The sequence below is a fragment of the Phacochoerus africanus genome, chromosome 3 (genome assembly GCF_016906955.1).
Source record: "Phacochoerus africanus isolate WHEZ1 chromosome 3, ROS_Pafr_v1, whole genome shotgun sequence".
NCBI classification, from domain to species: domain Eukaryota; kingdom Metazoa; phylum Chordata; class Mammalia; order Artiodactyla; family Suidae; genus Phacochoerus; species Phacochoerus africanus.
The window spans coordinates 196,576,681-196,648,769 of NC_062546.1; the positions used below are offsets into that span (position 1 = coordinate 196,576,681).

At 46.3% G+C, this 72,089-nt stretch overlaps 1 protein-coding gene across 1 annotated transcript; it reads right to left on the reverse strand.

Annotated features, from left to right (window-relative positions):
* Positions 1–3,648: 3,648 nt before the first annotated feature.
* SLC16A14 (solute carrier family 16 member 14) lies at positions 3,649–38,558 on the reverse strand. The gene is given in 7 exon segments (XM_047773706.1): positions 3,649–4,188; positions 13,480–14,353; positions 14,355–14,375; positions 14,377–14,450; positions 21,290–21,433; positions 28,215–28,486; positions 38,199–38,558. Coding segments are annotated over 6 exon segments (1,524 nt in total). The 5' UTR covers positions 28,474–28,486; positions 38,199–38,558; the 3' UTR covers positions 3,649–4,036.
* Between the last annotated feature and the right edge of the window lie 33,531 nt (positions 38,559–72,089).

Genomic DNA, 72,089 nt, shown 5'->3' on the forward strand with positions numbered 1-72,089 from the left:
TTTGGATACATGAGGGAAAAACCTATAAAGTACATAATATAAATATACAATCAACCTTTATAATATCTTCAAAGAACTATAAATAACATCTTAAACAGAAAATATTAATGTATTTGTGGTAATTCTTTATAAGCATTCTCTTTTTTTGTTGTTGGCAAACAAGAATATTCCAAGTACGTTTTCCTTTGTTTTTATAAAATAGGGACTTCTGATTTGGTAGAAATCACCATGCCCATAAATACAGCAAATCAACAAACAACTGTACAGACTGAACATGAGCCAATCTCACCTGGATATTTAACTAGAGCTGGGTCATTGGATAAAAAGTTCACATTGACGATGCACAACTAGCAGTGTGAGCATCCAAACACTTGGCCGAATAGCACCATTCCAAATATTTAACACCGCCTCTCCTCAATTTGGTATATTGTCGGTCAATGACCTAAGGATGCAGTCAGTATTAAAACACGTGTTTTTCCATCTAATCCTCCTCATTTAATGGTAAATATATATAGAGAGATAGAACATTGTATCAGCATTTGAGATTACTTTTATCAAAAACAGAGTGCTGAGGAAGTTCCCTCGTGGTGCAGCGGGTGAAGGATCTGGGGGTGTCACTGCAGCGGCCCAGGTCACTGCTGTGGCACGGGTTAGATCCCTGGCCCGGGAACTTCCACATGCAGAGGGCACGGCCACAAACCAACCAACAAACAACAAACAAACACCCCCCCTCGCCCCCGCCAAGCTGGATTCTTTAACAGCAGCCAAAGCTGTCATGAAAACAAAGAGATCGTTGTGTTGGACCAAATGGAGTATGACATGCAGTTTATTATCTATAATAATTTACAGGCAATTCTCAAATCATTGGAGGTAATATTGCGTGTGTATATTAGCCATGCTTCTGTTTCTCCTTTCCATTAGCTGCCTTGTGTGATTATTGTCATTTCGGTGGTCCCTTTCATGACACAGCCCCTGCCACCAGACATCGGAGCAGGGAATAATGGAGATGAAACAAAAAGAAAACACGTCCACATAGTCACTCGTCAACCACTCCGAAGGGTTTGGGCAAGGAAAAGACCGAAACGGCTGGCTGAAATTAGGCTGGGGTAACACTCTGCGACTCCAATTACTGGTGCCATATGTGCCTCTCATTGCCAAGGACGATGGAGAGGGGTCTGTATGCACTTTAGATCAATGTGACCTAAGGACACTGGCAATGATATTCAAGTATTTTCGTGTGTGTGATGAGCACATTGTGAGTGGAAATTTAAACAGCTCTCAGCTATGTGTCCAAAGAGAGGCAGCCAGAAATTTCCAAATGATGCTGGGAAGAACCATTCTGTAGTCTGAAAAATGTTTGGCTTAGAAAAATAGAGGTCTTCGATAAAGGAAGAGCATTATTTGATGCCACGGAGCAAAGTTATCGTCCGCATGAAATCCATCAAGAGAACTATTTTAAAAACTGTGCTGAGCTTGGGCAAATGAATTGTCCGTAGCCCAAGAGGCAGCGGAGCAGGGCTATTTGTTACCCCTACTCCAATGTCAAGTGCACAGACATTCGGACCAAGGGCGTTTCGTATATCACTCTTACGACTTGATAGTCCTGTATTTTTGGAATCAGTAACATGCTTTACAAATGATTTAACCACCGACTTTACATGTCAACCAGCAATTAGCTGTCTATTTTATTTACTGGGCAGGAGAAACACAGAAAAAAAAATTTCTATAGGCCCCAGATCATGCTTATAAACTATGCCAGTGCGATGAATAAAAGTGCTTGAATTGTAGCCCTTGATTCAAAGGTGATATGCACAAATATGACTTTCACTAAGGAGATTATTAGTATTATTTCTTAAGGTTTTGCCACAAGATTCAGTTTACGACTGAACAGTACTGAATGAGGAATTTTTTTTAGGTTTTTATTTTGTTTATTACAGTTGATTTACATTGTTCTCTCAATTTCTGTGGTATGGCAGAGTGACCCAGCCATATATATATATATACATACATACATTCTTTTGCTCACCTTATCCTCCATCATGTTCCATCCCAGGTGACTAGACATAGTTCCCTGTGCCATACAGCAGGATCTCATCACTTATCTATTCCAAATGCAATCGTTTGCATCGATGAGATGGGATTAATGGCTCTTCTTAGAGGAAGATTTAGAAACTGTATTTCCTGGCTGCAGAATTCCTTAATAGAAATACAAACTGTGTATCCTTAATTGTACTAAAGGTACTACCTTTGAAATGAGAGCCTGCCTTCGTTTTACCCTCATAGATCAATAGCTCCCTGTAACAATATGAAATCTAGTCATGTACTTTGTTTTTTTTTTTTTGTCTTTTTGCCATTTCTAGGGCCGCTCCCCTGGTATATGGAGGTTCCCAGGCTAGGGGTCTAATTGGAGCTGAAGCCGCTGGCCTATACCACAGCCACAGCAACGTGGGATCTAAGCTGAGTCTGCAACCTACACCACAGCTCACGGCAATGCCGGATCGTTAACCCACTGAGCAAGGCCAGAGATCAAACCTGCACCCTCATGGTTCCTAGTCAGATTCGTTAACCACTGAGCCACGATGGGAACTCCTCTAGTCACGTTCTTGTGCTTAAAGCCCCTTCATAGGTTTCCTCCACTATCCAAAAGCAGAGCGTTCAACGAAATCTTAACCAAAATGGCACAGTGCAAAAAAGCAATGACCTTAGGACACATCTTGTTTGTGGAGGCACAGAATAAATTGAGATCAAGCACAGATGCCCACAGATACCCACAGAGTTCAAAGCTATGGCAATCGACACTGAGATGCTGTGTGGTTCCCGGGGAGGAGCTTGGCCAAGCCACCTTTACTGCTCTGGGCAGGTGCTTCCTCTATAACGTTTGTTGAAAAACTGCTGGAGGCAGTTTGCCTTTTTTTTTTATTTTATTTTTTTAAATTTTATTTAAGGGCTGCACCTGCAGCATATGGAACTTCCCAAGCTATCGTTTGAATTGGAGCTGCAGCTGCCGGTCTACACCACAGCCACAGCCACAGCAACTCAGGATCCTAGCCTCATCTTCGACCTACACCACAGCTCATGGCAACGCCAGATCCCAACCTGATGAGCAAGGCCAGGGATCGAACTCGCATCCTCATGGTTCCTAGTTGGATGTGTTTCCTCTGCGCCACGACGGGAACTCCATTTTTTTTTTTTAAATTTTTAAAATTTTTTTAATAAAAGCAAAAATCCTCCTTGGGTTTCTTCTGCTGAGTGGAAACAAGCAATAAAGTAGGTCTTTGTATAAGTGAAGGGGCAAAAATGCTTTCGAAAGGCAGAGGAGACCTTTACCTGTAAGCTTCCCCAAAAGCATTTTGATACCTTATTTTCACCTTACAAAAAAGCAGGTGAGTTGAAAAGCTTTAATTCCTTGTCTTTGTTTTATTTTATTTTATTTTATTTTATTATCTTTTGTCTTTTTAGGGCCGCACCTGTGGCATATGGAGGTTCCCAGGCTAGGGGTCTAATCGGAGCTGTAGCCACCAGCCTACGCCAGAGCCACAGCAACTCGGGATCCGAGCCGCGTCTGCAACCTACACCACAGCTCACGGCAATGCCGGATCCTTAACCCACTGAGCGAGGCCAGGGCTCGAACCTGCAACCTCATGGTTCCTAGTCGGATTCGTTAACCACTGAGCCATGACGGGAACGCCAATTCCTTGTCTTTGTTTTAAAAGCTGTATCCAAAACCCTAGTCTTAGAGGAGGACTAGAGAGAGAATGGTTTTTCTAAGGGCATCTCTACCAGTGATTTAATAGGCTGTCTTTGAAGGTCATTGTCGTCTCTAAAATGCATGTAGACCTTCATATCTCCCGGCATTGCTTCTCCCCACATGGAAAGGCAGGGCTGCCTCCGAAAGAAGCCATGACAATGGCATTTACAAATGACAGTGCCAGTTACGTACAATGTGCTTTCCCAGGATATGTCACAGGCGCCTCACAGCAGCCTTGTGAGGTAGGCGTGAGGAGGCAAGACATCTTACACGGAACATGACATGACACTACGCATTGGCACCATCCATGTATTTTTTTCTGGATTGTTCTAGAATGTGAATACACGGTTGAATGAGTAAAAAGAGTATCCCTACCATGTAGAGTAAACCACAGACGTAGAAGGAAAAATCGTATTTTTGTGTGATGTCGTAGATCCAGCCTGCAAAACAAAAAAGAATATGTTCCGTGTAGCGGCGTTGAGAGAGTAAAGTCAAGAACACAAAGCAAGCATTTATTGATACGGTAAATAATTCTCTAAGAATTTATTATAGGCCATTTAATGCTCTCAGAGTTTTGTCTAGCCATTTTTTAAGTCTGGGCTGTAGGAACCAGAGCTCTCAGTGCCTGAGGATGGCTGCATTTATCTTTTAAGCCACTGGGGTACTTTTCTAAAGGCACTGAAACAGTAGCTGGTCAACCCACAGGGAGAATCTTCTGGCTCACAGCCCTCACGGTGACTCTCAGGCGGCCACAAAGCCAGCAGTGAAAAGTAAATCTAATGATATTCTTTCTTCCTTCCTTCCTTCCTTCCTTCCTTCCTTCCTTCCTTCCTTCCTTCCTTCCTTCCTTCCTTTCTCTCTCTCTCTCTCTCTCTCTCTCTCTCTCTTCTCTCTCTCTCTCTCTCTCTCTCTCTCTCTCTTTCTTTCTTTCTTTCTTTCAAGGCCCACAGGTGCGGCATATGGAAGTTCCCAGGCTAAGAGTCCAATCGGAGCCACAGCTGCCGGCCTACATAGCAGTGCTGGATCTGAGTCGCATCTGTGACCTAGGTCACAGCTTTTGGCAACACTGGATCCTTAATCCACTGTGTGAGGCCAGGGATCAAACCCACATCCTCACAGATACGAGTCAAGTTTGTTTCTGCTGAGCCACGATGGGAACTCCTCTAATGATTTTCTTTTTACGCAAATATTAACACAAATCTTTTCTAAAACCTCAGAATTCTTCTGAAGTTTCCAGGGTGTATCAAAAGAGGCGGAGCAGAAGATGTGACCTTTCCTTCATTTTGAAGTATTTGAGAGTAAACATCAGTTCTAGAAAGTTTCCAGATTTTATAAAATTCACATTTACAGCTATAAACATTTAATATACATGTTTAAATTCATGAAACTTCAAATTTCTAAAGATATAGCCTTAAGTGCTAAGTTACCAGTTCTTTTCCAAAAATACTACTGTAATCTAATACTTTCATACAATTATCTTATTAGGTACTCTAAAATATTACCATATTTCATGGATTCTATGATACCATGAATTACATGATGCATTATTATCTTATGTATCAATACAAAAGAAATATCTTTAGGGAATTCCCATTGTGGCAGAGCAGAAATGAATCCGACTAGGATCCATGAGGGTGTGGGTTCCATCCGTGGCATCACTCAGTGGGTTGGGGATCCGACATGGCTATGAGATGTGGTTCAGATGCCACGTTGCTGTAGCTGTGGAGTAGGCCAGCAGCCGTAGCTCCAGTTAGACCCCTAGCCTGGGAACTTCCATATACCCAGGGTGTGGCCCTAAAAAGCAAAGCAAAAAAAAAAAAAAAACTTTGTTAATTAAAATATGACTCAGAGTTCTCATCGTGGCTCAGTGGAAATGCTTCTGACTAGTATCCATGAGGACACAGGGTTTGATCCCCAGCCTTGATCAGTGGGTTAAGGATCTGGTGTTGCCGTGAGCTGCAGTGTAGGTTGCAGATGTGGCTTGGATCGGGCATTGCTGTGGCTGTGGTATAGGCCGGCAGCTACAGCTCTGATTCGATCCCTAGCCTGGGAACCTCCATATGCTGTGGGTGCGGCCCTAAAAGAAAAAAAAAAGAAAAGACAAAAACCATAAACTATGACTCGATATTTTCCTAGGACTTTGTAAAAGGCATTCTGATTTCAGAGACATTAAAATGTGGGAAAAAAAGGTCTCAGGAACTATGAAACATGATGTTTCTTTTACTTTGGTAATTAATTCTAAGAATCGGTCACATGTCATGGACCCCAAACAGCCAGCTATGCAAACTGAGAGGATTAAGCTGTACACAGAATTTTATCTATGGTAAAACTGCAAATGTAAACATTCAATTTTTCATTTCAAAAGTGCATTAATTAGCAAAGGCATACGAAAAATACAAATGATTTAATGACCAAACATAGTATTCCACAGCCACTTAAAAAAAAATCTAGTCGGCAAATGAATGCACAAATGCAACTTAACCTTCTCCCACCAACAGCCACACAAAAGCAACTGCTAAATCTGTAAGCTAGTACCTCTGACTTTCTGGGGGTTAGCTCTCTCCCCTGTTTATTGTACCTAGTGAATAATGTGCCTGGATGAGTCAAGGATGACATAAAGAAAAACAAACAATGAGAGTTCCCCTCATGGCGCAGTGGAAGTGAATCCAACTAGGATCCATGAGGTTTCGAGTTCGATCCCTGGGCTTGCTCAGTGGGTTAAGGATCCAGCGTTGTCGAGAGCTGTGATGTAGGTAGCAGATGTGGCTGGGATCCCGAGTTGCTCTGGCTGTGGTGTAGGCTGGCAGCTATAGCTCAAATTAGACCCCTAGCCTGGGAACCTCCATATGCCGAGGGTGTGGCCCTAAAAAGGCAAAAAAAAAAAGAAGAAAAAAAGAAAAGAGAAACAAAAAGAGCCTCAAAAATGTTTACTTTTAAAAAATGAATCAAAAGCTAGGTTCTGGACATAGTTTAAAAGTTAACCAAGCTATTGGGTTTGTTATTGGACATATGAAGGGAGAGGCTATCATCTGGGAAAAAAAAAAAAAAAAAGCATTCAGGGGAGTTCCCTTCATGACTCAGCAGTTAACGAGACTGACTTGGACCCATGAGGTCGAGGGTTTGATCCCTGGCCTCGTCAGTGGGTTAAGAATCCCGTATTGCCATGAGATGTGGTGTAGGTCGAAGACACGGCTTGGATCTGGCATTGCTGTGGCTCTGGTATAGTCCGGCAGCTGCAGCTCCTACTTGACCCCTAGCCTGGGAACTTCCATATGCCTCGGGTGCAGCCCTAAAAAGAAAAAAAAAGAAAAGAAAAGAAAAGAAAAAAGTGTTCAGAGGAGGCTTCGTAAATGGTCTATCATCTTTTCTTAATCTCCAATTTTTTTTTTTTTTTTTTTTTGCTATTTCTTGGGCCGCTCCCGCGGCATATGGAGGTTCCCAGGCTAGGGGTTGAATCGGAGCTGTAGCCACCGGCCTACGCCAGAGCCACAGCAACTCGGGATCCGAGCCGCGTCTGCAACCTACACCACAGCTCACGGCAATGCCGGATCGTTAACCCACTGAGCAAGGGCAGGGACCGAACCCGCAACCTCATGGTTCCTAGTTGGATTTTTTAACCACTGCGCCACGACGGGAACTCCCGTTAATCTCCAATTTGATTCCTTTTTTTCCTTTTGATTCTGTCTTGTGTCAATTTTTAATTTAATTTAATTTAATTTATTAATTTATTTTTTTGGCCAGGCCCATGGCATATCACAGCAGGGACCTGTGCCACAGCAAGGACAATGCTGGATTCTTAACTCATTGAGCCATCAGGGCACTCCTTAATCTCTAATTGGAGATAAGAGAGACAGAAAAGATTAAATATGTAATCCAGAAAAAGTGATTCAGTTTAAGCATTGAATCAGGAAGACACACTGACATATGAACAAAAACACATCCGACTTTTGCTCGGTCCCATCATTTGTCAGCCGTGGACCACTGTGAATTATGATGAAGTGAATGTTCACTTGTGTCTATAAACAGAGCATTACAGCTACAATTTCCAAAAAATCAATACATATAAATAAACTCATGCTCCACTCATCCCATATGAAAGCTGATCTTGCATTTTTATAGTTAAATCCTTACTTTTCATATGATCAAATGACGGAGAGTAGGAGGAGTTCCCTGGTGGCCTAGTAGTAGTGAAGGATCCGGCGTTGTCACTGCTGTGGCTTGGGTTTGATCCCAGGCCTGGGGAACTTCTACATGCTGAAGGCGAAGCCCAAAAAAAAAGAAAAAGGGAGAGTAGAAAATGATGCCTTTAGGAGTTCCTGTTATGGCTCAGTGGTTAACGAACCCAACTAGCATCTATGAGGACACAAGTTTGATCCCTGGCCTTACTTAGTGGCTCAAGGATCTGGTGTTGCCGTGAGCTGTGGTGTAGGTCACAGACTCGGCTCGGATCATGTGTTTCTGTGGCTCTGGTGTAGGCTGGCGGCTATAGCTCTGATTTGCCCCCTAGCCTGGGAACCTCCACGTGCTGTGGGAGCAGCCCCCAAAACAAAAATAAAATAGAATAAAATAAAAATAAATAAATAAATAAATTGCATTCTGGAGTTCTCTTGTGGTGGAACAGGTTAAGGATCCTGCATTGTCACTGCAGTTGCCTGGGTCACTGCTGTGATGCAGGTTCCATCCCTGGCCCGGGAACTTCCACATGCCATGGGCATGGCCAAAAAAAAATTGCATTCTTTTTTCATTTGGGTCTGTTAGATGAGAATCCATGGCTATTTTTCTTATTTATTATGTAAGTATTCCCAACTCTTGGTGTAAAAAACATTGCAAATTATTGTTAGGATGCTATATTTTATTAGAGTGTTGTGGAGATACGTGTAGATTCTTTTTTTCTTCTTTTTTTTTCTTTTTACGGCCACACCTCCAGCATATGGAAGTTCCCAGGCGAGGGCTTGCATCCAAGCTGCAGTTGCCGGCCTACCCCCACAGATTGTAGCAATGCTGGATTTTTAGCCCAAAGAGTGAGGCCAGGGATGGAGTCTGCATCCTTGCAGACACTATGTTGGGTTCTTGACCTGCTGGGCCACAACAGCCACTCCGGATATGTATAGATTCTTGGTCAGTCAAATTCGGTGGCCAAGTTCTGCTGTCCTTTACCCTGGAAACATCTAGAAAAGTAGCTACTATTATGACATCATTCAAAGAGAGGTACTGAACGCCCAGCAACATTATCAATGAATTACAGCAAGTTCATGTCTGCTAAATGACATGGTTGAAATGTCTGCTCAATATCGTTGATTGCACATTCTTCTCCTAAATGGAAACGTGTGATTGTCTAACATGCTACTAAATGGGGCCAGATTTTTTAATGCCAGTAGAAACTGCTTCGAAAAATGGAAAACACATTCATTTCTAAACCCATTAAAGAAGAAAAAGCTAAAGTGAACAGTAATTTTCCTTGTAGCCAATCACGCTAAGTCATAATTTCTAGCCCACCTGGGATTTCCAGCAAGAATTTAATGTGGTTATTTAGTCCTGCCTACTGCCAGGGACTTGTGTTCTATGATGCATAGAGGCTGGCCTTGCATCTCACTGCAGTGGTGGCTCCTTGGCCTGGAAGGTCAATGAATGAAACACAATGCGATCAGTCCATCATGCTGTTGAGCATTCCTCAGTGCAGCAAGTCAGTGGAAGGAGAAGAAACAGACAGAAAGAATGAGGGGTCCCTTTAGATCACCGGCCTGGAGACGTATGTCAGAACATTGATTTCAGAGTTCTCACGGCAGCATCCGACATGCATTCACAGTAGGTTTGTAACCATGAATACAGTGGCTTCTACCGTCCATGGCGGATCAAATTCAAGTACAGACTCCACCTCTAGGAAGGAACGTGAAGCCCGCAGAGGTCAGCCCTGAAGACTGAGGGTTGGGAATAACTCCCTGTCTTTGAGGTGTACGTCCTGTCTCTTCCACTCAAGAAAGGGCACTGGAAGGCAGCTGTGTGAAAAGGCAACGACCACGGGGATGGGATAAGGAAACCAGGCTGGCAAGCCCTGGGGCTTTAACCAACACTGATCACGAATTACTTAGGCTGCACCTCACGGCCATGTTGTGATGCTGCTATTGAAAGGTGATGGATCAATATAAAATAACCCCAGACCGACCATTGGAAGCAGAAAGGACCCCCAGATAATGCAAAGAAACATCAACAGCAGATTCTGTTTCCTTCCTTCCTTCCTTTCTTTCTTTTTTCTTCTTTCTTTCTTTCTTTCTTTCTTTCTTTCTTTCTTTCTTTCTTTTTCTTTCTTTCTTTCTTCTTTCTTTCCTTCTTCCTCCTTCCTCTTTCTTCTTTTTATTTTCCTTCCTTCCTTCCTTCCTTCCTTCCTTCCTTCCTTCCTTCCTTCCTTCCTTCCTTCCTTCTTTCCTTCCTTCGTTCTTTCCTTCCTTCCTTCCTCCCTTCCCTCCCTTCTCCCTCCATTCTTTTTCTCTTAAAATTCTTTTTAGGGCCACATCTACGTCACATGAAAGTTCCCGGGCTAGGGGTTGAATCAGAGGGGCAGCTGCTGGCTTACACCACAGCCACAGCACTGTCAGATCCAGGCTGTGTCTGGGACCTACACCACAGGTTGCAGCAACATCAGATTCTTAACCCACTGATTGAGGCCAGGGATTGAACCTGCATCCCCATGGATATGGGGCATATGGAACCAGGCTAGAGGTCCAATCAGAGCTACAGGTGCTGGCCTACGCCACAGCCACAGCCCAGCAACGCAGGATCCGAGCCACATCTGCGACCTACACCACAGCTCACAGCAACGCCAGATCCTTAACCCACTGAGCAAGGCCAGGGATCGAACCCACAACCTCATGGTTCCTAGTTGGATTCATTAACCACTGAGCCACGATGGGAACTCCCTAGTCAGATTCTCAACTGGCTGAGCCACAACAGGAACTCAGCAGCAGATTCCATTTCCACATAACAATATATCTGAAGGACTTCCAACAGGGAAAGCTACTTGTGTGAGCCACTGATAATGTCCCCATCTCCTTGATGGGTATTTGCGTTTAACTTCTCTGGCAGTTACCATGAGTTAACTGATCCAAACTCCAATCTCGATTTTTTTTTTTCTCCTTTCCTTCCTCTAGTAGAGACTAGAAAGCAAAATTCTCCAATTCTCAATTCCCCTTGAAGTTCAGACTAGCTGTGTGACACAGTTCTGTTCCATCAGATATAAGTGGATAAACTGCTGGGACTGAACTATTCATCCTTTCCTCTTTCTTATCATATGTAAGGATGTAGTGGTTGGAGCTACTGCAGCCATTATGTGACTATGAGGCAAGGCAGCATGAGGAAAAAGCCAAGAGGACCTTGAGACACTGTCCCAATATCATCTGGTCTCTAAACTCTAGATTTCTTTTTCTTTTTCTTTTTTTGTCTTTTTGCCATTTCTAGGGCTGCTCCTGCAGCATATGGAGGTTCCCAGGCTAGGGTTCTAATCAGAGCTGTAGCTGCTGGTCTATGCCAGAGCCACAGCAACACGGGATCCGAGCCGTGTCTGCGACCTACACCACAGCTCACGGCCACACTGGATCCTTAACTCACTGAGCGAGGCCAGGGATTCAACCCACAACCTCATGGTTTCTAGTTGGATTCATTAACCACTGAGCCACGACGGGAACTCCCTAGATTTCTGATTATGTGACATAATTAAAATCTCAGTTTAAGCTACCATCAGCAGGGTGTTCTCTTACAATAAAATGCAGCCCTAACTGATAGAGAATTCTATACAATGAGATCACTGAGCAGTTCTGACTTTTCAGCTGCCAGTATTGTCTGCTGCACTGCTAAGAGTTATTCCATGTCGCCTAGAAGTGCTGTTCTTGCATCTCCGTGTGCAGGCAGAAAATAGGAACAGCTTGATCCAGGAGGGGCCCTTTTAATTCTTGGGGCTTAAACCTTTAGTCAGCCAGTTGCCAGTGTGGTCAGCTGCATAGGGAAAAACCTCTGATTTCTTGAGCTTCAAATTCTGAGGGGGACTTAAAAATGGGTGTGTTGGCACAAGCTCTCTGCCAGTAGGGTCCCAGGATGGGAGATGGCTGTGGATCTGTAGAGGGACAGAGAGGAAGGGGGTGGGGAGGGCTTTGTCTGGCACCCAGGGGGGAAAGAAGTCACTGGGAAGAAGTCTTTCTTTTCTTTTCTTTTTCTTTTTATGGCTGCACCTGCAGCACATGGAAGTTTCCCAGGCCAAGGGTCAAATCTGAGCTACAGCTGCCAGCCTGTGGCACAGCCATGGTGGCAGCTCAGAATCTGAACCACATCGGATTCAGCCAGATCCCTAACCCACTGAGCAAAGCCAGGGATTGAACCCTGCATCCTCACAGAGACTTCACTGGCTTCTTAACCTGCTGAACCACAATGGGAACTCTAGGAAAAAGCAGTTCTACAGAGGATATGAGAATAAAGGTCTGGAGTATCCATACAGGCAGAGAATAGGACGTCTGAATAGATGAGTCCTACCAGCTTCGCTTAAAACCGTGCACAGACTTTCTGGCAGTTTTGACAATGGTCCCCAGCCCTGGCCTGGCTGCCCTAATATTCACCTTCAGAGAGCACCTTGACCTTTGGCCATGGCCCCTGCCATGCTCTGCAGGCTCATGGCAGGAGCCATTTACTTTTGCCAGCCTGGCTGTTTTATCTCTCGGATTATGGGTCAAAAATTCATCTGCATCCACTGTAAAAGAATGATTTTTTTGGTGGGCTGTGCTCATGGAATGCAGAAGTTCCTGGGCCAGGGACAGAACCCAAGCCACCACAGTGACAACACTGGATCCTTGATCACTAGACCACCAGGGAACTCCGAAAGAATGATCTTTAACTTGCTAAAATTTATGTGAGAAACTGGAGCAGGAATGGGGGAAAAAAGGAACATGTGCATAAACAGAAACTCCTTATTTATCTTGGACTTCTAACATCTTTTTTTTTTTTTTTTTGACCACGTCTGTGGCATGTGGGGAACTTCTCTGGCCAGGGATTGAACCTGTGCCACAGCAGTGACAATGCTGGATCCTTAACTGCTAGGCCACCAGAGAACTCCTATCTTGTTTATTTTTTATTTTATTTTATATATTAATTTTTTGTCTTTTTGCCTCTTTCTTGGGCCGCTCCCACGGCATATGAGGTTCCCAGGCTAGAGGTCGAATCTGGAGCTGTAGGCACTGGCCTACACCAGAGCCACAGCAACTCGGGATCCGAGCTGTGTCTGCGACCTACACCACAGCTCATGGCAGTGCTGGATCCTTAACCCACTGAGCAAGGGCAGGAATCGAACCCACAACCTCATGGTTCCTAGTCGGATTGGTCAACCACTGCGCCACGACAGGAACTCCCGAGAACTCCTATCTTGGACTTGGACTTTTTTTTTTATCTTTTTGTCTTTTTAGGGCCGCATCTGCGGCATAGGGAGGTTCCCAGGCTAGGGGTCCAATTGGAGCTGTAGCCGCTGGCCTACGCCAGAGCCACAGCAACTTGGGGTCAGGAGCCACGTCTATGACCTGCACCACAGCTCACGGCAACACCGGATCCTTAACCCACTGAGTGAGGCCAGGGATCGAACCCACAACCTCATGGTTCCTAGTCGGATTCGTTAACCACTGAGCCTTGTCGGGAACTCATAAAGGAGAATACGACTTTTCCACCTGCACTCTGAGCTCTTGAAACCTTGACCACTTTACCTGCAAAAGGTGGTCCCAGCAACGCGGAGATGCCATTAGCACAGATGATGATGCCGTAGGCGTTGGCCAGGTGCTCGATCCCCACCAAGTCTTCAGTCACCACTGGCATCAGGGAGAAATAACCGCTGGAAAATCCTATCAGCGCACAGATGACCGCCAGGCTGGCGTACGTGTGCATCGAGGGCAGAATAAAAATACAGAGGACCAGGGTGAAGTTGGCCATTAGGAAGACATTCCAGACGCTGATGCAAGGTAGGTCAGCCACAATGCCCAGGATCACTTTTCCGAAGATGTGAACTATTGCTATAATTGACGTCAGAGGGAAAACATCGTTTTCTTCTGATAAATTGTACAAATTGACTATTTCTGGGAGGTGAATGAAAGGGATGACAAAGCTGCTGTATGCAAACAGAGCCCAGAAGATAAAGGCGACAAACATCCGATTAGTAAAGAGCGAGGCTGTTCCAAAATAGCCCGAGTACCAATCCTGGAAGCCCTTCCTGATTTTCACGGTCAGCTGGCTCATCATCTTCAGAACCCGAAAGGCGCACATGTCCTTTCGGTGCACGGCCTTCTCCGGGACTGGCACGTCCCCGAGGGAGTCGTCGGTGCCGGGGCCACCCTCCTTTTCCTCAGTTCCACCCGGTTGTCCGCTGGACCTAACGGATTCGGTGGAGTGAGCAGGGATCACCTGTGGCTCTTTCCCTCCTGGGACGTCTCCATCCATCCCAGGAGACAGAGGTCTCATGAGCGCCCCGCAGACACACAGGTTCAGGGACACGGCGCCTTGGATGAACATGGCATTCCGCCACCCGTACTCCGCGCACAGGTACTTGAGCAAAACCGTCATGAGAAATGTGCCAAACCCAGTTCCCCGTGGTGCTGAGGCCCTGGGCAGAGGGCGCGCCTCTTCTGGAAGTACCTGCCCACCATGACCACGGCCGGCAGGTAGGCCATCCCGCTGCCAAAGCCTGCACAGAAAGGGCAGAAAAGGCACAGGGCGTAACATAAATGGCCACAGCCTGAATTCGCAGCTTTTAAAGATCATCTGCATTTCATCATATGAGACTCCATCACTTTTTTTTTTCTTTTGGCTGCCACATGGCATATGGAGTTCCCGGGCCAGGGATCAGATCTGAGCTGCACATGCAACCTACACTGTGCCTGCAAGCAACGTCAGATCCTTTAACCCACTGCCAGGCTGGGAATTGAACCTACCTTCCCATTGCACCAGTGGGAACTTCTCGATCACTTTCTTTGGTCTTCCCCCCCCCCGCCCCGTGTTATTCATTTGTTTACTTTTTTGTATTTTTACGGCTGCACCCATGGCATATAGGGGTTCCCAGGCTAGGGGTCCAATAGGAGCTACAGCTGCTGGCTTACGCCAGAGCCACAGCAACGCGGAATCCGAGCCGCGTCTGCAACCTACACCACAGCTCACAGCAACAGCCGGATCCGTTAACCCACTGAGCAAGGCCAGGGACCGAACCCGCAACCTCATGGTTCCTAGTCGGATTCGTTAACCACTAAGCCACGACAGGAACTCCAATAAGCCCACATTCTTATACTGGAATATAATCTCCACCAGGGCAAGACTGTGTCTCCTTTCGCCACACTAAGAACATGCAGTGTGTGCTTAGTGATTTGAATGGATTCTGAGGGTTCTGCTGTCAGTGCTAATTGCATATAATACCCAGGAAAGCATTTATGTACAAGGGGATGAAGAGTGATTCCAGGCAATCTTGCAAAAGCCTCAGGAGTGGACCAATGTGTTCCCAAATTAATTAGGAGAATAAAAGGAATTAAATAAACCCATAAATATACGTAGCTACTAGATGTCAAAACTACATAGTACTCATTTGCACCTCTGATTTTTAATTATATCTTTCTTAGAAAACAGGAACAGTTGGTGATATACATGGCAAAATCAAAATGCTGGTGGGTAAGACTGTGTGTGTTGAGGGCAGGGGGGTATTGGGAACATTTTGTGCTTTCTGCTCGATTTTGCTGAATCTAAAACTCCTCTTAAAAACTGAAGTCTGGCAGGGAGTTCCCATTGTGGCTCAGAGGGTGAGGAACCCAACATAGTGTACATGAGGATGTGGGTTCAATCCTTGGCCTTGCTCGGTGGGTTAAGGATCTGGCTTTAAGCCACAGTGTAAGTCACAGACTTGGCTTGGAACTGGTGTGCTGTGGCTATGGTGTAGACCTGCAGCTACGGCTCTGATTCGACCCCCAGCCTGGGAACTTCCACATGACACATGCATGGCCATAAAAAGAAAAAAAAAAAAAAGAAAATGAAGTCTAGGAGTTCCCTTGTGGCATAGCAGGGTTAAGGATCCAGCGTTGTCACTGTATTGGTTCAGGTTGGATCACATGCTGAGGCACAGCCAAGACAAAAAAAGAAAGAAGTTCATTTAAAAATAAAATAATATAGGCGTTCCCGTCCTGGCTCAGTGGTTAATGAGTCTGACTAGCATCCATGAGGATGCAGGTGGGATCCCTGGCCTTGCTCAGTGGGTTAAGGATCTGGTGTTGCCATGTGCTGTGGTGTAGGTCGCAGACACGGCTCGGATCCTGTGTGGCTGTGGCTGTGGCTGTGGCGTAGGGCAGCAGCTACAGCTCCGACTAGACCCCTAGCCTGGGAACCTCTATATGCCAAAGGTGTGGCCCTTAAAAGCAAAATAATAGTAATAATAATAATAATAATAATAAATAAAATAATAAAATAAAATGTTGGCTGAGAGGCTTATTTCCTCAACTTCTAGGTAAGGTAGAAGGAACCCATAAGCCCCACTTCAGACGATCATGAGGCCCCATTCAGGTTCTAATGCTTATGGCTTCTGACTTTAGAACAGCAGCTTGACAGTATAAAAGAGACCTGCCCAACAGAACACGCCAAAGCCAGAAGCCTCCTTTGCTCAGTGTCATTGAACAGCTTCAGAGTTACCTGGATTTGGAAGGTGATCAGAGCAGTCAGATGTGCAAATATAACAGTTACCACTAATTGAGTGGTGATGATGGGCCAGTTGCTTTATAGGCTTTCTCTGATTTAGGTTTCACAATAATCCAAAAGCTACCCATGGATACGCCCATATTACAAAAGGGGGCACCAAACGCCATGGAGATTGGGAAACTTTTCCCAAGACACTCCAGTTAACTGGAGCATCTGGGTTGGAATTCAGACCCAGCTGCAGGGCTGGGTCCCTTTCCACCGGCCACGCTGCCGTTCACTCTAAGCTGCTGATCACTCCTCACCCTCCAACCCCCACTCTTTATGGCAGCACAGAGCTGCAGAAAGATCTTGCTGCAGTTTCTAAAAGAAGGCCCAAGAAGCCACCTGTCTCTTTTAATTCCCTTAGAGCAGCGGCATTTACAGCACCTGTAGGAGCCGACCCTCCTTAACCCACTGCTCCTCAGGTAGACTGTCTTGTTTTGGTTTTTATTTGCTTTTTAGGGCCACACTCGTGACATATGGAGATTCCCAGGCTAGGGGTCTAACTGGAACTACAGCTGCCAGCCTACACCATGGCCGCGGCAACGCAGGATCCGAGCCGTGTCTGAAACCTAACCACAGCTCATGGCAATGCTGGATCCTTAACCCACTCAGCAAGGCCAGGGATCGAACCCACAACCTCGTGATTCCTGGTTGGATTCGTTTCTGCTGCACCACGAAAGGAACTCCAACACCATTTTGTTTTAAGGACAATTAAGCCAGCTTCTAAGTAATTCCCAGTAGAAGGAGGAGCACGCTCCCAAGCTACCTGTCAAGTCTTGCCAAGAGCAGCAGTGCAGCAATAATTTACATGATGGGAGAGAAGAGCACTGAAGAAAATAGCCATCCTTAATTTTGAACCAAACTCTTAATTAACCTTGTTGAGTTTTAAGTCCACAAAGAGCAGAAACCTAAGCGTCTTAATTTTTCTCTTTTTTCCTTGCAATTTACGTGTTAAAGAAACTGGATCATTTGGCCTATATTAAAATGATCATTCTGGATTGTGCTGATGGCACAAAAGTTTAATTTTTAAAAAATTTTATTTATTTATTTGGCCACATCCATGGCAGGTGGAAGTTCCCGGATCAGGGGTCGAACCTGTACCATAGCCTCAACCCGAGCCCCTTCCGTGACAATGCCTGATCCTTAACCCATTGTGCCACAAGGGAACTCCAAAAGTCTAATATTTAAAATTTGATTTGTCACTGACAATAAACAACAGCCTAAATTTAATGTGTTTATGGATCTCTAAATAGCAGCAGAATGAATCAACTAATAGGAACAGAATTGCGGGACAAAACGTAAGAGTAGCATCCATCATAATTTTGTTTAATAATAAAGGCTCCCATGTGTGAGAAAAAAAATCTGTGTCCAAAGCTACAAGTAGCTATTTAGCTATTCCACGATTCATCCCTAAACAGCATCCCCCGCTTCCCAGTGTGACTGTTATTTATACTCGGCATAATGATTCTATGAGCATATAGGATCGGCCTTGGGGAGATTCAGGCTTAAGCCCAGAGGTCAGGCAAGGCCTTGTTAATGCCCAGCCCTGTGCAGGGGCCCTGGACTAAGTCTTCACCACACTCAGGTTTAGAGGAAGAGCTTGTGCTCAGACAGGTCAGGTGGAGGAAGGAGGCCCAGAGGAGGAGAGAAAAATCCTGTGGTTCCGAGTCAGCACGGATGGGAGGAAAGGTGTCTTCAGGAACCAAGTTTAAGAGAATGGAGCTCTGAGAAAGCTGTCTGTCCAGACTCTCTCAGCCGAGTAAGAGCGTTCAAACAGACACGAATCTTCTGTTTAGGAAGACACCATCATGCAATTTTAATTGCCTAGAGGTTAGAAAAACCCAATCTGCCTCACAAGCTTTCTGTCATGAGGAAGGATGTCAGCAAAGTATCTTTTAAATATATGTATCAATCCCTTGCTTTCGGCAGATCTTTGCGTCTTTTTTCTTTCTTTGTTCTTTTTCTTTTTAGGGCTGCACTTGTGGCATGTGGAAGTTCCCAGGCTATAGGTCGAATTGGAGCTGTAGCTGCCGGCCTATGCCACAGCCACAGCAACGCCAGATCCAGGCTGTGTCTGCGGCCTCTACCACAGCTCATGGCAATGCTGGATCCTTAACCCACCGAGTGAGGCCAGGGATCGAACCTTCGTCCTCATGGATACTAGTCAGGTTCATTACTGCTGAGCCACAAAGGGAACGCCTTTTTTCTTTTTTATTAAAGAGAGGTCAATCTGTTTCAACACAGCTCACTAATGACAGCCCGACAGCAGGCAAGCCAACTGACTTAGCTGGATTTTCCACTTAAATATATACATGTATACATATATGCATGTATTTATGTATTTGTGGACAAAGTGGACACATTTATTTTTCAGAGACTTTTCTTTAGGTGTTTCCTAGTATAAAATGTGGGAGCAATGAAGTGTCTCAAGAAACACTTCCACTGGCCTCTTGATATTTTTTCCTACTTCCCCTTGGATCCACAAGTATTTGTGGAATAAATGAGTGAATGACTAAATGAATGAATATGGAGATAATATCATTTAAGGGTCAATATGCAACTCAATGCAAGAAATAAAACTCCATTTAAACACAGAGTCTACTCATAGACATCTCTAAATGATGGGAATACAGGCGTTCCCGTCGTGGCTCAGTGGTTAACAAACCCGACTAGGAACCATGAGGGTGCAGGGTTCGATCCCTGGCCTTGCTCAGTGGGTTAAGGATCCGGCGTTGCTGTGAGCTATGGTGTAGGTCACAGACGTGGCTTGGATCCTGGTTGCTGTGGCTCTGGCATAGGCCAGTGGCTACAGCTCCGATTAGACCCCTAGCCTGGGAACCTCCATATGACACGGGTGCGGCCCTAGGAAAGACAAAAAGACCAAAAAAAAAAAAAAAGATGGGAATACATTTCAAGTCCTGGATTTTAGGATCAGGTCACAGTCCATATAAGGAAACACCACAGATCAAGTTCCTAGGGGCTCCCACATGTCTGCCCAGACACCTCGGTGTGGCTCCTTAGTCTCGGTGGAAGGAATTTATTTTCTCATCTGTAATAGAAAAATCCCAGTGCCAGCTTTATTCAGTGGACTATGGGGGGGGGGGGGGCGCAAAGGTTCTAAAACGCCTCAGGGAAAACATCTTAAATTCTTTAAGAACTTCAGATCAGATCGTTGTTTTTGCACCTTGGCCTCGGAGGATACAGAAAGTGCCGCAGGTCTGTATGTGGATGGATGTACACAACAGAGAAGCAACCTGTCTACTTAGGTGGACAGGTCGGCTTTTGTCTTCACCATCTCTTGTTACTGTAAAACATATACTAAGGCTTATAATATAAACATTATATTACATATAATAACAATTATACATTAGCGAATGTCTGCTCTGCATTTTATTACGTGCCATGTATTGTGTGAAGTGCTTTATACAGATGATCTCATATGATCATTTCAACAATGCTGTAAAACCAAACACTCTCAGTTATCCCATTTTGCAGCTAAGGAGACTGAGGCCTAAGTAACTTTCCCAAAGTTACACAGATAATAAATGGGGGGAAAAAAACAAGAATCCCAAACTCTTAACTTCATTTTTTTTTGTCTTTTTGCTTTTTCTAGGGCCGTTCCCGCGGCATATGGAGGTTCCCAGGCTAGGGGTCGAATCGGAGCTGTAGCTGCCGGCCTACGCCGGAGCCACAGCAACGCAGGATCCGAGCCATGTCTGCAACCTACACCACAGCTCACGGCAACACCGGATCCTTAACCCACTGAGCGAGGTCAGGGATCGAACCTGCAACTTCATGGTTCCTAGTTGGATTTGTTAACCACTGAGCCACGACAGGAACTCCAGCCCAAACTATAACTTTGATCTCTTACACAAACATTGCTGTCAATGGGCCATTTTATTAGGATTATACCTCTGTACTGAAAACTGTCAGGCTGGCTCCTAGTACCCTGAAATACAATTGTACGGGTAAGAAACCACTTCTCTGTGTGCATCCGGCTACCTATTGATAAAGGAAATTATGGCTGGGAATATATTTTGTGGAACGGATATGTAAACTGTGCTGCCTGGCAGCCAATTTTTACACATGCTCTGGGGACTGACACTCTGCTCTAGATTCGCTTCTTAGAGTCTCTACATCTCTGCGGGGTTTGCTTCTATTTCCTTAATTTGAACAGGGCTGAAGGAGAAAATGATTTTCTCTGGCTCACACTGGGCTCTGCAGTTATTAAGTGTTATGAATATGTTTGTTTTGTTGCAAGAAAAGGGACCAGCCCTTAGAACCAGGTATGAAAAATTTAATTAAATTTCGATCACAGAGGCCAAATACAGCTGTTAGGTTGCTTCCCCATGCTTAATGGCATATGTCACATCTTACAGTGAAGATTCTTTCCTGGAGGGTGGATAGGAGTGGGGTGGGAGGGAAAAGAAAAAGGGACAAACTATTTTAATGAGTCTCTTTCCTCCATAATTAAATTCATTGCCTTGGCGTTCCCATTGTGGCTCAGCATAGCAAACGCAACTAGTATCCATGAGGACATGGGTTTGATCCCTGGTCCCGCTCAGTGGGTTAAGGATCCAGCATTGCCGAGAGCTGTGGTGTACGTCGCAGTCGTGGCTTGGATCTGGCGTTGCTGCTGTGGCTGTGGTGTAGGCTGGCAGCTGCAGCTCTGATTCGACCCCTAGCCTGGGAACGTCCATATGTGGCAGGGGTGGCCCTAAAAAGACAAAAAATTAAAAAAAAAAAAAAATCATTGCCCAAATGCCCCATAGACACATTTCAAGTCAAGTTTAAAAAAATCACTACGCTTACCAGCTGCGAGTCCGAAGGTAATAAAGAGATAATGCACGTTTGCCGCATAAGCACTCAACACCCAGCCCAGCGAGTTCAGCAGCCCTCCGATGATTGCTGTCCGGCGGCACCCGCAGGTATTGATGAACAAGCCAATGAAGGGTCCTGTCACAGAACATTGAAAAAGGACCCAAGGGCGTGTTATTCTCAGGCCTTTTCAGGGAATCCTCATACGAAGACAAAGAATAAAACACGACTAGAGCTGTTCCCTAAAACAAACCCCCAAACCCCATGGTTTCCACACGTGGAAAGCTTTAAGCAGGCAAAGATGGATGTCAGTCATTTCCCCTGGGGACCACCAGGTTCTAGATTTCCAAGGAAGACAGACCTGAAACAAATGGACAAATGGATTCCTTCTTTTGTCTATAATGGAGGTTCTCAGCTAGGGGGCTAGGGGCTCCATCCAGCTCGTGGATGCATTTTCCTTTATTCAGAACAAAGTTTCAAAAATGTTTTGAATCAGTTGCTAATGTCTAAAACTTAAGATTATTCACACACACACACACACACACACACACACACACACACACACACACAAAAGGAGTTCCCACTGTGGCGCAGCGGAAACGACTCTGACTAGGAACCATAAGCTTTTGGGTTCCATCCCTGGCCTTGCTCGGCGGGTTAAGGATCTGGTGTTGCCGTGAGCTGTGGTGTAGGTCGCAGACATGGCTTGGATCTGGCGTGGCTGTGGCTCTGGTGTCAGCCAGTGGTTACATTTCTGACTGGACCCCTAGCTTGGGAACCTCCATATGCCACAGGTGCAGCCCTAAAAAGACAGAAAAAAGAAAGAAAGGCCTCACTCAGTGGGTTAAGGATCCAAGAAGCAAGTTTTTTTGGGATGTTGCATGTTTATGAAACACAGCATTAGGGAAGCATTTAAGGAAGTGGGGGGAATTCCCAAGTAAGTGCGGATATTTATATCTGGAGAAATGTCAGGTATCAAAAAGGAAGGATTAACTGCTTTACTGAAAAGAATGCTTGATAACAGTGTCTGGCTTTTTAGTTCATCAACTCTGGCACCATGTGTGCTGCAGCTATAGTCATTTATGACGTGCAGATGGGCAAGGCAGCTCCAGAAAGGCTGTGATTCCTCCATGACCACGAAATGTAGATTTATTAAAAAAAAAAAAAAAAAGATGTCAGACCTAAACGTTTCGATTCTCAGTTTCATTTTCTAACCACTGTTTATTGATGGTCAGCAGGCATTTCCATGATGGAATTGCCATTCAACAAGATGAAAAGAACTCAGCCCCCTGCCTAAGAAGAGGGGAAAACAAGATTGAGATGCAATCCTTTGGCTAGGCTGTCCACTCTTGTGGAGGAATTCAGAGTTTTGGAATGAGATTATACACCTTAGCAGATTTTCTCCTCTTCGGAAGGAATCTGACTCTTGGTCCATTTCCCACGTAATAAAGCTTTGCACTGCAGCAGGAACATGCTGAAGAAGAGATCATTTCTTGCCCATTCTAGCATCTCAAAAGTTGTAAAAAACTCAGGTGAGGAGAGAAACAGTCTGAGGTAAGCCTGGATCACCCGGATGAAAGCAGATAGATAGTTCACTGAACTCCTGGTCTCTTGGTGTAGCCCTTCCCTGCAATAAATCAATGGTTCTCTGAGTTGGCTCACCACTGGAGTCACTTGGGAGCTTGAAAAAAAAGCCCAATGCTAGGATCCCAGCCCAAGAGATGCTGATGTAATGGCCCAGGTGCAGCCTGAGAGGCACCGTTTTTAAAACCTCCCTGGTGGATCTGATGTGTAGCCAGGATTGGAGTTTGTTTGTTTGTTTGTTTGTTTGTTTGTTTGTTTATTTATTGTCTTTGGTCCTTTTAGGGCCATACCCACGGCATATGGAGGTTCCCAGGCTAGAGGTCCAATTGGAGCTGTAGCCACTGGCCTACGCCACAGCCACAGCCACAGCCACGCCAGATCCGAGCCGTGTCTGCAACCTACACCGCAGCTCTCGGCAACACTGGGTCCTTAACGCACTGAGCGAGGCCAGGGATCAAACCCACAACCTCATGGTTCCTAGTCGGATTCGTTTCTGCTGCACCACATCCGATTGACAACCACTGCTCTAAATCTAGTTAGGAAGTCAGTGACCTTTTGCAGACTATAGCTTCCCTAACTACATGGCTTCTACCGGGAATTATCCCAAGAGCTATCACGAAGGCTGCTGTGGGTACAACCAAGGTGGTTACATCGCATTCACTATTGGGACCCTCTGCGGGCAACTGGCAAAATCCATGCCAGCCAGGAGTGAAACAAGAATGGTATTACTGGAGCTCAGCAGTTAATGAATCTGACTAGCACTGAGGAGGATGCAAGTTTGATCCCTGGCCTGGCTCAGTGGGTTAAGGATCCGGTGTTGCCATGAGTTGTGGTGTAGGCTGCAGACATGGCTCAGATCCAGTGTTGTTGTGGCTGTGGTGTAGGCCGGCAGCTGTAGCTCTGATTTGATCCCTAGCTTGGGAATGTCCATATGACAAAGGTACGGCCCTAAAAAGCAAAAAAAAAAGTATGGTATTACTGAATTTTCTCCGTGTGAGTGTGAGTCACTGTCCAAGAGAGAAGGCTTTCAACTCTGTAATACAATTCATGGAGTTTGTATATTTATTTATTTATTGCCTTTGGTCCTTTTAGGGCTGCACCCACAGCACATGGAGGTTCCCAGGCTAGGGGTCCAATTGGAGCTGTAGCCACTGGCCTACGCCACAGCTACAGCCACGCCAGATCCGAGCCGTGTCTGCAACCTACACCACAGCTCTCAGGCAACACTGGGTCCTTAATGCACTGAGCGAGGCCAGGGATCAAACCCGCAACCTCATGGCTCCTAGTCGGATTCGTTTCTGCTGCACCACGACGGGAACTCGGAGTCTTTATATTTAAAAGTGGTCACTCAAAGTCTTTACAATGGTCAGTTCTCATCTAAGGTAGTGGCAGACAGGGTGATAGTAGAGGCACCATTTGGGAGTTCCAGACCAGGGGTGAAGCCTGTCTCACACTTACTGGCTATAAGTTAACTTCAGTAAGTTAGTAATGTCTCTGAGTGACACCTGTTCTCCTCTGTGACGCTGAGAGGATGGGCTGGCTTCCAGGGTTGCTTAGGATTGAATGGGATCACGTATATAACATGCACTTGGCATGCAGTGAAGCGCTAAATATTTATTTTTTATTATTTCCTGTTTTTCTTTTGGGGGCCTCACCTGTGGCATATGGAAGTTCCCAGGCTAGGGAATGAACTGGAGCTGCAGCACCCGGCCTACACCACAGCCACAGCAAAGCCAGATCCAAGCTACATCTGTGGCCTACGCCACAGCTTGCGGCAATGCTGGATCCTTAACCCACTGAGCGAGGCCAGAGATGGAACCCACATCCTCATGGCCACTAGTTGGGTTCTTAACCCGCTGAGCCATAATGGGAACTCCAGTAAGTTCTCAATAAAGGAGAGCCGTTCTTGCTGGGTTCTGGCTTGGCAAATACCCAACACACCTGCCACTACCCTGTACCAAACAGCTTAGACAATGAATAGCAATTTAGAATCATGATAGATAGAATAAAAGACCTTTCATTTATATAATGATGAGCCTTGCTGTGTTATAATTTCTCAGCCCCAGGGGGAAAGATGTTTATCCGGCACCTTTCCTGTAGAAAGATTAGTCTATAATCTGAAATTCTACTGTTGGGAATTCAAGGACTTGCAGAGAGAACTCAATCCACTGTTACCTCCCAATTACAGCTGACAATCACATTTTAGCACCACCATGACGTAGGTATTCTCATTTTGGAGGTCATCTTTAGAACCACAGCCATTCATTTCAGGACTAGGAGCTCCCTTTATGGCTCAGCGGTTAACAAATCCGACTGGGATCCATGAGGATTCGGGTGTGATTCCCTGGCCTCGCTCAGTGGGCTAAGGATCCGGCGTTGCCATGAGCTGTGGTGTAGGTGGCAGACTCGGCTCAGATCTGGTGGCACTGTGGCTGTGGCTGTGGCTGTGGTGTAGGTTGGCAGCTGCAGCTCCAATTCAACCCCTAGCCATGGGAATCTCCATAGGCCGCGGGTGAGGCCCTAAAAAGCAAAAAAAAAAAAAAAAAATTATTATTAGTTTCCCTTGCTTATTCCTATAGACCTTGTGAAACACAAAATAATTCCAAAATATTGGAACATTTCATACCCTGGTCTTTTGGTGGAGTCTTTTCTGTTGCAGGCATGTACTTCCTAAACTGAATCTGTAAGTATTTTGTTCTACGTTCTGAAAATGTATTTTTGAAAAGGTAAGAAAAGTGAATTTTAAGTGTTTGAGAAGCACGGTTTTCCTTTTCTGACTTACTGAGAAGGTGGAATCACATGCAATAGAAAGCTTGCAAATACCCTACACCAAAGTTAACCCACCTACGCTTTTCATATGATAAACAGTCCCATTTTAAACAAGGTCAAGACAGGGTTAAAAGAGTCAGTTCATTACTCTTAGAGGCAAAAATAACTTATGAACAGGAATTCCTGTTGTGGCGCAGTGGAAACGAATCCGACTAGTAGCCGTGATGTTGCAGGTTCGATCCCCAGCCTTGCTTGGTGGATTAAAGGATCCGGCGTTTCCATGAGCTGTGGTGTAGGTTGCAGACCTGGCTCGGATGTGGCATTTTGGTGGTGTAGGCAGGCAGCTGTAGCCTGGGAACCTCCCATATGCTGAGGGTATGGCCCTAACAAAAACAAAAACACGAACTTATGAACAGTTGTCACACACACAATAGTGTCCTTATTTAATTTTAAAACTAGATCAGTAATAATTCCCTCTGCTAAACACATATCCCACCCCCCCCCATATCTGGAGAAGTAACAGTCTGACTTTGCTTTCTATTGTTAGCACTGCTGCTGTTATTCATGTCGCTGGTATTATCCAAAATACCATTGGCTCTATACCAGCCAAGAGCAACAAATCTCTCAACTGAATGCAGGCAATTAATTACCGCGTCAGAGGAAATCACTGACACACTCATGATCCAGACCCACCGGACACCCATACGCCCGTCATAACGCACACTCTCACAAAGACAGAAAGAGATTTGAGGCCATGTATGCGTCCAGTACAAAATACATCATGGATACCTTAAATTAAAACAAATGAGAGGTAAAAGCACAGCTTTTACTTTCCAGCGAAGCCACTGAAAAACTTTAGGGTATAGCGGTAATTACCTCATAGGATTTTTTTTTTGTCTTTTGGAGGTTCCCAGGCTAGGGGTCGAATCTGAGCTGTAGCTGCCGGCCTACACCACAGCCACAGCAATGTAGGATCCGATTCATGTCTGCAACCTACACTGCAGCGCCTGGCAACACCGGATCTTTAACCCACTGATCGAGGCCAGGGATGGAACCTGCGTCCTCAGGGATACTAGTCAGATTCATTTCAGCTGAGCCATAACCGGAACTCACTTATAGGATTTTTAAGAGAATTAAAGAAAAGTAAATGAGAAGATAGATGCTTATTAAATATTAGTGGGCAGTAAAAGTTGTTTAGTTCTCAAACTGAAACACATTACCTATAATAACATACTTACAATAACCTTCTGGTTTATCGTTTCCAATTAGATAACAACTACTTTTGTAGGTTGCTGTGTGTGGTTAGGCTAAACTACAAAGCGCATGAATGTGTTATTATTTCTTCCTGTTAGCCGTATCAGTGACCTTTCTAAAAGCAGTTTAAAAGATTTTTCAATAGGATCAGTATTTCAAATTTGAAACACTAGAACTCTGAAATAACACTGCTATTTACTTTTATTGCATTTTCTCTAAAATTTTTATCTTTTAAAAATATTCATAAGTGCTAAAAAGATTTGTAATGATAGATAATGAACTATGACAGTTAAGAAAATGGAATTCTGGGCAAAAGAGTATTTTAATGCTACACTGTTTTTTTTTTTGTCTTTTGTCTTTTTAGGGTCGCACCCACGGCATATGGAGGTTCCCAGGCTAGGGGTCTAATCAGAGCTACAGCTGCAGGCTTATACCACAGCCACGGCAACGCCAGATCCGAGCCATGTCTGCGACCTACACCATAGCTCATGGCAACAATGGATCCTTAACCCACTGAACGAGGCCAGGGATCAAACCCACAACCTCATGGTTCCTCGTTGGATTCGTTTCCGCTGCACCACGACGGGAACTCCTTAATGATACATATTTAAGATACCCCCAAATGTTTACAATATTCAAATAGCAATGTCACAGAAAATATTATAGGATCCCACTTATATGAGGTACTTGGAGTAAGCAAATTCATCGGGATGGAAAATAGAAAGGTCATGGCCAAGGATGGGGGGTTGGGGGCAGCAGCGGCTATAGGAGGGTATGGTTTAGTGGGTGCAGCGTTTCAGTTCGGGAAGACGAGAAAAGTTCTAGCGATGGATGGTGGTGATGAAGGTACTGGAGAGCCCGTAACGACATGCTTAAAAACGGTCAAAACTGTAAATACCACGTTATCTCTGTTCGACCGGAATAAAAACAATAGCAACATCCACTCACATCTAACTTTTCAACTATATAAAACATTCCTTACAGTGAGGAGCTGTCATTTTATTTCACTTTTTTTTTTCTTTTTATAGCCACACCTGCGGCATATGGAAGTTCCCGGACTAGGGGCTGAATCAGAGCTGCAGGTGCTGGCCTCCGCTAAAGCCACAGCCACACCTGATCTGAGCCACATCTGCAACCCGACACATTGCAGCTTTCGGCAGAGCGGGACCCCTAACCCCCTGGGCCAGGCCAGGGCTGGAAACCACATCCTCATGGGCACTATTCAGATTCTTAACCTGCTGAGCCATAACGGGAACTCGGAACTGTGATTTCACAATTAGTCAGTTTTATGGCAGGTCGCCCACGAACGTACCCACGATCAAGGTGACGCCCATGCTGAGGGAGCTGACCCACGCGGTCAGGCCGCGGCTCTGATGGAATTCCTCGAGCCACTCCACGTTGAGGACTCCCAGGGCCATCTGGGAGCCCATGATGAGGATGTGCACAAAGAAAGAGGAAAGGACCATCATCCAAGCCCATCCACCATCAATGTCTGGGTGGGGTTTAAGTGTCTTCTTCTCTTTGGGGTCATCTTCAAAATCATACCCAATGTCTTCATGACTTGTATACATTGTCCAAGATTTTCTGAAATACACAGGACAAACAATGTCACTGAACATTAAAACAAAACAATCTCTCTTCTTTGGACAGCTCTCCCCACCCCCCATCCCCCCATAACCAATGGGACCCCATCATCATATTAGACCTTGAGAGTACTCTTTGTCACTGGGCAGATTTGGGAATACGCCTCAGTTTGTCGCCAGACCAAGTGCTTTTATAAAACCTGTTTCATTTTTACAGTCATCCTGTAGGTAGGCATTATTATCCCTAGTTTAAAGAAATGGAAATAGACTCAGAGGCATGAAGGGTTCTTCCCAAGTTCTCAGGTCAGGCTAGTAGTGTACAGCTAGACAGGAGCCCAGGAATTCCACCCAGCTTTGCCTGACTCCAAAGCCCTGGCCTTGTGTCCCTTTATTGAGTTAGAAACTGACAGGTGATAAGGCAGACAGTAGAGAGGGAAGATGCCTGGCCTTAGGCAGGGCAGCTTGGCCTTGAGGTGGGGTCAGGGTGGGGATGGCACCTGGCAGAGGATGTGGTTCTGTTTCGGTGGGTCCGTGTATTCGATTTATTCCGTACAAACAGAGGGGTAGCCTCAGGAAGACTGACTCATTCGAACCCAACTCAGGAGAAACTGGTAAAGTAGCAGGCCAATTTCTTCTCTTCCAGTGGGAGGTACAGCTTTCTAACAATGGCGATACTGATGTCTAACACACAAAACATACTTCTCCCTCTCTAAATAGCTGTATTCGCAGCATTGACCTGGGCAGTTAGAAAACTGCTTAGAAAAGAGGAAACCAGGAGTTCCCATTGTGGCTCGAAGGAAACAAATCTGACTAGCATCCCTGAGGATGCAGGTTCGATCCCTGGCCTTGCTCAGTGGGTTAAGGATCTGACATTGCCGTGAGCTGTGGTGTAGGTCGCAGATGCATCTCTGATCCTGTGTTGCTGTGGCTCTGGCGTAGGCCAGTGGCTACAGCTCCGATTCAACCCCTAGCCTGGGAACCTCCATATGCCACGGGAGCGGCCCAAGAAATAGCAAAAAGACTAAAAAAAAAAAAAAAAAAGGGAAATCAGACTATAAATTTGGGTACAACAGTGATGTGCAGATCACCAGGGATCCAGAGGAAAGATCTTGAAGGGATTCACGAGCCAGATAAGAATCTTGGAGTTCACCTTGTACAGAAAGAACAGTCGGCGGCTGAACGTGCACAAGGAAGAGAGAAGAGTTTGAACAAGAGGTGGGAGGTTGGATGGAGCTAGAGGGGAGATGACACCAGATGGGCAGATCGGGGGAGGTCTCTGGTTTTCTTTTTTAGGATGAGAATGAAGGGCATGCCTGAGGACTGAGGATAAGGAGCAACGAGGAGGGAGAGACAGAGGAAGAGATACATCGAGAGAGAGGTAGGAGAGAGAGACAGGTAGGGAATGAGAACGACGAATCTCAGAGGCGGTGGGACAGGGTTGTTCTTGGTCAGGAAAAGCGACACAGTCTCTGACACCCGAAGAGGGTGAATGGATGTAAGATGGGAAGTAGTGGGATGGAAAGGTGCATCTGTGGGTCTAATTCCTCTGGTGAAGGACGGAAGGTGGTTTATACTGGGGTCTCAGTGTTCAGGACAATGGAACAAACGGTTGCCTCCAACCAGCGGAAATGATCACTGGGCAGCTCCGAAGGTGTGCTGAGCCCTGAGGGCAGCGGAACACCCGGGACAGAGCAGAGGGAGCCCTCTGCCCCAGAAGCCAGCCATAAGGACTTAAAAACAAGAACAGGAGTTCCCGTCGTGGCGCAGTGGTTAGCAAATCTGACTAGGAACCATGAGGTTGCGGGTTCGGTCCCTGCCCTTGCTCAGTGGGTTAACGATCCGGCGTTGCCGTGAGTTGTGGTGTAGGTTGCAGACGCGGCTCGGATCCCACGTTGCTGTGGCTCTGGCGTAGGCCGGTGGCTACAGCTCCGATTCGACCCCTAGCCTGGGAACCTCCATATGCCGCGGGAGTGGCCCCAGAAATAGCAAAAAGACAACAAAACAAAACAAAACAAACAACAAAAAAAACAAGAACAAACAACTAAAAGTTGGTCTGCTTTTTTTGTGGTCCCTTATCTGCCAGGGATTCCAGACAATGGTATTAACAAAATACTCTTCTCTGGGAAAAAGAATCCTTTCTTGGTCAAAGTTCCAACAAATAATGTTTTCATGTTATGTCTGCAAGCTTTGGATCGGCACGGTTTGGTTGCTTGTCCTTTCATAATCACTGTCCTTCGAGGAAGTTATTTCAAAGAACCGATGGTTATATGGTGAACCCCAGCACATGCCTGGCTCCAGTTGCCATATTTGTATTGGGAGTAAGTTCCTAAGAGTTCAGAATTGCTGGCACTCCCCTCAGCTCCGTGTGGGTTTGCGGTGCCTGGGTGTCCTTTAGCAGGACATTTGAGATGGAGTCTGACGGCACACTTACGTTGAACATGGGGCCAGGGTGCCAGCTACTTCACTTTTGTTACTCTACATGCCCACTTGGAGACTTTATTTTTGTTTAAACCTTAAAAGAGGGAACCAGAGTGCAGGACTGCAAGGTGAAAAACTTTGGTTTAGAAAGCAAAACTTGTAGTCAGTATCTGAAATGTTTTTCTCAATTTGAACAATGTCTTTAAAATGGAAATCTATTCTTTGTTTCAAACAATTCTTTCACAATGAAAAGCAAAATGAAAATAATGATTATTACTGATCATGACGTGTGTTTTTGTTTGTTTGTTTTTGGCCACGCCCACAGCATGAGGACGTTCTGGGGCTAGGGATTGAACCTGCACCATACAGCAGCGACCTGAGCCACAGCAGTGCCAACACTGCATCCTCAACCTGCTGACACCAGGGAACTCCCGTGACATGCAATTATTACTGAAAATTGTTTTGTTGCAGTGGAGAAAGGTAAGGTGAAAAATGGTCCCAAATACACTGGGACCACCTCCAACCGTGGGGCTTTTTTCTGCAGTGTTGCAACGTGGCCAGGGAGGCGGAGAAGCAGATTGTGGCCACATGCCCAGTGCTCAGCCCCTTGTAGAGGAAGTACATTGAGGCACCTGCACAGCCTCTTTCTGTACACCCCTGAGCTAAGGATTGTTTTCACCTTTTATTTTTTTATTTTTATTTTTTGCTTTTTAGGTCTGCACCCACGGCATATGGAGGTTCCCAGGCTAGGGATCGAATCAGAGCTATAGCTGCCGGCCTACACCACAGCCACAGCAACGCACGATTCGAGCTGAGTCTGTAACCTACAGCACAGCTCATGGCAATGCCGGATCCTTAACGCACTGATGGAGGTCAGGGATTGAACATACGTCTTCATGGATGCTAGTCAGATTCGTTTCCACTGAGCCACGGCAGCAACTCCTGTTTTTACCTTTTACAAGCTATGTGCCCCCCAGAACTTAAAATACTTATGTTCTGACCCTTTATAGGAAAAGTTCACTAATCCCTGGGCTAAGAATTTGTTGGGAACCAAGGGTGCCAGTGGAAGACTAATTTCGTGGACCTGTCCTGGGGCTCATCTTGACTTTTCCTTTCTCCCATACTCATTATTTTTAACTTTTAAATTATTCTGTCTTTTAAACAGCCATTCAGGAGTTCCCATCATGGCTCAGCAGAAATGAATCTGACTAGTATCCATGAGGACACAGGTTCGATTCCTGGCCTCGATCAGTGGGTAAGGATCTGGCACTGCTGTGGCTGTGGCATATGCCAGCAGCTACAGCTCCGATTCCACTCCTAGCCTGGGAACCTCCATATGCCGCCGTCGGTGTAGCCCTAAAAAGAAAAAAACAGGGAGTTTCCGCCATGGCTCAGTGGTTAACGAACCCAGCTAGCATCCATGAGGATGCAGGTTCGATCCCTGGCCTCACTCAGTGGGTTAAGGATCCGGTGCTGCCATGAGCCATGGTGTAGGTCACAGATGTGACTTGGATCTAGCATTGCTGTGGCTGTGGTGTAGGCCGGTAGCTACAGCACCAATTTGACCGCTAGCCTGGGAACTTCCATATGTGGCCCTAAAAAGACAAAAAAAAAAAACCAAAAACCAAAAAACCAAAAAACAAAAAACCCCCAAACAAAAAACCAAACAAAAAACCCCAATTCAATCAAAACAAATGGAATTATTTTTAAAGAATCCATCAATAAACAGCCCTTCAGTTCTCAGCCACTGCACTTCCTGCCCGTGGGGGGAGCTCTCTGCTGGGTCCTTCCCTCCACCCCTCCCTACCCAGGCTGCTGGGAGTGATAAAATGCTACCTCACCATGTAACTTCCCACCCTGTCAAGTTATCGTTTTGATCAAGTCCAAAGGCTCTGGTCCACTGCCAGGCTCTCCTCTCGAGCTTTCTGCTGCTCTGCTGGGTCCTGCCTCTCCTTCGTCACCTTCGTGCTCCACTCCCCAGCCAGGTGCAAGCACCTGCAGCTCCCTCAACTTGGCACAGTCGCTCAAGCTTTTGTGCACGACCTTCTCTGCGTCCCTCTTTTGAGAACATACGTCTAATCTCCTGGTCCTCTTCTGCTCATCCTGCGAGATTCAGCTAAAGGATGGTCCTGGTGGCCTAGCAGTTAAGGATCCGGCTCAGGTTCAATCCCTGGCCAGGGAACTTCTGCATGCTGCCACCCCCCTAAAAAAGACTCAACTAAATTATAATAGTAAAACCTTGAAATAGTGAGAAAAACAAGCAAAACAACCCTTGCAGGAGTTCCTGCCATAGCATAGTGGGTTAAGGATCTGACATTGTCTCCATGGCAGGGTGGGTTTGATACCCAGCCCAGTGCAGTAGGTTAAGGATCAGATTCGATCCCTGACCTGGGAACTTCCAAATGCCATGAGTGTGGCCAAAAAAGAAAAAAAAAAAAAAAAAGCAAAACCTTGCAAACATCTCAAACATCCAACATTAAAGTATGTGTTAAACAAATCAATCCTGGTATAGCCATGCAATGCAAGTGCACCATCAAAAATAAAACCATATAGGCTCTTCGAAGACATACAAAGAAGGTCATACTAAGGTGTAACTTGTCCTGGGGTGGGTCACAAACAGAACACGTGAAATAATCCCTTTTTGGTTGTTGTTAAAAATATGTATCTGTAGGGAAAAAAAATTTTTTTTTTTTTTTGGTTTTTAGGCCGCACCTGCGGCATATGGAATCTCCCAGGCTAGAGGTTGAATCGGAGCTGTAGCTGCTGGCCTACACCACAGCCACAGCAACACAGGATCCAAGCCATGCCTTCAATCTACAGCACAGCTCACAGCAACACTGGATCCTTAACCCACTGAGCAAAGCCAGGGATCGAACCTGTGTCCTCATGGATGCTAGTCAGATTCATTAACCGCTGAGCCATGAAAGGATCTCCAAAACACAAATTTATTTTTTTTTAATTTTTATTTGTTGTTGTTGTTGCTATTTCTTGGGCTGCTCCCGCGGCATATGGAGGTTCCCAGGCTAGGGGTTGAATCAGAGCTGTAGCCACCGGCCTACGCCAGAGCCACAGCAACACGGGATCTGAGCCGCGTCTGTGCCTACACCACAGCTCACGGCAACGCCGGATCGTTAACCCACTGAGCAAGGGCAGGGACCGAACCCGCAACCTCATGGTTCCTAGTCGGATTCGTTAACCACTGCGCCACGACGGCAACTCCGAATTTATTGATGGAGATTATTCTTTGGATGATAGTCTTCCCTGTAATTTCTCTCCCCTTTATCTTTTTGGCAAAAAAATTCAAAACATAGATGAACTTTATTGTAAGAAAGTTATTATACACCTTTATAAACTTTAACTGAGTATCCTAGCAGTTAAGGACTCAGTGTCGTCACTGCTGTGCCTCAGGCTCCCATCCCTGGCCTGGGAACTTCCACGTGCTGTAAAAGCAAAGTACCAGTCCCTCTCTTTTTCTTTTAAACATCATCTGATCACCTGGATCAGCTTCTTGCCTCCAGTAGATTAGTGGTGACTCAGAGCCACTTCCCTTGGGAATCTAGTCTACACTGGGCTGTAGGCTTGTGTGTGTGTCTCCCTGCCCCCTCCCTCCCCCCAGGAGAGGACAGTCGGCCTGGAGATAGAAAGGGAGGCAGTAACCCTTGCTCTCCAAAGCTTGGAGCCCCCAAAAGAGCTACCTGGTCAAAAGGTCTGAGAGGTGAAGCTAGAAGGGGTTCTGAAGGGTGTCTGATGTGTCTTCCCTCCATCCCTGGTCGTTGTACGCAGCATCTCAAGGAGCCAGAAAGAGGAGAACCAGGCAGCTTGATAAGGGGTGTAACGGGCCTAGATGAATAATAACAACTTGCTTTATAGTTTGTGCTTAATGAGATATGCTTAATGAGATAACACAACCAGGCATTTCCTGAGAGCCCATTTACATCTGAGAAAGACTTAGAAATGATAATAATGTCAAAGTCATACTTTTTCAACCCATGAGTTGAAATAGTAAACTTTTTTTTTTTTGTCTTTTTTAGGGCTGCACCCGTGGCATATGGAGGTTCTCAGGCTAGGGGTCCAATCAGAGCTGAAGCTGCCTGCCTACACCACAGCCATAGCAACGAGGCATCTGAGCTGTGTCTGTGACCTACACCACAGCTCATGACACTGTCGGATCCTTAACCCATGGAGCGAGGCCAGGGATCGAACCCACGTCCTCATGGATGCTAGCTGGGTTCGATAACCACTGAGCCACAACGGGAACTCCAGTAAGCATTTTTCTAAGCAATGCTAAACACTTTATGTTCTTACTGAATTATTTATTTTGTGGGCTGAGATGCAGTTGCCATTGAACTGCTCTTGACAGTGCTGCTTTATTTGCTCATAAATAAATGACGCTAAATAGCATTTAATGGAAAAGTTTTGTTCAAGAGGCGCAACGGTGCATGTAGAAAATAGTACCAAACGGAGAGTGGGGGTTGGGGGGAGGGTAAGACAAAGTTCTGTCAGACCTTTAGGAGGTCCCTGAAGATCTTCCAGGCAATGGGATGGTCTGCATTTCACACCCACATCGGTTTAAAAGTAATTCCTCTTTCACCTAATCACAGTTATCTGACTGCCCAGCCACGTTAACTAAAACAAAAGAAGGGCAACAGAAATATAAATGTCTATCCCTCACCTCCAAGTCTGCTTTAGCATTTTAATCTTTTTTTTTTTTTTTCCTGCACCTGCATTATGTGGATGTTCTGGGGCCAGGGATGGAACCTGTGCCACAGCAGCGACCCGAGCCATAGCAGGGATAATACTGACTCCTTAACCCACTGAGCCACCAGGGAACTCCTGCTTTAGCATTTTGGCATTTATGTAATGCTAAGATACAAAATACTCACCTGAGTGTTAGGACCCTACTCTCACTTGCAGAGAGAGGGAGAATGGGGGTGGGGTGGGGCATGGGGGTTTCTGGGTGACCCCACCCCAGGCTCCAAGTCTTTCTCCCCTATATAGTCTTTGAGCTCCCTCGTCTTTTCCACATCTTGACATACGTGTAAAATGACAACCCATGTGTGGGACAGTGGGGGAAATGGAGCAGTGAGGGCGGGATTTCTGCTAAGGGTGGATGTGTAAAATACAACCTATTCTAGGCTCATCTAGACCGGAAGCTCTGCAGGTGATATTAGGGTCTCGCATTGAAGGAGCTTGAGGAGCTAGAGGAAGGAAATGGGAAGATTATGGGCCCAACAGTCAACCTCTCACTCTTTCTCAAAGTGAGTTCATGAACCGTGCGAGAGAAACCATCAAGGGAGGAAATGAAGTAACACATGCAGGCTGTGACATAGAGGTCAGCTCCATATCTGCCTGGTAACAGGCAGAAATGAAAATAACTTAGAGCCTGCTGAAGGGTTTCAGAGACTCAAGTTTCCACAACTCTGTTAGGGGCATACATTTTATGAGCATGTCATTAATTTTTTTTTTTTTTGTCTTTTTAGGGCCGCACCTGCAGCATAGGGAAGTTTGCAGGCTAGGGGCTGAATTGGAGCTGCAGCTGCCACAGCAACATGGGATCTGAGCCGCGTCTGCGACCTACACCACCGCTCATGGCAACGCCCGATCCTTAACCCATGGAGCGAGGTCAGGGATCGAACCTGCAACCTTATGGTGACTAATCGGGTTCGTCAACCACGGACCCACGATGGGAACTCAATGAATTTTAATTTGGTTATTGTGATTAGGTCACATGTGAGGAGTTCATTATAAATGAGAAGTAAAGGGGGAAGGGACAGATGAAAATGAAAATTACAATCTTCCCCAAAGGTGGTCAGACTATGTTGGTAGCAGATTCTTCATTAGATGCAGGTGTACGGTGGGTCCACCTTCAATTTGGCTCCGCGGGTATGTGCCCTCTAGACCTGGCGCACACTGGAAATCTTGGGCCTTTAGAGGGCGCACTTGAGGCCAAGAGGCTGAAGAGAGGAGCAGCAAAGGCTGGGCAGCTGAGCTAGGGCTGAGACGACACAGCAGGAGGAATGCGGAACCTAGCTGGGTTAACCCTGTATTAGGGGGAAGTAAACATATAAAAGCCTTCTATGGGTCAGGGGCTGTCCTTGGTGGCTTCTCCACACAGTTCTGTCCATTTGATATTAATGTTCCATTTCACAGATTGAGTTAATCGAGGCACTTTGTAGAATGTGGCGATGAAGCTTAAGTCAAACTAGCAGGTGGCAGAGGCCAAATTTGAACTGGGGGCCTGAGGGATTCCAAACCCTATTTTATCCACCCCCCCCAACTAATAATTTAACCAATTAGCTCTCTCATACACACACAAAGAAGCCAGGCAAGACGAAAAGGAATCTTTCTAATGCCCAGTAATAACCCTCACTCATCCTTGCTAATGAGCCTGGATCAACTTTTCCGCGGAAAGAAAACGGCTTAATTGGTAAGCAGAGTTGAGCTCCTAAAACCCCGTCAATGGCCTTGGGGGCATCAGGCCCCGAAATGGCCGCCCCTGGTCCGTTGCCCTATTTTAGTCTCTTCTTTCCTCTCCGGAGGAGCCTTGATCAGACCCACGAGGAAGGACCTGCACCTGCAAGTCCTGGCCTTGTCCCCGCTCGACCCGGCCTCGGAGCCCCTCCTCCCAGCACCATCCCCGCCACGGGCCCCCCTCCCTGGCACTTCGTGATCCCTCTTCTCTGGCACCCAGAGACCCCCCGGCCCCCATCCGCGGCAGCCCGCGTCTCCGGCTGGCTCGGAAGACGCCAGCACCTCCGGGAAGCGGGCCCGATGGCAGTCCTGGCAGCCAGCGCGGGGAGGCAACCCGCATCCTCAAGTCTCCTAGCCGCGCCGCCGCCGCCCGGGTTTCCCCCTCTCCGCTCCATTACTGCTAGATCGAGTCCCAAACTGGGGTCGCGAGACAAGGCGGCAGCGATGGTGGGCGCGGGGCCGAGCGCGCCCCTGGGGCCCGGGTTCCGAGGGGCGCTGAGCGCCCTGGCCGACGCGCGCGGGGCCCTGGCCGCCGTGGGAGCGAGGCGCGCGTCCCCACGCTCCGCCCCGGCCCGCGATTACCCCGCCCGCCCCGAGGTGGCCTCGCCCGCGGCTCGGGAGCCCCCCGGCGGGCGGCCTGGGCGCGACTCCCGTGCCTCGGTGCAACCCTACCCTCGACCGCCGGGGCAGCCTTCCCCGACCCTGCCCCGGGCCCGCGCCGCCGCTTCCCGGGCGTGTGGGTGCATCGGCCACCCGCCATCCAAGATGCGCCCGGGGCCGCTCCATCCCCGGGCCCGCGGCGCCGCAGGCCTCGGGATACTCACCGCCCGCAGCCCGCGAGGCGGCGGCCTCACTCGGCTCCTGGCCCGGATCCCCGAACTTGCTGTTTTCCTCGGAGCCCCCTGAGCGGCTGGGCGGAGAGATTTGTGGCGATGTCGCCTATCATCCTGGAGATGCGGGTACCCGCGGCTCGGCGCTCCGCCGGGCTCGGTGCGCTGTGCGGGCTCCCGGCGCCTCTGCCGCTGGCTGCCGCGCCAGCTCCGTTTTGTGGAGCTTCGAGCTCGAGGCCTCAGTACGGGTGGCTTTAAAAACGGTGCGTTCGGAGGTGCCCGAACCTAACCTGAGCTTCCTTCCAATCCGTGCAATTTCAAATCTCCACGCTCGCTCATTCCTATACCGGCTAATTCTGGTTTGGCAGGAAAAAAAAAAAAAAAAAATTGCAGTCACCTCACGTGCACACTCTTGTGGCCGCTTGTAATTTCTAGCTTTGGCTGAGCGTCGCTAATGCTCTTGGCACATTCATAACTGTAGGAAAGGGCCTGAGAGCTAAGGTGCAGGTGAGCGTAGAAGTATCTTGCATTTCTCTGAGACAGAGAAGTGATTAAAAAACAACAACAAAAACCCTCATGGGCACAAAATATGGCAGCTTGTAGCTGGAAGACTTGGGCAGGGCCCGCGGTTTTCTTGGCCAAAAAGGACAAAAATTCCATATCTTTTGTCCCATCCCAGGTGGTACCTCTTCCTGCCCCTCCACTATCTGACTGTTGCCTGCTACCTGCATTGATGAGTGCCAGGTACAAATTTCATTTCTAAGTGTATCTACTCTGTTCCCAACGAGGCACCCACTACAGCTTGGACCCCGTGGAAAGTGTCCAGTATTTGTTAAGAGAATGTAAAATAGCCTATTTTACCTCACCTGAAGGATTTTGGACATAGGCTGTGTTGCTGTTGTACCATAGTCTCACAAAGGTGTGATTGAAAACAACACAAAGTTATTATCTTAGAGTTCTGGAGGCCAGAAGTCTGAGATGGGTCTTCCTGGGCTAAAATCAGGGAAATGGCAGGGTTGTGTTCCTTCTGGCAGCTCTAGGGAAGAGCTCGTGCTTCTAGGGGGTGTTCACATTCCTGGGCTCCAGGCCACTTCCTGTCCTCAAAGCCAGCAACTTGTGTCACTCTGGGTCTTTCTGTGTAGCCCCATCTCCCTCTGTCTCTTCAATTCTGCCTACCTCTTCCCCTTTTAAGGGCTGGGGGGATTTCATTGGGCCTACCCGGGGTAATTGGATTCTTGGTTAATCCATCTAATCTCCTCGTTTTAAGGCCAGCTGATTAACAAAATTAATTAATGAATGCCACCTGCAGCCTTAATTCCCTTTGCCGTGTGAGGTAACATATTCTTAGGGTCCAGGGATTAGGATGTGGACATCTTTGAGGGACCATTATTCTATCTACCATGAATTTCCTTCTTCCTTCTTTTTTCCTTCTTTTCTTATTTTATTTTTTTGCAAAAAAATAATATGCACATGCATTTCACATAGTCACTTCTTTTTTTTTATTAAAAAAAAATTTATTGAAGTCTAGTTGATTTACAAGGTTGAGATCATGTCTCCTGTGCAACAAAGAGATTCAGTTATCCATGTACACACATCCATTCTCTTTCACATTCTTTTCCCACATACATTATCACAGAGTATTTTTTTTTACAGAATAAAATACATATATTTAAACACAATGACATTCAGACAGATTATTATATCATGGATCTTAAGAAACAGATTAAGTGTCTCCCTCTGGAGAAGTGGAATGGAAAATATGCTGAGACAAATAGGAAATTTATTCTATGCTTTATCCCATTTTGTATGGCTTTCATCTTTACTATTTAGTATTATCTATTACATTTCAATTTTTCTTTAAAAATTAGCATTATATTAAAATTGCTTATGTTATGCAACTAAAATATGTAAAGAAAAAGCCTTACATACCATTAAATATTTTATATAGCATAACAAAAAGAATAACTTAACTGGTAAGAATAACAAAAATAATACACCCTCTGAAAATAAGTAAAATATAAAATACATAAATTGGTTAAAAAACAGTGTAACTATATAAATATGTCCTCATAATTTGTTACATCTTATTGATCAATAAAGGCATTACACCATTCTAGGTGATGTGATAAACGAGACATTATAGACCTTACATTGTACCATGGAGAGAAATGGTTATTAATAATACAATTGTAGAACTGTATTATTTAATTGTACAGTTGCATTATTTAATTATAATTATCATAAATTCTTTGATGGAGAGGAAATCAGAATCAGTTCTAAGAAGACTTCAGCATTCCAAGAATGATGTCAAATGACCCCCTTCATGGTGGATTATGCACTTATTTACTATGAGATCTATTTCTTCTCCAGAGATACATAGTCACTTCTTATATCAAATCTTGATTTAAAAAAAATCATTGAGAGGGAGTTCCCTTCGTGGCGCAGCTGTTAATGAACCTGACCAGGATCCATGAAAATGCAGGTTGGATCCCTGGCCTTGTTCAGTGGATTAAGGATCCAGCATTGCTGTGAGCTGTGGTGTAGGTCACAGACTTGGCTTGGATCCCACATTTCTGTGGCTGTGGCATAGGCCAGCAGCTGTAGCTCTGATTAGACCTCTAGCCTGGGAACCTCCATATGCCGCAGGTACGGTCCTAAAAAGAAAAAAAAAAAAAAATCATTGAGAACATTATGAGAAACTGGGGTCAAGCGAGGACATTTTGATGTGGCCCCAGGCCTGTGTGGTCCACATGTTTTACTTTTGTTGATCAGAACAGGAGCAAAAGGATGGTTAGTATTCCCTTGGGCCAACCTTCTCAGCTCATTTCAACCAGGCTTTTGGCAGTAAATTAAGATGGAGTTCCTGGCAAATACCTCAAGTACAGATAATCTATCTTGTTTGAAAAGAGGTCTCTAAGATGTTTAAAGTCTTTTTTTTCCCCTCTGAAACCTTTTAGATTTATTGAGATGTAATTGATATATTATGAACTGTGCATATATACACACGTGGCATATAGAAATTACCAGGCTGGGGGTGAATTGGAGCTACAGCTGCCGGCCTATGCCACAGCCACAGCAACATGGGATCCCCGACCTACTGAGCAAGGCCACTGAGCAAGGCCAGGGATTGAGCCCAAATCCTCATGGATACTATTTGGATTCATTTCCACTGCACCCAACGGGAACTCCTAGAACTATATATGATTTAAACGTACAGTTTGCTGAGTTTTAGCATAAGTTTGTGGAACTGGAATTCCCACTGTGGTACAACATGATGGGTGGTTTCTCTGAAGCACTGGGACACAGGTTTGATTCCTGGCCAAGAACAGCGGATTAAGGATCTTGTGTTGCCGAAGCTTCAGCATGAGTTTAAACCGTGGCTCAGATCTGACCCCTGTCCTGGGAACTCCATGTGCCTCAGGGATGTCCAAAAAAGAAAAAAGAGAGAGAAAGAAATTAAGTCTGTGGAACCATCACCTCAATTAAATAACTCCCAAATTTTCTGGTGCCCTTTGAAATCCAATTCTCACAGGCTCCCACAATCCCAGGCAATCTCTTGACTGTTCTCTGAAAAGATTCTCTCTGACCCATGGGTACTTGGCATCTAGAATGCCCAGTACTACGGAAGCTTTTTATCTTCTTTTTTCCCCCCTCCAGTTTTATTGAGATATATTGACAAATACAATTGTATATGTTTTATTTTATTTTATTTTAGGGCCACATCTGTGGCATATGGAGGTTCCCAGGCTAGGGGTCCAATCAAAGCTACAGCTGCCGGCCTACACCACAGACACAGCAACGCCAGATCCGAGCCTCGTCTGCCACCTACACTACAGCTCACAGCAACACCGGATCCCTAACCCACTGAGCAAGGCCAGGGATCAAACCTGCAACCTCATGGTTCCTAGTCAGGTTCATTAACGCTGCGCCATGACGGGAACTCCCTAAAATCGTATGTATTTTAAATGTACAACGTGATTTGATACACATATGCATGGTGAAATGACTGTCACATCACAAGCTAAAGCATTTATCACTTCATGTAGTTGCCTTTTTTGGGTGATGAGAAGGGTTAAGATCTCTCTCAGCTGATTTCAAGTGTACATTGCAGTATTGTTATTGTTACCGTATTGTCAACTATAGTCGCCATGCTATGCATTAGACCCTCCAGAACGTAATTCATCTTATACTTGAAAGTTTGACCAACATCTCCCTGTTTTTTCCCACCTTCTAGACCTTGGCAACTACCATTCTACTCTCTGTTTCTGTGAATTCACTTTTTTTTTTTTCTCTTTTAAGAGTCTACATATGTTCCTGCATTATTTGTCTTTCTCTCTCTGGCTTATTTTCTTACCGTAATGTCCTCCGGGTTCATCCACAGTGTCACAAGGAGCAGACTGCTTTCTTTTATTGTTGCTGCGTAATATTCCATAGTATATATATATCACATTTCTTCATGTATCCATCCATGGATATTTAGGTTGTTTTCCATATTTTGGCTATTGTAAATAAGGCTGCAATGCACACAGGAGTGCAGATATCTTTTCAAGATACTAATTTTGGGAGTTCCCATCGTGGCTCAGTGGTAAGGAACCCGACTAGTATCCATGAGGACACAGGTTCAATCCCTGGCCTCGCTCAGTGGGTTAAGGATCTGGCGTTGCCATGAGCTGTGGTGTACGTCGCAGACACGGCTCGGATCTGGCATGGCTGTGGCTGTGGCATAGGCTGGCAGCTGTAGCTCTGATTGGACCCCTAGCCTGGGAACCTCCATATGTTGTGGGTGTGGCCCCAAAAGACAAAAATAAATAAATAAATAAATACTATGAAATGTCAAGAATAGGTACATTGGGACTGGAAGTAGATTAGTGATGCCCACGCTAGGGATGTTGGGGGGAAATGGAGAGTGACTTTTAATGGATGCAGGGCTTGTTTGGGGTGATGGAGTGTCCTGGAAGTGATTTTGGTGATGGCCATCTAAGTCTATGAAAAACTAATGAATGGCAACCTCCCTGACCTCTGCCTGCCTTCACCAAGATAACTCATCTGCACCATATGAGAGCCCGTGCTGAGAATGGATTATAATGAATCCACTTCTACGTCCAGGAAGTCAAGACACAGTGGATTGATGAACGCTGCACTTTAATTTAAGCACCTTTCACTTATTTAAATTTAAAAGCTTTTGCACGGCAAAGGAAAGGATGGACAAAATGAAAAGACAACCTACTTTGTTGTCTTTTCATTTGGGGAGAGAATATTTGCCAATGATATGACTGATAAAGCGTTGATATCCAAAATACATAAACAGCTCAGACAACTCAGAATCAAAAAAACAAACAACTCGGAGTTCCCGTCGTGGCGCAGTGTTAACGAATCCGACTAGGAACCATGAGGTTGCGGGTTCGGTCCCTGGCCTTGCTCAGTGGGTTAACGATCCGGCGTTGCCGTGAGCTGTGGTGTAGGTCGCAGACGCGGCTCGGATCCCGCGTTGCTGTGGCTCTGGCGTAGGCCAGTGGCTACAGCTCTGATTCAACCCCTAGCCTGGGAACCTCCATGTGCTGAGGGAGAGGCCCAAGAAATGGCAAAAAGACAAAAAAAAAAAATACTGTATGTTATCACTTATATGTGGAATCTAAAACATAAAACAAATGAATGAATATAACAAGACAGAAACAGACTCGAGAACAAATGAGTAGTTACCCGTGGGGAGAAGGAAAGGGGAGGGATGCATAACATAGGGGTAGGGGATTAAGAGGTACAAACTACTAGGCAGAAAATAAATAAACTGCAAAGAGATATTGTATAGCACAGAGAATCCAGCCAATATTTTATGATTAAAAATAAAGATCTTCCTTAGCCTCATCTTAAGCAATAATATCCATGAAATCACGGTTGTGGTGTTCCAGTTACACGTTTGTTTAATGCATAGCAATAGAAAACCTCATTACTTTTGAGTTCATGGGCCTGTGTTCTGCTTGGTGGTTCTTACAGCCTCCTCCTTTATCTCCCAGTCCACACATCTCTGTCAGACAGACATGTCGCAACAAAGCCCTGGTGTTTCCCTGCAGGTCAAGTTCATGCGTTGGCCTGAGAAGGCCATTTGCTTTTCCCACGGCGTGTTTTTTTTAACAAGCAATATGCAAAAGAAATCCCAAGCACTTCAGGATTTTCTTCCTGGTCTAGGACTTCCCCAGACTTTATCCTACAAAACCTATTCTGCCCCACCCCGAGGGAGTTGCAAGCTTATGTTTACCTTGGCTTCAAATTCAAAGAACAATCAAGAGTGAAGAATGAGCAGCATGTTCCTGTTTTAACATTAGTCTTCCAAGGTTGGTACAGTTTTCTCTCTGATAAAGGTAACCAATATCCTCCTGAAGTGGCATATACTTTCATAAGTGTGGAAGCTCTAAAACGCCAGTTCTACCACTAACTTGGAAATCAAACATTTTCTCACACCTGTCTTTAAAAAAAGGAATGCTTGGTTCATCAGAGTTGTGTTGTTGGATAATATAAATTATTTTCAAATTTTTGTTTTGTTGTGGGATTTTTTTTTTTTTTTTGGTCTTTTTAGGGCGGCACACGTGGCATATGATTTCCAGGCTAGCTGTCAAATCGGAGCTGTAGCCACTGGCCCACGCCACAGCCACAGCAACACCAGATCCAAGCCGTGTCTGCAACCTACACCACAGCTCACGGCCATGCTGGATCCTTAACCCACTGAGTGAGGCCAGGGACTGAACCTGTGTCCTCGTGGATGCTAGTCGGATTCGTTTCCACTGAGCCACAATGGGAACTCCTGTTTTCAAAATTTTTAATGAAATCAATGATGCTAGGTAGCAAACGATTATGGCTTTCTCTTGCATCTATAGGTTTTTCTTTTATTTAACACCTATTTCCCTGAAAATTTTCACGTAGATCAAATCTTATTTTTTTAAATTTTTAATAGTTTTTAAAATTTTTTTTGAAATATACTAGCTTTACAATGTTGTGTTAGTTTCAGGTGTACAGTAAAGTGATTCAGTTTTATACATGAATACATATATGTATTCTTTTTTAACATTCTCTTCCATAATAGGTTATTACAAGATACTGAATGTAGTTTGGCTTTTATAAGTTTTCATTTTGTGTGTGTGTGTCTTTTTGTCTTTTAGGGCCACACTGGCGGCATATGGAGATTCCCAGGCTAGGGGTCTAATCGGAGCTGTAGCTGCCGGCTTACGCCACAGCCACAGCAACTCAGGATCCGAGCTGTGTCTGTGACCTACACCACAGCTCATGGCAACACCAGATCCTTAACCAACTGAGCAAGGCCAGGGATCGAACCCACAACCTCATGGTTCCTAGTCAGATTCGTTTCTGCTGCGCCACAAGGGGAACTCCCAAATTTTCATTTTTTAAATCAAGACTTCATATGCTCAAAAAAAAAAAAAAGATTTTATGCACTCATCATAATCAATCAAATCTTATTTTAGATTCTTTCAGGGAATTTACTAATGGAAATGCCTGGTGAATCCTTCTGAGGCTGGAAGAATCCTCATATGTTGATATCTTCACATGTCAACTGATCTATTTAATGGGTATGGATTTTTTTTTTTTTAATGGCCATACCCATGGCATATGGAAGTTCCTGGGCCAGGGATTGAAACTGAGCTGCAGCATCACAGCTGTGCCAATGGCTGGATCCTTTTTAAGGATCTGCCCTGGGCTGGGGATAGAACCTGAACCTCTGTAGTGACCTGAGCTGCGGCAGTCGATCCTTAACCCACTGTGCCACAGTGGGGACTCCTTAATAGATACGGATTTAAATTTATTTCCCATAAGACAGAGCACACGTAACTTATACTATTTTGAAAATATTTTGAGTGTCCAAAAATGGATCATTGGCATTAAACATGCATGCTTAACATTCAGAAGTCAACTCCACATCATAATCTTTGAGAAGGTACATCAATAAAGAGCACTAAGTCTGAAGTTCCCTGGGTGAAGGATCTGGCATCGTCACTGCTGTGGCTCAGGTTGCTGCTGTGTTGCAGGTTCGGCCCCTGGCCCGGGAACTTCTGCATATCCTGGGTGTGGCCAAAAATTTAAAAAAAAAAAAGTCATTTCCCATCATGGCTCAGCGGAAACGAATCTGACCTGTATCCATGAGGACACAGGTACAATCCCTGGCCTTGCTCAGTGGGTAAAGGATCCAGCATTGCCGTGAGCTGTGGTGTAGGTTGCAGACGTGGCTCGGATTTGATATTGCTATGGCTGTGGTGTGGGCCAGTGGCTACAGCTCCGATTTGACCCCTAGCCTGGGAACCTCCATAGGCCTCTGGTGCAGCCCTGAAAAGACCAAAAATAAATAAATAAATAAATAAATAAATTTTAAAGTCCTGAATATGGATGAGAAAGGTCTAGCTAGCATTTTTTCTTGTCAGTCACATCTACAATAAGCTCTTTTTTTTTTTTTTTTTGCAGGAGCAAGTGGTTCTGATGACACCAGTTGAAGATATGAGCCGTGGATGCCCTAAATTTAAGAGGAAAGGAGTTTGGGTGGATGTACTTGAACCATTCTTTTCTCGTGGGACAAGTGTGTTATCTGGTAGAATTAATACAGGCTATTGAAGAACAATGTATGGATGGGTTAGGGAGCATCAGTTGGCAGGTTCTTTTACTCTGCATAGGAGGAAGATGGTTCTCTTTTCTGATTCTCTTTCTATGATCATTTGTGGTGATTTTTTTTTTTTTTCTGCTGCATGCAGTGGCTGGATGTGGGATCTCAGTTCCCAGACCAGGAATTGAACCCAGGCTGCAGTGGTGAAAGCACCAAGTCCTAACCACTAGACCACCAGGGAACTCCCTTTGATGAATTTTTTAGATGTCTACCTGTAACTTTTTTTTTTCTTTTTTGGCCACCACACAGCACATGGGGTTCCTGGGCCAGGGATCAGATCCAAGCCGCAGCTGTGACTTACACAGCACCAGATCCTTTAACCCACCATGCCAGGCTGAGGATTGAACCTATGTCCTGGTGCTGCAGAGATGCCACCGATAATGTGGAGTCGCAGTGGGAACTCTTTCTACCCTGTACCCTTAAGCAGGACAGACAAACGTAGGAAACCCATGAGCCAGAGATTCATCAGAATGGGCTGCAGCTCTCCAGCTCTTTTGTAGCAATGTTCTTGGACCTCTTTGCTCTGTTCTACCCTTGACCTTAGACTTCCTCCTGATCCTTGCTCCTGCTCACTTGCCCTTGTGTCTCAAGTCCCCAGTTTTCACCCCACCTTGAGGACAGATCGGCCTTCTGGTGCTCTTTCCCCAGTTGGGCCAACCCTGGCTCCTCTGCGAGGAAGGGTCAGAGGACTTCAATGTACTGTGAAGGCCAAAGGCCAGCACTGGGAAACCCTTAGGACTGTGTAAGCAGTGATTATGAATAGCCAGGCGCTGTTCTCTCCCTGGTTGTGAAGCAGCTGAGCATGCGTGGCAGAAGCCAAGAAAGTATAATGCTTAGGCGTCCTGGTGATGAGGTCAGACCTGAGCTGCAAGTCTGCTCCTCCCCTCTGCTCTGTGGAGTCTGTGCATTCGCCCTGGAGCCCGTAGGATGACAGAACAACATCGAAGGGACGGTGAAAGCGTTAAATAAGATAATGGATGTAGGAATTCCCTGGTGGACTAGTGGTTAAGGACCTGTCATTGTCACTGCTTTTAAGAACCAGTCACAGTCACCAAGAAGTGACTGTCCTGGGTCACGGCTGTGGTGTGGATTTGATGCCTTGCCTGAGAATTTCTTTCTGTATGCCATGGGAGCAGCCAAAAAAAACAAAACAAAACAAAAGATAATCCAGGTAAAACACGGTGTTATCACAGTGCTTGGAAAATTGTTAGGGGACTTGACAAAAAAAAATTCTTTTTTTTTAGGGCTGTACCCGCAGCATATTGAGGTTCCCAGGCTAGGGGTCTAATCGGAGCTACAGCTGCTGACCTACACCAAAGCCACAGCAATGCCAGATCGGATTCACATCTTCGACGTACACCACAGCTCACAGCAACGCTGGATCCTTAACCCACTGAGCGAGGCCAGGGATCGAACCTGCAACCTCATGGTTCCTAGTCAGATTTGTTTCCACTGCACCACGGCAGGAACTCCTGGGACTTGATTCTAATGTAGCTATAATGGTGTCATTGAAACCCACGTCACCCTGGAGAAAAAAATGGCTTCCAGAAGAGGCCTTTGAAGAGGCAGCAGAAATGAATGGTGAAGAGTATACACCCTGGAGCTTCATTGCCTGGATTCAAATCTCAACTTTCACCACTTATGTGACCTTTTAATGAGGTTACTTAGCATCTTTGAATCTCAGTGTCATCGTCTGTAAAATGGGGATCAGAGGAAGAAGAAAAAAAGAAGAGGAGGAGAAGGAGGAGGAAGGGCTTTACCCCTTGGATTGTGGCGAAGTGTCGGTGACTTAGGGTCTATGAAGTCAACCCACATGTCCTCAAGTGTAATCCACTAAGGACACAGCATCCTTTCGGTGAGACTCTTGACAAAAATACCTAACTCTCTCTAATTGTAAGGACACATCAGACGAACCCGAATTAAAGGACAGGCTGAACAATAACTGGGCTGTTTAGCATCAAGCAGGTCAGCATCATGAAAGATAAATGAAGGTTCAGAAATGGTCCAGATCAGGGAGACGTGACCACTAAATGCAGCGTGTGATGCTTGGATGGCTTTAACCAACTGGGCCACATCTGACTCAGGGCTGGAAATCAGGTAATCGTATTATAAACTTTGTTAAATTTTTGATTTTGAAACATTTACTGTGATTATATAAGAGAATGTCCTTGTTCTTTGGAAATGCTCCCCGAAGTATTTAGGAGCAAAGAAGAATTTAGAAAGTATGTAAAGTCCTTAGAACAATGCCTGGCACGGAGCAGGACATGAGTGTTTGCTGTTATTTTTTCACTCAAGTTTTTCAGTGCTGAATTCCATATAGTATCAAACCGTGCTCCTGTGACCTTCACTAACAATGTTGCAGGAAACTGGCTAATCTCACTGCCTTTTCTCTTCCTGTTTCCCAGCCTATGGTTGGGGAGCTTAAGCAGTCCTAGAAAATACAGAAAAGCTGCAAGGAGCTTCCTTTGCTCAGATAGATGATCTCTTAGTTCCTCTGGGTTCATTCCACCCTCTCTACCTCCCTTTATGCCCCTTTTAGGAGCCTCGTTGTGCATTTGGATTGTGGAAGGTGAGCCCACCTGTGGTCCCTAGACCAGGTGGGGGTGGATCAGATGCATTGGTCCCAGCAGAGCAACCCTGCTTCTTGGCACTAAGAGAGCTGCTCAGCGGAGAGAAATGAATGTTTGCAAAGAAGACTGTCCCCCCAAGAGATGCTCTTTAAATGCCTGACTATGGTCCCCTTTCCCCTTGATAGGTGAGATAAGCAGGTGGAACATGGGGGAGAAGGTGTTAAAATAAAGATGTCCATCTTGCCACAATAAACCTGTATCCAGCCGTGAAAAAAGATGTCCATCTAAGCCATGTGCTGGTTCCCAATCTTTATGTGAGTAGCTCCATGGGGACCAAGGCAGCTAGACAAGGGAGCGGTCTTTCAAAACCCTTGTCATGAATGGATGGTTCAATCCTGAACCCAGCCCTCGAGGACTTTTACCTTGTGGTGATAGATTGAATGATGGGGGGTTACTTAGCTGCTCCTACATGAAACAAAGTGAAATGGGCTTCACTGTGGTTGAGGTCAGCATTGTATATGGGTGTGTCGATAGCCTGGGGTCCTGCCCGCTTGAACCACAGTGAGGTCTTTAGGATACATGGGGTAAAAAACAAAGAAAACCCCACCCACAATCAAACATGCTTCATGTGGTTTTACACCTCCACGGAGGCAGGACTGTCGATGGGGAGGCTTAAAAAAAAGTGGTTTGGCCCGACTCAATTTGGATATACCTGGAGTTCCCACTGTGGCTCAGGCCGTGGAGCTGGCGTTGCTGCGAGCTATGGTGTAGGTTGCAGACGAGGCTCAGATCCTCATTGCTGTGGCTGTGGCATAGGACAGCAGCTGTAGCTCCGATTCAACCCCTGGTCTAGAAATTTCCATATGGCACAGGGGTGGCCTGAAAAGGCAATAATAATAATCATGATAATGATAATTATTATTTGGATATACCTGAGAAGAGTGAGGGAGACATTGCTCCTAGAAGTTGTGTTGGCTGCAAAAACAGGAGGATGTGTTTCTTGGGTGGCAGGACCATCTGCCAGAATGATGGAAGGCAATATCTTCCAGAGACTGAGATGGGAACGCCAGTGATTTTCAACTGTGCACTGGCTGACACTGCCTCCTTCACGCATTGCAAAATGTGATTAAGCTCCTACAAGGTGCTGGACACTCTAGGGGCTGACAAATCAGTAATAAATATGTGCATGTCCAATTCTTGTTAAGTCCTTTGAATAGCCAAGGAGAAAGTCTTGGTTAGGAATTGAAAGGTCTTTCATGCCTGTCTCTAATGTATTAAAGGTGAAAGCAGGGAGTTCCCATCGTGGCTCAGTGGCTAACGAATCTGACTAGGAACCATGAGGTTGCAGGTTCGATCCCCGGCCTTGCTCAATGGTTTAAGGATCCGGAGTTGCTGTGAGCTGTGTGGGTTGCAGATGCGGCTCAGATCCCGTGTGGCTGTGGCTGTGGTGTAGGCCAGTGGCTATAGCTCCCATTCGACCCCTGGCCTGGGAACCTTCCTATGCTGCTGGTGCGGCCTTAAAAAGACAAAAAAAAAAAAAGGTGAAAGCAGACTGTAGGCTTAGTAGTCGTCTGGTAGTACCCATGTAGCTGGAATTAATAACCTTGTTTATTTTCACTTACTTATTTATGACTTCCTTTATTCATTTGCTTATTTAACCATAGGTATTGAGAGCTTTCCTACCACGTGCCAGGTTTGTTTCAGGTGATGTGCCAGACTACTCTGGCAAAGCTGACAGGAGCCTCTGTGCTCAAGGACCCTGTGTGCTAGGGAAGAATAAAATATGCAGTATTTCAGGTGGTGACACCTGTTATAAAGTAAAACAAAGGATTGGAATTCCCGTCGTGGCTCGGTGGTTAACGAACCTGACTAGCATCCATGAGGACGCAGGTTCAATCCCTGGCCTTGCTCAGTGGGTTAAGGATATGGCGTTGCAGTGAGCTGTAGTGTAGGTGGCAGACTTGGCTCGGATCCCGAGTTGCTGTGACTCTGGCGTAGGCTCATGGCTACGGCTCCGATTCGACCCCTAGCCTGGGAACCCCCATATGCTTTGGGTGCAGCCCTAAAAAGACAAAATAATAATAGTAATAATAATAATAATAATAATAAAACAAAGGAGGCTGAGGGGAGCGAGGAGAGGGATGTTTTGTTCTTCTATGCATTTAGGTTGGTCTTGGCAAGGGGTCTTCTTTTCCATTTATACCAATGATAAGACACATCCTTTGGAAATAAAATTTAAGTTGAAAGCCAAATTCATTTAAAAAGAGTTATAAATAGAAAATTGTTCAGCAAGGTGGTAGGCAAATAATTGACATTTGGGACATGTTGTGATAAGTTCCTAGGGGGACAGCGGACATGACTGTGTGGGCTGAGCAACATGGGACAAGGACATGTGGAAAGTCGCTGACCAAGGATTGACTCTCCTGCCTGCTTACATCAATCCCTGCCCTTACAGGGTGGTTGCAATGCTCGCCCAGATATGAGACATGCAGAGGAGACGGGTACTCCTTTGCCACATCCCGCCCCGCCACGTCGTTCCCACCACCAGCCCTTTATAAGCAGAACGCCTCCTCAAATTGCAGCTGATGCCACCCTGAGCTCAGCCCATGTGCTTTGGATGCCCTGATCAATCTCTCTTACTTTCTTGACCTGGCCTTGTGTGTTCCTCTCTCAGCAAACCTAACAGTTACTTTAAGGCAGTGGTTTCAAGCATTGGCTGAGCGTTAGAATCACCTGAGAGTTTTAAAAAAATTCCCGATGGTCAAAACGCTCTCCAGGCTAAATGTATCAGACAAGTGGCCGAGCATTCCACAGTGGGGTCATTTTCTGGAGAAATGGAAGTAGAAGTGGATGCAGACTCAGACAGCAGGCAGGATGGAGGTGGGGGTCCAGACAGAGAGCTGGAAGAGGGGGGTGAAGCCAGCCCACTGAATGGTGAGACACCCCCCAACACACCACCAGCAGCACCCTTCACCTCCCATGCTCCCCAGACACCAGTCTGAATTGTGTACCCCACACAGAGGCTGGACAAACCTTCTTTGGAGAAATTGCGTGGGACCAAGGAGTATAATTTCAAATAATGATGTTTGGGGTACCCGCTGAAGAAATTGGCTTCCTACTCAAACATAACCAGTAAAACACACCCTTTGGCGTACCCTTCCCTGCCCAGGACCACAGTTTCTAAGTTTCTCTCTCTCTCTTTTTTTTTTTTTTTTTGCTTTTTAGGGCTGCACCCACAGCATATGGAGCTTCCCAGGCTAGGGGTCGAATTGGACTTGTAGCTGCTGGCCTATGCCACAGACCTAGCAGTGCAGGATCTGAGCTGTGTTTGCAACCTACACCACTGCTCACAGCAACACAGGAGGCTTAACCACTGAGCAAGGCCAAGAATGGAACCTGTGTCCTCATGGATGCTAGTCAGATTCGCTAACCTCTGAGCCAGGACGGGAACTCCCCTAACAGTTTCTAATCAGCTTTCTGCCCAAGGGCTGCAAGAAGGAAGTCCCAGATCTACACACGCTAAGTTAATTGAGTTTTAAAAAGCTGGTCATACCAGTGTTCACTGCAGCACTATTTATAACAGCCAAGATGTGGCAGCAACCTAACGTCTACGGACAGATGAATGGATAACAAAGGTGTGGTATATTTATACAATGGAATGTTACTCAACTATAGAAAAGAATGAAATAACGCTCTTTGCAGCAACATGGATGGACCTAGAGATTATCATACTAAATTAGCCAGAGAAGGACAAAAATCATATATCACTTATATGTAGAATCTAAAAAAATGATGCAAATGAACTTATACACAAAACGGAAAGAGACCTACAGACATAGGAAACAAACTTATGATTACCAATGTGGGGAAGGGATAAATTAGAAGTTTGGGATTAGATCCTGCTGAGTAGCATTGAGAACTTTGTCTAGGTACTCATGTTGCAGCAGAACAAAGGGTGGGAAAAAAAAATGTAATTGTAATGTATACATGTAAGGATAACTTGATCCCCTTGCTGTACAGTGGGAAAAAAAAAAAGAAAAGAAAAGAAATCAAGGAGCATCCTACACTTTGCATAGTACCACACCCATCAGACCAGATAAATGCATTTTCATCTATCATTTAGTAAGTCAAAATAAAATTGATATAACAAAATAAAAAAAAAGTTTGGGATTAATAGAACTACTCCACAACATATAAAATAGATACAACAAGGTCCTACGGGATAGCACAGGGAACTATACTCAGTATTTTGTAACAACTTATAAGGGAAAAGAATCTGAAAAAAAAAATGTATGTATAACCAAATCACTTTGTTGTCTACCTGAAACTACCCAGCACAGTAAATCAACTAAACTTCAATAAAAATAATTAACTAATTTTTTAAAAACGTTGGCCACAACAGTCGTTTGGAGCGATGGTCCTGTCATGAATCAAGCAGGCAGTCATGTTACCTCTAGGCTGGTGCTGTGTTACTGGTGGTTGGTGCCACTCAACTGGTCCGCCACTGCCGTGTGCTGGCTCGTCAGGGCAATCACAGTAACTACAGTGTGCCTGGCACTAGGCTCAGATCTTTATCTGTTTTGCTCAATGCTTGCAACACCTCTGTGAGGAAGAGGCTGTTAGTTCCTCATTTACAGGTGAGTAAGCAGAGGCACACGCAGGTGAAGAAACTTGCAAGCTGGGTTTTGGATCAAGGCAGTTTGGCACCAAAGTTCCTACACGTCACCAGCATCACGCTACCTCCAGTTGGGCATGAATTTCTAGACTCTCTCTCTCTTTCTAAATATGTGTATCTGTTTTTTTTTTCTCTCTCTCTTTTTCTCTCCTTCTTTCTTTCTTTCTTTCTCTTTCTTTTGTCCTTCCTTCCTCTCTCTCTCCTCCTCTTTCTCTCTCTCTCTTTTTCTCTCTCCCTTCCTTCCTTTCTTTATTTCCTTCCTTCCTTCCTTCTTTCCTTCCTTCCTTCCTTCCTTCCTTCCTTCCTTCCTTCCTTTCTTTCTTTCTTTCTTTCTTTCTTTCTTTCTTTCTTTCTTTCTTTCTTTCTTTCTTTCTTTCTCTCTCTCTCTCTCTCTTTCTCTTTCTCTCTCTCTTTCCCTCTCTCTTTCTCTCTCTCTCATTTTCTCTCTCCCTTCCTTCCTTTCTTTATTTTCTTCTTCCTTTCCTTTTTTCTTCCTTCCTTCCTTCCTTTCCAAACACCTCCTGTTTTCTATAGGCTACACTTGCCTTAAAGAAATAGACGTCCTGGGAGCTCCCGTGGTGGCTCAGCAGTTAACAAACCCGACTAGCACCTATGAGGACACAGATTCGATGCCTGGCCTCGCTCCATGGGTTAAGGATCTAGCATTGTTGTGAGCTGTGGAGTAAGTTACAGACGTGGCTCAGATCCTGCGTTGCTGTGGCTGTGGCATAAGCCGGAAGCTACAGCTCTGATTTGATCCCTGGCCTGGGAACCTCCATGTGCCATGGGTGTGGCCCTAAAAAGCAAAAAAACAAACAAACAAACAAACAAAAAAAACCAAACCCAAAAAACAGACAGCCCAATCTCCCTGACCAGCTGTTTAAAGACCTCCTTGGCCCCACCCGTCTCACTCTCCTGCTACATCTCTGTGTCGTGAGTGTTCCAGGCAAAGTGGATTTTCTTTAATTCATGCCTTTGTGTCTCCAGGTGCTTTTTCCTTCCTTGGCTTGGAATCGTTGCAGGAGAGGGGACCCCTTCCACGGTCTGAGAATGCGCTCTTTAACACCTGGAAATGAACTGTCCGAGGAGACACATGCGCTGACAAAGCAAGAGACTTTCTTGGGAAGGGGCACCGGGCCAGAGAGCAGCAGGTGAGGGAACCCAGGAGAATAGCTCTGCAGGTGGCTCACAGTCTCTGGTTTTGCAGGAATGGGATTAGTTTCCAGGTTGTCTCTGGCCAATGGTCTTCTCTCAGCCCATATTTGGTCTTGCTCAGGGTCCTTCTTGGTGGCACACAAACCTCTCAGTCAAGATGGATTCCAGAGTCAAGGGTTTGGGGAAGTTGGTCGTCTCCCCCCCATCAGCCCCTCCCACATCCTCCCAGTTAGTCTTCAGGCACCATCATGTTCCTTATCAGGGCCTCCTGCTGCGAGAAAACACGTGCAAGTGGCTATTATCTATTATCATGCCTGGGCAGGATGGGCGGTTTCAGTCAATGGTCCACTAACAGTATCCCTTTTAATCATTTATGTTGTGTTTTTCTGACTCCACTCTAGCTCCTTCAGGTCAAAGTCACCAGGACCTGCTCAGTATGCCCATGGGATCTGTGTACCTACCTCTGGTGCTCTGGAGAGCGTCTCTGCTGTTTCCACCTGCCCAGCATAGTCCCTCCCTTCTTCTGCCACCATTCTTGCTCTCTCACTGCAGAAACTGATTTAGGAATGACCTTGAGACTTGTCAACTAAAAAAATAAAATACAACCTGAAAGTTGAGAGTTTAGTTTTATTGGGGGTGAGATTTAAGTTTTATTTGGGGTGAAATTAGGACTTAAGCCTGGGAGACAGCATCTCGGGAAGCCTTGAGAAACGCTCCGAGAGGCGAGGGAGGATGCTAGGATATATGAGTTTTTGCAACAAAGGGAGGGTGGTAGGAACAAAAGATTTACAGGAAAACCGGATTTGCAGAAGATTTCTAGAAAACCAGTTTCTATGGGCAGATGCAAGGGTCTTGGCGTCTTGGAACCACTTCTTTGATGGGCACTGCAGCTGTGGACCAGTCTTCTTTGTGTCTTTCCTAGGTTCCCTCAGGGCTCACTGGCCCTGGGAGTGGCTGTTCTCACTGGTGACCATGACATCTTTTGTTTTGTCTACCAACTACAGCGCAGGAGGCAGTATTTCAGGTAGCTCTGAGATATGCCCACAAGAGGCAAGGGGGGAACCATCCGGATCTAAGTCCTAAAGGGGAAAGGGGAGGCGCCTGCAGCCAAGCTCACATTTTGCAGAAGTTTGCGGCTGGTCTCGCGAAGGTGCCACTAGTCCCAGACATTAGTCATCGTGGAAGGATTTTAGTGTTTTTCTAGATATGAGATGCAAGAATTGGGCTCCTAAAATCTTCTCCTGAAAATACCTGACAATCTGAAGGCCTGTTCTTCCAGTTTTCCCAGGGCACAGAGGGCCTCACGCCTGGTCTCCATCCTGAGTTCTGTTCAGGGGATGCTGGGGTCAGCAGCTGCCGTAGAGGCTGATGGCAAGTGCCAAACTTCAGTTCACAGACTCAAACTGTGCCAATCACACCCAATCCCAACACTTTGGCTCTAATTGTTGAGAAAGAGTCATTCCCTACTGGACTCAGTAAGCTGGTAGTGTAACTGAGCAGGGCCCTGTAGGGCTCCTGGGCACACAAGCCTTTCTGTGTCCTCCATTGCTTGTTTTTAGGGAATAAGCCTCAGCCTCCGTGACCTTCCTTGAGTTCCAAGGGCATTTGCTTATCAGGGAAGTGGAGGGAGGGAGGAATGCAGAGACCAGGTAGGAGTCATCAGGAGACAACAGTGCAGCCTTGGGGAACTTTGAGCCTTTCTGCAGAATTAAAACTCCCAACACATGCAAGAACTACTTGATGAAGCTGAAGCTGATCTTTCTTCTGAGAAGAAGGAGGGCCACCAGCACCAGTCCTAGGGCCACTAAACCCCAGCTTTGAAAGACAATGCCAGCTTGCCTTTACCCTGATCCTTATCTGTGGTCCTATTTCCCACCCCCCAAACTAATAAACCACCTCCTAATCCCTAGGCGGGGCCCAGCCTTTAAGGCATTAGCCGGCTGTGGCCCCCTATGCCGGGAAAAACAGCAAAGCTATCTTTTTCTCCTTCACCCCAAACTCTGTTTCTGAGTTTCTATTTGGCAACAGTAGAACCCAAGCCTCACACGGCTTGGGGAAAGTTTTGCTTCCTTGTGGAAGCTTAGGGCAGGGGAGTGACAAGCCATGCTTTCTCCTGTTTTCACGTTAAGTGAACCACCCAGTTGAGATTCATCCGTTGCCAGTTTGAGGATCCTGAATCGTACATGGTCTGGGTGCCCTGCTAATTGATCCTGTGGCTCTCCTGCATGATTGCTCCCTGGTGGCCCAGGCACAGAGTGGGCCTTTCTAAGAGGGTGCCTGCTCTGTCCCTAGGGGCCTTGGGGACATCCTCTTGGTTTGCTGATCCTGTCTTCTCTGGAAGTCAAACTTTCTCTAATTGCCAACCGCAAACAAAACAATTGCTATAGGAAAACGTCTCTTCACTCGTTCAGTCCAGAATCCTGGCTTATCTGCTCCCTTTTTTTATATGAAAAAACTCCACCTTGGGGATTAAGAAGGGTGTGTTCCCTGCAAGAAGTTTGCCTCAGGGCAATTGAAACAGCATCACAGGGCAGCAGAAGGCACTCTGGTGTTTTGTTTAAATTTAACCGAAAACCCAAAGGCATGAGAAGCATGAAAAGGATGAGATTTTGGGGGAAGCAGTTTCTTAAACTGCAGAGAAGGAAAGTAAATCTCAGCAGAAAGGTTGGTCTTCAGAGTTTAAATGACACCTGCGAACAGGGAGAGTCGAAGGCAACGTTCCCAAGCAAGTTCAATGTCTTTGGAGCCCAACCCGGTTTCCCAACTCAGAGGTTCATCAAAGGCTCATCGCTCCCCTCCGCTTTCCCCTTCAGGTGGCCTCTTGTCCTTTAAGCCTCTGAGGTCAGCTGGTCCTCTATGTCCAGCTGGCTCTCCCACATCCTTTACCTTAGATGGTTAGAAATCCCATTCCTGGAGCTCCCATCATGGTGCAGCAGAAACGATGCCGCCTAGGAACCATGAGGTTGTGGGTTCGATCCCTGGCGTCATTCAGGGGTTATGGATCCAGCATTGCTGTGAGCTGTGGTGTAGGTAAAAGATGTGACTTGGATCTTGAGTTGCTGTGGCTGTGGTGTAGGCCAGCAGTATAGCTCTGATTTGACCCCTAGTCTGGGAACCTCCATATGCTGCGAGTGCAGCCCTAAAAAGCAAAAAAAAAAAAAAAAGAAAAGAAAAGAAAAGAAAAGAAATCCTATTCCTCCAAGTTCCAGTCATGGCTCAGCAGTAATGAACCTGACTATATCCATGAGGACATGGTTCGATCCCTGGCCTTGCTCAGTGGGTTAAGGATCTGGTATTGCCGTGATCTGTGATGCAGGCTGGCAGCTGTAGCTCCAATTGGACCCCTAGATTGGGAACCTTCATATGCCATGGATATGGCCCTAAAAAAAAAGCAAAAGAAATCCCATTCCTCATCCTCTAGCCTGGCTGCCCAAGTCCCCAGTGTCTCAGTGACACTTATTCTTGGCTACTGAGCTAGAATTGATGGATTTTCAAACTAAGTCTCAGATCATGTTACTGATGCCAGAAAGATGTTACCGGAATCTGGGTTCTTGTTCATGCAGTTGAAGAATGAACTCCGAGAACACGCAGGTAGCAAGCAAGCAAAGTCTTTTTTCCTTTTTTTTTTTTTTGGTCTTTTTGCCTTTTCCAGGGCTGCTTCCCGCTGCACGTGGAGGTTTCCAGGCTAGCAGTCTAATTGGAGCTGTAGCTGCCGGCCTATGCCAGAGCCATAGCAATACGGGGATTTGAGCCACGTCTGCAACCCACACCACAGCTCACGGCAATGCTGGGTCACTAACCCACTGAGCAAGGCCAGGGATCAAATCTACAACCTTATGGTTCCTAGTCGGATTTGTTAACCACTGTGCCACGTCGGGAATTCCCAAAGTCTTTATTATGGGAAAGCAAATAGCTACCAGAGCCTCTGGGAGCAGAGAGAAGAGCCCCCACTCTCTATTGCCCTATCAGAGTTTTATCCCTTAAAGATGTGGGGTACCAACGTGGGGGTCCAGAGAGATGTGGTCTTCTCCCATTGGCCTTGCTCAATTACCTATATCAGTCCTTGTCCACCTTAGGAGTGGAAGTGTCCCATAAGTCTCATAGTTTCTTTGCCCCTTTCTTCCCATAAACTGAGTCACAGGGGATTAGGGATTAGTGTCCACCTATCTGGGCACAGGTTCACTCCCTATAGTAAACAAGCCAGGGGATGTTACTCCCTGGAGCCATTAAACCACAAATCTTAATCAGTGGCCACATCAAAGGATGCATCAAGGAGTTCCCGTCGTGGTGCAGTGGAAATGAATCCGACTAGGAACCATGAGGTTGCGGGTTCGATCCCTGGCCTCGCTCAGTGGGTTAAGGATCCAGCGTTGCCGTGAGTTGTGGTGTAGGTTGCAGACACAGCTTGGATCCTGCGTTGCTGTGGCTGTGGTGTAGGCTGGTGGCTACAGCTCCGATTCAACCCCTAGCCTGGGAACCTCCATATGCTGTGGGTGTGGCCCTAAAAAAGGACAAAAGACAAAAAAAAAAAAAAAGAATGCATCAAGCCCACGTTGCTCCACTGACTCCCTGAGTTAGTATTCCGCCTCTTTACACCCTGTGGAATCAGCCCCTTCCACTCGAAGCACCCTCGCCTCCCCTCCTCCTCCCTCCCAGCCTCAGCTCCCACCATTTAGTCCTCGGGTGTTGGCACATCCTGGGCTCCTCCCTGCCTTACTCACACCAGTCTCTGAAAACGGCCTTCAAACATTTTTCTACCTCTGTGGGTTTTGTCATATAATTCCCTTCCCCTGGAATGCCTTTCTCTTCCATTTTTTCCCATCAGCCTTCCCTGGACCTCAAGGGCACTTAGCCTCTAGGCTGTCACTCCGCAGGGATGTTCTGCCTACCCTTGATCTAACTCACATCCTAGTCTGTGCCTTCTCCTGGCCTCTGTCACACTCCTGCTGGTGGTACAGCCATTAATCTCATGTTGCAGGTTCCCCATGTCAGCTGGAGTTTGGCACTTGCCATTAGCATCTACATGGAGTAAAACATGAGCCACTGCAGCTGCTGACTCACAATACCCTGAGTGGAGCTCAGGGTGGAGACCAGGCGGAGGCACCCTTGGGAAGTGCTTCGGGAAAACTGGAAGAACAGGTGTCTTCAGATAGATAGGTTTTTTGGAGCAGTCTTTTTTTTTTTTTTTTTTCCTTCTGCTTCTTAGGGCCACACCCAAGGCATATGGAGGTTCCCAGGCTAGAGGTCTAATTGGAGCTACAGCTGCCAGCCTACACCATGGCCAAAGCAACTTGGGATCTGAGCCACATTTGCCACCTACCTCACAGCTCACGGCCATGCTGAATCCTTAACCCACTGAGCAAGACCGGGGATCAAACCTGCAACCTCGTGGTTCCTAGTCCGATTCGTTTCCAGTGCGCCATGATGGGAACTCCTGGAGATTTTATGAGCCCAATTCTTGCATCTTCTCATATCTAGAAAAACGCTAAAATCCTTCAGTGACGACTGATGTCTGTGACCAGCAGACCAGGAGCAAACTTCCGTAAAATGTGTGTCCGACTGCAGGCCCCTCCCCCTTCCCCTTTGTGACTTGGAACGTGACAGTCCGCCTCGCCTCTTGGGGGCAGTATTCCAGGGCTATTAAGTGGACAAAATAAAGGTGTCACAGTATCTGTGAGAACAGCCACTCCAGAGGGTGGGCCAGTGAGCCTTGTGGGAACTAGGAAAGACACAAAGAAGACTGGTCCACAGCTGCAGGGCACATCCAAGAAGTGATGCCGGGAAGCCCAGACCCTGACATCTTCCCACAGAAACTGGTTTTCTAGAACTCTTCTGTAAATCTGGTTCTCTGTAAATCTTTTTATTCCTACTACCTTCCCTTCGTTGCAAAAACTCATACATCCTAGCTTCAGCCCTCACCTCCTGAGAGCAGTTTCTTAGGGCTACCTGAGATGCGTTAAGTCCTAATTTCACCCCAAATAAAACTTAAGTCTCAACTTTCAGGTTGTAATTTTTTTTTTAAGTCCCAATGGGAAAGGGGAAACATTAAGATATGTCATGAAGGTGAAGCCGGGGAGGGGCCTGCAGCCAAGCACACATTTTATGGACGTTGGCTGCTGGTCTCGTGATGGTTACTACTAGTCGCAGACATCAGCCATCATTGAAGGATTTTAGTGTTTTTCTAGATATGAAGAGATGCAAGAACCAGGCTCATGGGAGTTCCTGTCGTGGCTCAGTGGTTAACGAATCCAACTAGGAACCATGAGGTTGCAGGTTCAACCCCTGGCCTTGCTCAGTGGGTTAAGGATTTGGCATTGCCATGAGCTGTGGTGTAGTTTACAGATGAGGCTCGGATCCTACGTTGCTGTGGCTCTGGCATAGGCCGGCAGCTACAGCTCTGATTAGACCCCTAGCCTGGGAACCTCCATGTGCCATGGGAGCAGCCCTAGAAAACGCAAAAAGACAAAAAAAAAAAAAGAATCAGGCTCATAAAATCTTCTCTAAAACCTATCTATTTGAAGACACCTGTCCTTCCACTTTTCCCAAGAGGGCCTCCTGGTCTCCACCCTGAGCTCTGCTCAGGGGGTATTGAGATTTGGCAGCTGCAGTGGCTCATATTTTACTCTATATAGAGGCGGATGGCCAAGTGCCAAACTTCAGTTCCCTGGGTTGAGGATATGGCATGGCTGCGAGCTGCAGTGTAGGTCACAAATGCAGCTTGGATCCTGTATTGCTCTGGCTGTGGTGTAGGCCTGCAGCTGCAGCTCCAATTTGACCCCTAGCCAGGGAACTTCCTTAGGCTGCAAGTGCAGCCTTCCAAAACAAACAAACAAACAAACAAAAAAATGAGTCTTGGGATCACATCTGTCCCAAACTGTTTTCCAGTCCATTTGGGGGCCTGCAAGGCTAGAATTCAGCTAGTATTCCCACTGTGGCCATCCAGGGCATTAAAACGTTGACACATTTCTATCATGGTTGGCAAATAGGAAAACAGCTGTTTCCTGGCCCCACACTGCCACACTGCCCTACCCTGCCCCTCACAAGGCAGGTCACCTGGTCTTACCAGCTTTGAAATAGTTTGAAAAGCACTCCTGTGATACCTAAGATTGGTGCACAAATGACCTATTACTTATTATCTTGCATTTAGATATTTTAAAGTACTGAGTTAAACCATTTTCTACAAATCCACATTTTTTTTAACAGCTGTACCCACAGCATATGAAATTCCCTGGCTAGGGGTCGAATCACAGCTGCAGGTGTGGTCTACACCACAGCCCTGACAACACCGGATTCGAGCCCCATCTTCAACCTACAGTGATCCTTGCAACAACGCTGATCCTCAATCCACTGAGTGAGGCCAGGGATCAAACCCACATCCTCACAGAGACAATGCTGAGTTTCTGCTGAGCCACTACGGGAACGCCCAAATCCAGAATTTTTGAGTGTCGGCTATGTAGAAAGGGCCTGGTGAAATCTGCAGGCTGGACTAGATGAGGCTGGAGAAGCCCATGCACCTCCACATGGACACATGGTACCCCCAAAAGCCTGGCTGCTTGCATGCCTCAGCCTCTAAGTCCCGTGGCAAGGAGAAACTGGAAGGGGGACAATGCAGCATGAACGCCCTGATAACCAAGCCTGGATCAATAACCAAGCTCCCTTCTCTGCCCTCTCCTGTCAGGGCCCCATGTCGGACTCTGGCCCCATAGAACCATGAGGCAGTCAGCTCAGGGAGCGGATACTGGGCGGTTCTCCCATCTGGAGATCTGGAGGTCCAGAGCCCCTGCAGTGGAAAAATAAAACCATCAAAGGAGATAACCCATGGGAGAGCCCCTGAGGGGGCATTTCTCGGCATCTGAGTAATGCTGGAGGCTCTGGGGGTGGGTGGCTGCGTGGTGGCGTCTACACGGTGGTGGCGCTTGATGTGGCAGCAGAAAAGGGGCCCTCCCAACTCAGGAAGAGCCTCCTGACACCTGGGCACTTGGGCACAAGATTTTCTCTCCAGGTTCCAACAAGCGAGTAATTTCGTTGCCGTTACGACTCCCCTCTGTCCTCAGTGCTCTATTTTTCTTGAAATACACGAGTTCTCCTTGGGTCATTTCTCGGAAATGTACTTGGTTGCAGAATGGCATAAGAGAAGGCTGTAGATGGAAAGAATAAAAAAAGGCAAAGGGAAAGATGCTGAAATTCTCTTCCAGTTTTGGCTTGTCATCAACCCTCGGAGGGCTCGTTTACTCTTCCATCTTGGGTCCTCTTAAAGAGCGGATTCTTAGGGTTGAATGGAGGCCCGACTCCAGGGACTGGTCTTCGGCTTTCAACTTTCGCTCACCATTGGGGTGATGAAACTGGCCTTTCCTCTGCCCTTGCTATGAGCGGGCAGCGATGTCACTCATTTCGCCATGTGAGTGGTTGAAGCCAGTGGCCCCTCCTTGTCCCCGATTGCCGTCTGTTGCATGATAGGGAGGTGGGCTCCAACAGAAGCCGGTCACATAGGGACCCACTCTGATTTTAAGTCCTCTGTGCTCTGAGGGTCAAGCAGGACCAGTTCTCCTCAACACTTTCCCTTTTCTGCACACCGACCTCTCCCTGGCCATCCCTGGGCCCCACTCACCTCCATCCTGTGGGCCTAGATCACAAACTGATTCCAGGGTCAAGTTCAAACTGTTAAGAGAACACCACTGGGGAAGCTGGCTTTTTTTTTTTTTTTTTTAAATGGGCAGCACCCGAGGCATATGGACGTTCCCAGGCTAGGGGTTGAATTGGAGCTGCATCTGCTGGCTTTGCCACAGCTACAGTAACACCAGATCTGAGCCGTGTCTGTGATCCATGCCACAGCTCACAGCAACACCAGATCTTTAACCCACGGAGTCAGGCCAGGGATCGAACTTGAATCCTCACGGATACTAGTTGGGTTCGTTACTGCTGAGCCATAACGGGAACTCCCAAAAGATATTATTTTTAAAGGAACATTATTATTATTTATTTTTGCCTTTTTTTTTAGGGCTGCACCTGCAGCATATGGAGGTTCCCAGGCCAGGGATCAAATTGGAGCTATAGCTGCCAGCCTAGGCCACAGCCACAACAACGCCAGATCCGAGCTGCATCTGCAATCTACGCCGAGGCTTGGGGCAACACTGGATCCTAAACCTGCTGAGCGAGGCCACGTCCTCATGGATACTAGTTAGATAGCTAACCTGCTGAGCCACCACGGGAACTCTGATGCTGGCATTTTGAAAGTTAATGTACCGGACACTGGGAGGGTTGAAAAAAATTTGGAGATTAATCTAAGCCAGGGGTCAGCAAATTGGGCCAAGTCCAGCTTGACACCCATTTTGGGGAAACCAAGTTTTGTGAGAAAATGATACCCATTTGGAGTTCCCTTCGCGGCTCAGTGGAAGTGAAACTGCCCAGCATCCAAGAGGAAGTAGGTTCCATCCCTGGTCTTCATCAGTGGGTTAAGGATCCGGTGTTGCCGTGAGCTGTGGTGTAGGTCCCAGGTGTGGCTCAGATCCAGCGTTGCTGCGGCTGTGGCATAACCAGTGGCTACCGCTCAGATTTGACCCTTAGCCTGCGAACCTCCATATGCCTTGGGTGCAGCCCTAAAAAAAAAAAAAGAAGAAAAGAAAAGAAAAGAAAAAAAAGGGAAACAAACATCCATTAATTTATACATTGTGAGTGAGTGTGTGTGTGTGTGTGTGTGTGTGTGTGTGCATGTGCACGCATGTGCACTACAAAACAGCAACACCAGCAGAGCTGAGCAGTGGTGACAAGAAATCATATGACCCACACAGGCAAAAATATTTCCTATACTTTACAGATGAAGTGTGCCGATTCCTAAATCAACTTAACCCTGATTACATTCCATGTAAGTGATCAGTTCTTAAACATCTTGTGTGTGACAAAGAGCTCATTTCCTAATACCCACCAGCACTTTAATTCTAGAAGGTTCTTCCTATGTTAGTCTGCATTAGATTTCTTGGTATTCTTTTTTTCTACCACTTTACTGCAAAACTAAAAAGTCAACCCCACCAAGCTAATTTCTGATTAGGTTACAAACACATACAGTTTAGTGGATGAGACAGTTGGGGCGAAGGAGAGAGGCTTTAGAGGTAACTACTTTTCAAATAGCAGAACATAGGCATTTTCCTCTTTTCTGCTCATTTACAAGGTCCACCTTCGAAAATCTGGGCGTTCAGGGAGTTCCCATTGTGCCCCAATGGGTTAGGAACCTTGTCTCTTTGAGGATGTAGGTTCCCTCCCTGTCCTCCCTCAGTGGGTTAAGGATCCGGCGTTGCCACAAGCTTTGGAGTATGTTGCAGAGGCAGCTCGGATCTAGTGTGGCTGTGGCTGTGGCACAGGCCTGCAGATGCAGCTCTGATTCGACCTCTGGCCCAGGAGCCACAGGTGTAGCTTAAAAAAAAAAAAAAGAAGAAGAAAAAAAAAAGAAAAAAGAAAAAAGAAAATCTGGGCATTCAGTCTTATTTCAGGCTGAGCCAAATCAGCCTAACTTTGGAGGTGGAGTTAACCTTGTAGCAATATTCCCTTCTTAGCTCCCGAAGGTGGTCAGCTCATGACATGGTCTGTGAGCCACACACACAGGGTACGAAAAAACAAAAGAGAAACAATTATTCCAGGGAAGAAAAGAGCCTGAGATACCGCAATTTCAGGATTTCACTTCCATATACTTTACTATTGCTATGTAATAAATACTATTATTTTTACTATTGCTGTGTAATAAATATCCCCAGACGCAATGGCTTAAAATAGCCATTTAATTTTGCTCGTGATTTAGTAGGTCTGAAACCAGGCAAGGGCTCCACTAGGCAGTTCCGGTTTGAGGCTCCTCATGTGGACACAGTCAGTTGGCTGAACACACACGATGGCTCCATCCCTCTGCTGACCCCTGGACTGTCACCATGCTGGCACCCAGTGCTCAGCAGGGACCCTGATAGGGGTGCTTTCACTTGGCCTCTCCAGTGCGGCAGCCCTGGCTTAGCTGCAGGGCTCTGAGTACAGGGCTTCCAGAACATTCAGAAGTTTCTCTGTCAGGTGAAGCAGTCCCAGGCCCACCCTGACTTGAGGGGGAAGGGACATGGACCCCACTTCTCAAGGGCAGGAGTGGCAAAGTCACACTGCGAAGGAGCAGGGGTGGAAGGTATTGTTGTAACCATCTTTGGAAAACCCAATCTGCCATGGATATTGCCCTGAAGTTGTATCCCCTGCTTCTTTTAGAGCCGCATCCAAAAGAGGTCCCACGAGGGAGGAGCGTTAGAAAATTCCTTAGCCCTGTTTCCCCGTCCCCTGCCACCACCCCGCCACCCCCCAGTTGCTGTCCCAGCCTCTGCACAACCACAGTGCGGATGAATTCTCTGGTCTGCTCTGGATTGATTTTGATTTTGACATCGATGGCCACGTCATTTGGTTCTAAAGGTGCTCTGATACTCAATCTATGGCAGTGCACCATCATTTTCTCTGTTGCATGGTGCTTAATAGCTTTGTTTTCCTGATGCTAGGTCAAGGTTGAATGACAATAGAGGGTATGCGATCATTTTCTGGAAGGTCTCCTGGAAAATTTCCAGCAGGGTGAGAGGACCCATTTTCCACCTCTTCCCTGGCTTCTATAGGAAATTCTCTGTCTGCTTCAGGGAAGCCAAGTGACCCTGGGAACTCTGGCATGGAATCTTGTTCTGCCTGGTCCCTGATACAGGCCATGAGCCACACCGGCTTTTCCTGCTCTCTCTTCCTTTTCTTTGGCCAACAAATACCCTGCTGGTTCAGAGAGTTTTTGAGTAGTTGCTTTGAGAAAAAAAAAAAACCTTATGACTTGAAATATATAAATACAGAAGTCATCGCATTTGAATATTCCTAAAAGGTACCAGCCATTTGAGTAACTGGCAAGCTGTTTAGGAGAAGGTAAGAGCTCGTGGGAGAAAAAGTGGATTATTACCACTAAGTGTCTTAGTTATCACTTGTCTATGACTAAACTATTTTGTAACTTGATGTAATTCAAGTCTCTATCAAAGGACTCCAAAAGGAAATAAAATTACCAGCATTTTAGGAAGGTATTAAGTAAGTGTGTGTGTGTAATTTATGCACACCCAACCCGTGAGCTGAATAGTTTCCACCCCATCACTGTCTGGAACTCGCGGTGCGTTATGTGTGTTGCTACGTTACCTACCCCACTTCTACTTGCTTTTCATCCAGTGGCGCACCTTCTCTCGCAACTGTGTGCTCGTCCTTGCCAGTGTTCAGATGACCTGGGCAGCAGGTAGAAAATATAACTGGGGGCCCATCCTGCCCAGTTTCTAATTTTTTCATCTTAGAATTGAAGAGTCATTTTCTTACTACAAAGGCACCCACGCTTTATTTGGACTAAAATCACTGCGGTTTTTTATTAAGACACAGCTTCCTGATCCCCATCCCTGAAGAGTCTATGTCTAGGGTGGGGTCAGGAATCATTTGCCATCAAGAGCAGACCCCACTTTGCAAACGATTTTGCCCATTTCAGTTTTTTCACCTTCTGCTACATTGACCCTCAAGCGAGGTACTTACTTTCTGCTGGGTTATGTCTTGTGTGTATGTGTGTGTGTGTGTGTGTGTGTGAGAGAGAGAGAGAGAGAGAGAGGAAGAGAAAGAGAGAGAGACCTGAGGGGCAAAACTATAAACTGCCTCCTTTTGTCTTCTTGTAGTTGAGCATGATCCTGATTTCTTAGCCCGAAGGTGGAAATGGTCTAAAATAAGCAGTCTGTCAAAGAAGCCCATCTCTCCCGCCTCTCTCCATCTTCTTGCTGAAAGGGACGCGTGCCATCTCTGAAATGACTGCAGCCAAACCAGCCATTTCAGGGGCGCACCTAAGGAAGCCGGAGGAGGCAGAGCTCACTTTTCCCACGCCTGAGAGTGAGACGTTCCTTCCACTTTCTGAGTTCAAAGGGGGAAACTAGGCTTGTATTAACAAAAATCTCAGTGGCCCCTGGAAATTTCATGTGCTTGTGAATCACCCGGGATCTTGGTAAGTGGCAGCGTCCAGTTCATGAGGTCTGGCATGGACTGGAGTTTCTGCCTTCCTCACACACCTTCGGGTTATTCCGATGCCACTGGTCCATGGGCTCCACTTTGAGGGTGGGATTAGGCGGGTTTACGAAGACCAGCATCTCATGAGAGAGAGGGCCAAGTTCATCCCAGGAGGCCCTGACTTGAGAGGATGGTCACATAGGAGCAGGTGGGTAATTAAAAGAGTCTTGGAACTGAGGTCTTCCCACAAACGAGGGCAGATAAGGAATGTCAGGGGACCTAGACAGCAAACAGAGAAGCAGGATGAAGTGGGGAAGATAAGCAGGGGTAACCAAGGGCTGACTTCCAAGTAGGGCCTCCTGCCAGCTCCATTTGAAGGGCTGAAGGCATCGATCTCCCCAGGACCCTCCTCCCAGTGTAGGGATGCCAGATTTAGCAAATAAAAACATAGGATGCCAAGTGAAATTAGAATTTCACATAAACAAGGAATACTTTCAGGTATGCCTCAGATATCGCATGGGACATACTTACAGGAAACAATCACATTCTTTACCCAAAATGCAAATTTAACAGCACATCCTGGGGTTCTGCTCGCTGAACCTGGTAAGCCTATCCCTGACTCCCACAGTTTCTCTGTTCCTGATATTGAACTTTGTGCCCATCACCCGTGCTCCCAGAGCGACACATGGGTCCCTCTGTTCTGGTACCCGTCACACTTGATTGAAATCACTGCTCCGTTGTACCCCATCCCTCCACGTCATTACTGGACTGGGCACTCTTTGAGGGTAGAGATTATGGCCAGTTCCCTTCTGCATCCCCAGTGTGTTGGACATGGTCAGGCACGTGGTCTCCTTCAGCATTTGTTGAACGCTTATTAATGTCTAATTTCTGTTCCCTCTGCTCCCCAGTCACTGCCCCAGGTAGGGAGCCACACTGAGACCCAATGGAAACCCCAAGTATCTCTAACCGGAGCCTCCCAGTCCTGGACTTGGAAAGACAGTGCCTGAATTGGGTCCAGGGAGCACGCCTGATGACTATGGAGGGAGACTCCCCAGTGGATCTTCAGAGCCAGGAGGGGCCAGGGCAGAGTTTCAGGGGCTGAGATGAAGAACCAGGATGGGGAGAGTAGGGAGGCGTAGGCACAGCCGGAAGAGCACACAGTGAGGCTGTGCGAATCGCAGAGGGCGTGTCCACGGTGGTGATTTGATTACCTCGGTCCTGCCTTTGCCAGTTGGGTGAAAGTGCTTCAGGGGGCTTGGTGCCTGACTTGCAAGCCAGACTTTGCCTGAGGCTGGGAGAAGCCAAGATATCCCTCTGAGGTCCTGTGGCCCACCAGGCTTTGCAGGGCCAACAGGAGACCTGTGCTTGTGTGGAAGGAAGGGTTGGGGAGGAAGATCAGATTTCCCAGCCAGAAAGAGCTGGGGAGAGAGAGGTTTATGTAGAATGGAGCAAAACTCTTTGGTTTCCATATTGGAAATGAGTAAGTAGGTAATTAGGTCCTTCCCCCACCCTCCCTCCTTCCCTCCCTCCCTCCCTTCCTTCCTTTATTCTTTTTGTCTTTTTAGAGCCGCACTTGCGGCATAGGGAAGTTCCTGGGCTTGAGGTTGAATCGGAGCTGCAGCTGCTGGTCTACACCACAGCCACAGCAACACCAGATCCTAGCGGCGTCCGCGACCTACGCCGCAGCTTGAAGCATCGCCAGATCCTTAACCCACTGAGTGAGGCCTGGGATTGATCCTGCATCCTCATGGATACCAGTCAGGTTTGTAACTGGCTGAGCCACATGGGAACTCCTCATTTCTTTCTTTATGGTTGTTTTAATAAGTGCTAGGAAAGCAAACAACACCAGTTGACACAGGATTGACTTCTGATAACCAGCAGTCCTTTCAAAGTTTGATTCACTCCCATTAGGATAAAGTGAGTGAAATGTGTTTGACATATGTTCTTGCACAGAATAGGGCTGTGGCCGAGCATTGCTTTTGCTGACTTTACAGACTTTGTGTGTGTGTGTGTGTCTTAGACTTTGTTCAAGGTATGAAAACGAATGAAGCCCTGAGTCACATTTATACTAAAGGTAAAGTTACCAGGAAATGACTTGCTTTTCAGTGCTTTCCCCAGCCTATTAGATGTTGGTTCTAAAAAAATCAGAAAACTTGAAAACAGTACTGAAGGCGTCTTTGAAAATACACAAATTGCTTTTGCTTGAGAGTAAAATACATTTTCAGAGACTTCTCTGGACTCCTACTGCAGCCACCCAGGTCAAAAGGCAGGCAGATTCTGGAACCCTAATTTGAGAACAAATTTCTGCTTGAGTCGCTGGCATTCAGAGAGGAACAATCCAAACAGAGCGTTTCTGACATTACGGCCCATCGCTACGCTCTGGCAAAGATGCTAACTGATGCGCTGAACCCCATATTCCAAGGTAGTTAAACAATGGTGTAGACCTAACATAGAAAATCCCCAGGCTGGGTACCAGAGGGGATGAGAGAATGAAAAGCCCTGGGATCTCCAGGAGGTGACAATCCAGTTAGTGGAGATTAGCTTGGTCCCAGACAGACCCTGGGGCGCCTTTGATTTCTTTAACGCCTCCCACACCCCACCTCCTCCCATCCCATCTACAGAGGGAGCTCCAAATCTTAACAGGAATCTGTCCACTGCTCCTTTCTTTTTATTGTTTGTTTGTTTGTTTATTTATTTTTGTGTTTTTAGGGCTGCACCTGCGGCATATGGAGGTTCCCAACCTAGGGGTCGAATTGGAGCTGTAGTGGCTAGCCTACGCCACAGCCACAGCCACACCAGATCCAAGCCGTGTCTGCAACCTACACCACAGCTCACAGCAACGCCGGATCCTTAACCCACTGAGCGAGGTCCTGTGTCCTCATGGATGCTAGTCAGACTCGTTTCTGCTGAGCCACAACGGGAAGTCCTATTTTTTAATTTTTTAAGTATAGTTGATTTATAGTGTTGTGTCAATTTCTGCTGTACAGCAAAGTGACCCAGTCATTCATATATATATATGTATGCTTTTGTTTTTGTTTTGTTTTTGTTTTTGTTTTTGTCTTTTTGCCATTTCTGAGGCTGCTCCCGCAGCATATGGATGTTCCCAGGCTAGGGGTCCAATTGGAGCTGTAGCCTCCGGCCTACACCAGAGCCACAGCAACGAAGGATCTGAGCCGCATCTGGGACCTACACTACAGCTCACGGCAACACCGGATCCTTAACCCACTGAGGGAGGCCAGGGATTGAACCCGCAACCTCATGGTTCCTAGTCGGATTTGTTAACCACTGCGCCACGAAGGGAACTCCCTATATATGTATACTCTTTATTCTATGTATATAGTTATTCTATATATATATTCTTTTTCTCATATTAGCTTTCATCATGTTCTATGCCAAGAGATTGAATGGAGGTCCCTGTGCTATAAGGTAGGACCTCATTGCTTATCCACTCCAAATGTAGTATTTGCACTTACTCACCCCAAACTCTCGGTGCACCCCGTTCCCTGCCCCTCTCCCCATCTCCTTCTTCATCATGACCCTCCTGCTCCATGACGTTAGGCATCTCTTGCCTGGACATGGGCGATGGCTGCCCATGGTCTCCTCAGTTCTGCTCTGGGCCCATGTAGTCAGCCAAATAACGTCCCCCCAGAGATATCAGGTTCTTTTGAGGGGAAACTTTAAATGTTAACCTTATTTAGGAAAAGGGTCTTTGCAGACATGATTATGTCAAGCATCTCGGGACAGGCAGACCACTGCGAGTTGTCAGGGTAGGCCCTGAAAGCAATCTCAAGTGTCTTTCCAAGAGGGAGGCAGAGGGA